This window comes from Somniosus microcephalus, chromosome 3, assembly GCF_052327205.1.
Source record: "Somniosus microcephalus isolate GS21.2 chromosome 3, FLI_Smic_1.0, whole genome shotgun sequence".
In the NCBI taxonomy this organism is placed as follows: Eukaryota; Metazoa; Chordata; class Chondrichthyes; order Squaliformes; family Somniosidae; genus Somniosus; species Somniosus microcephalus.
In genome coordinates this window covers 77,067,118-77,139,206 of record NC_140989.1, presented here as the reverse complement: position 1 = coordinate 77,139,206, position 72,089 = coordinate 77,067,118, and positions in this window count along the sequence as shown.

The window sequence follows — 72,089 nt, the reverse complement described above, 5'->3', positions numbered from 1 at the left end:
TTATAATTATATGGATAGACTGGAGAAGCTGGAGTTGTTCCCCTTAGAGCAGAGAAGGCTAAGAGGAGATTTGATAGTGTTTAAAATCATGAAGGATTTAGATAGTGTAAATAAAAAGAAACTGTTTGCAATGGCTGAAAGGTCAATAACCAGAGGGCACAGATTTAAGGTGATTGGCAAAACTTTTTTACGCAACAATTGGTGAGGATTTGGAATGCACTGCCTGATAGGGAATTGGATGAATACTTGAAGGAGAAAAAATTGCAGGGATATTGGAAAAGAGCAGGGGAGTGGGACTAACTGGATTTCTCTTCAAAAGAGCCGGCGTAGACTCGATGGGCCGAATGGCCTCCTTCTGTGCTGTACGATTCTATGATTCTAAGATGCTATGATAAATGCAAGTCTTTCTTTCACTAGGTTATACTCTCATAATCCAGCAGTAGGTTATACAAAACTTTCAATCTTACTCAAAGATCATAAAGGGTGATTGTTGTAGGTTGGATAACAGTGTCATGTTAAACGCTTTTGTAATGTCCGTGTGTAATTGAGACACGAACTGCAGAAGTTGGTTATAACAGGTGTTTACTGAATGGAGACAAAACTGGAACTACTATACAAAGTTACTACACAGGCTTATATACAGGGGTGGTCACTACTGGTACTGCAGTATACAGGGGCTGCAGAATATAGTTCCTTCTTCAAGGTACATACACTACAACTTTGACATATAACAATGTTGGTTCCAGATAAATGTACCCATGGTTTTCCAATAATTGTTGCTGACAGGAAAGAAGCAAAGATTTAAACAACAACAACAGGAGATATTAGGACAGGTAAGAGGTAGGTTTTAAGAAGCATCTTAAGGAAGGAGAGAGAGGTAGAGTGGTGGAGAGACTTAGGGAGGGAATTTCAGAGCTTAGGGCCTAGGTAGCTGAAGGCTGGAGCGATTAAAATCGGGGATGCGCAAGAGGCCAGAATTGGAGGAGCACAGAGATCTCAGGGTTGTTGCTGGAGGAGGTTACAGAGACAGGGAGGGACAAGGCCATGGAAGGATTTGAAAACAAGTATGAGAATTTTAAAATCGAGGCGTTGCCGAACCAGGTGCCAATGTAGGTCAGTGAGCACAGGGGTGGTGGATGAACGGGACTTGTTGCGAGTTAGGTGACGGGCAGCAGAATTTTGGATGAGTTCAAGTTTCTGGAGGGTAGAAGATGGGTGGCTGGCAGGAGAGCGTTAGAATAGTCAAGTCTAGAGGTAACAAAGGCCATGAATTTGCTGGCACTCAGACGGCAGGTTTGGAAGCGGGTTGGGAGTAAAAATCTAAATGATTGACAGCGGGTTCGCAACCCACCGCCATCCCACCTCCACGCTACTTTACCAAGTGTCGGGCCTGCGAGTCCCAATCAGACCCGACACCAAACGGCAGGAGAGGCACTTAAGGCAGTTAACAGCTTGTTAACTGCCTTGATAATCTTATTTTAACTGCCTATTCCAATTTTAGAGCATTTTCTGCATGTTGCCTGTCGTCCGACAAACACGCCAGCTGCATTGTGCCGGGTTTAGCAAGGAGCTATGTACCAGCTGCTACAGCAGCTTAAAAGCGGTCCTACAACATGGCTGAGTTTCAGATGCCACAACTTAGTGCTTTGAGGGTTTGGCTAACATTTTGCAACTCTACTGATCTTGTGAGTGTTCAAGCTGTGATTTATCTGCAGTGTGACCTCCTTGGAATATCCTCTGGCCACTTTGACTGAGCGCTTGCAACCTCTATTCCTCAACTGAGGTATATACCAGCAGAATGGGAACCATTTATATCCTCTCATCCTGGTCGTCAGAATCGGAGGAAGAGCTGCCGCGGCAGCAGCACAGCCAGGCACAACAGTAACACCAACACCAGGAACACCAACCTTCTCCTCAGCCACCTGATGCTGCACAGGGCAGAGGGCGTCAGCGCAGGGCTGCACCGTGTCGCCAGAGATACCCCCAACACAGGGTTTACAGGCCGCGGATGAGCTTCCTCAACATGAGTGAGCAGCAGTGCCAAAAGAGGCTGAGAATTTCATGAGATGTAGTCGTTGACATCTGCGCAATGCTGCACCAACACCTGGAGTTAAAAGGAGTGGGTGGACACTCCTTACCAGTGACTGTCAAAGTCACCACCGCACTCAACTTCTTTGCTTCAGGGTTCTCCCAGGGATCAGCAGCAGACATCAGCAGCATCTCCCAGTCGGCCGCACACACTTGCATCATGCAGGTTACTGATGCCCTCCTTGCAAAGTTGCACAATTACATCCACTTCTCCACGGATGAAGCAAGTGTAACTGCATGTGCGGTTAGTTTTACAAATATGGCAGGCTTCCCAAAGGTACAGGGCATTGTAGGCTGCACACATGTGGCCATTAGGGCGCCCCAGCACAACCCAGCTGCATTTGTGAACCGCAAGGGCTTCCACTCCCTTAACGTCCAGCTGGTGTGTAACCACAGGAAGATCATTATGCATGTTTGCGCCAAGTACCCTGGCAGTTGCCATGACTCCTTCATCCTGCGCCAGTCTACTGTGCCTCAACTCTTCAAGCCACAAACCCAACTTTACGGATGGCTACTTGGCGACAAGGACCATCCCCTGAAACAGTGACTTATGGCACCGATGAGGAGACCATCAAATGAGGTTGAGAAGTGGTACAATGTGAGCCACATTTCCACCAGAAGCATCATAGAGCAAACCATTGGCTTGCTCAAAATGCGATTCCAATGCCTCAACAGATCTGGTGGCGCCCTGCAGTATGCACCAGCCAGTGTCTCCAGAATCATCATGGTCTGCTGTGCCCTGCACAACATCCCACAGCAGCGTGGCTTAGCACTGCCTGAGGAACAAGTGACTCAGTGCAGAGGATCCTCAGAAGGAGGAGGAGGCAGATGAGGGACACCTTGCGGAGGTGGCTGTGCTAATTCCACCAGCATGCGACCATATTGCTGGCCGTCAGGCAAGGGATGCATTCATCCATGCCAGATTTGCGTAAGCTTACGTTTCAACCGCAGGTGGCTGGCAGATGGAAATGAATGACTGGACAACCTTCGAAACACACCATACAGTATCTGTACAATAAACTGTGGTTTCCTATCACTCTCATACCATCATTACACATGAAAGGCACCCTGACCCCCTTACTGTGCAACTTCCATTTCTGAGCACACATAGGCCAAATCTTCGATTCTTTGCCATCACTTTTGTTTAATAAAGTTACAATCAGGATGACAAACTTTACTTTGTAAGATAAGAAAACACCTAAGTGACTACACTTGTGACTATTTGTGTGTTGACTTTCTCTTACGCGTGCTTCTACGTGGTGCTTCCTCTGTGGCTTCAGCAGATGTAGAGGCACCTTGCTCACTTCTATGTTGCACCTGCTTGGACACTTTTGGCGGGCATCCTCTGGGTTTGGAAGCCTGGGAGGGCTGCGCAGCAGTCTGCTCTTCCTGTGGCTGTGCAGGGGCTGAGACAGCCATCTCAGTTGGGTACAGAATCTGGGGCTTTGAGCAAGGGCTCTGCAGTGGCATGGGAGTGTGAGTGCTTGGAGAGGAGCTCACACTTCCCTGTTATCGGCCACCAACATCCCTCTTATGGGTCACCCGCACTTCAGTGCTAGCAAGTGGCTGGAGAGCACCTTGCTGCACATCAGTGGAGCCATGAGGACCCATCTCTGTACTGACAGTCCTCATAATGGGGACATCCATGTACCTCTGGTGCCTCTCCTCAATAGATGCCCATCTATCCTCCATAGCAGAGCATCTATTTAGAAGAGTCACCATGCTCTGTTGTGTCTGGCGAGTTATGTCCTCCATGAAGATTGCCACTCTCTCCAAGGCGGCACATTCATGCGCCATTGCCTCCACAAAGGCATTGCTTATGTTAGAGATGGACTCCTCCATTCTCTCCACACTCGCAGTTGGCCTGGATGCAAACCCTGTCAGAGACTCCTGCACTTGTTCCTGGAGTTCCAGCACCGCTCTCTTTCTGGATGGCCCCAGAGGCACAGAGTCTACATGCAGCTGAGCTGAACTAGGAGAGTCCTGCGACCTTCGACGAGGACTCTCCACTGCTGTCGCTGTCTCCACCATCTGCTGATGCTCACTTGTGAGCTGTAATACATCAGGTGACAACACTACTCTATGTCACGAAGGACCCACCGAGATGGGCGTATCTGCGCTGGTGCTGGGTGCGCTGAGTCCTAGTGATGCTGCTCCCTCAGCGGCTGCAGGTTCCTCTGAGGATTCGTCTGTCTGTTCCTCCTGGACAGTGGGGAGGGGGGCTCTCGATGGTCCTGTGAGAGAGTAAAGGCATGTTAGATAGCTGATATTTAGGTAGCAGACACATCCTATTGTGCAGATGATCAAAAATCAATCTCTATGAACATCAGATGCCATTTCAGTCAATCATGAAATCTAACTGAGAGGGTTACAAATCTATTCTGTCACCAGCTTCCTCTACTACACCTGTCTCTCCGTCCCCCACTTCCAGCTCCTCGCCACCTCCCACGATGTCGTGAGCAGCCTCCTCAGCGCTCGTCAAAGTTGCCATGGAAGGTGGCCCTCCTCCTGTCCTCCCTCTCTCCCTCTTATTGTGGGCTATCTTTCCCTGCAATGAGGGAAACAAGTGGAGTTTCAGTGAGATTGATGGAGTGAATATGAAGAATCCATAACATAGAAACTTAGAGGGAGACCAAGATGGAGTGAGGTGCCAAGAGGAAGGTGCCTCCCTGTGCATTGTTAGTTGTTGTCATTGCATAACAGTGAGAGCGAGTGTGAGGGATGCATAGTAGAATGGTGAAGTGATTCAGTACATAGAGAGAGAGGGATAGGTAAGGGTGCAAGAGAAGTAAGGATAAGGTGTGATGTGGAGGAGCAGGCTGACAATACAGAGTGCTGGTGATGAGAGGAGAAGGGAAGCAGATTGAAGGTAAGCGTGATGTGATACTCACTTTTGCTGAGCGCACCAGATCATTGAAGCGTTTTCGGCACTGCACCCATGTGCGTGAGCATAAGGACCTTGCGCTGACCTCCTCAGCAACTTGCAGCCAGGCTGCCTTGGTTTGCTGAGGAGGCTTCCTCCGGCCATTGGGAGGGAACAGAATCTCCCTGCGCCCTTTTACTCCCTCCACAAGGGCTTGGAGGGAGTCTTCATCAAAAAGAGGAGCAGCCTTTGCTCTTGCAGCAGTCTTGGTCACCTGGGCCAATTTCCCGAGCAGCACAAATGAAATGGGCCCCTTAAAAACTAATGAATGAATGACATCATCAGAGGCGAGCAGCAGACCCGCTCCCACTCATTGGGCCGGGCAGCGCGCACGGCAGCCTTAATGAGCCCACTTAATCCAAAATCATGAATTGGAAGCGGCTGAAACCGGCAGCGGGACCGGAATCCACCCACCATGCAACCTGCCTCCTCCAATAAAAAAAATCATGACCAAAGACATGGATGAGGGTTTCAGCAGCAGATGAGCTGAGGCAGGGGCAGAGACGAGCGATGTTACAGAGATGGAAGTAGGCGGTCTTGGTGATGGAGCAGATATGTGGTCGGAAGCTCATCTCAGGATGCCAACGTTGCAAAGAGTTTGGTTCAGCCTCAGACAGATGCTAGGGAGCGGGATGGAGTAGGTGGCTGGGGAATGGAGTTTGAACAGAGAAGTTCAATGTACCAAGTTGTGTCTTATGCATTCCAATGTCCTAATCCAAGCAAAATATTTTAATATAAAGTCACCGGTTACGTATAAAATGTTTCCCAATTCTCAATTAACATCCAGTACATTAAGCATAATTAATAACTGTCATATTTCACCTTGAGAAAACAGTACATTTTAGTGTCAAAATAATTTTGTCTCAAATGTATATTTTTATTAAGCAATTTTTCTGTTTGTTTTAAAGAATGTATTCTTTGCCAAAATGAGCTGTGACATAAAAATTTGCAATTGGCAGTTTTTATCTGGAGTTCATATAAATCTTGATCTAAGCATAATATTTTGTAACAAATTATTTATGCATTCAGCTGTGTTTTCTTTATATCATAACTGTATGTAGTTTTTATTAGGATTTGTTTCTGAGCTTCTAAATTAGATTTGAATTTGTGTTAGCAGGGGAAGGATATCTCTGCTGAAAGCAGGCTAAGTTGGGTGATATCACAATGCCGATGCAACTAAGGGCCTCTGATGTACTTGACTTCTGGGGCTAAGAAAATGCATCACATAGCTGTTGTCCTCTTAGTGGTCCCAAGAAGGATATTGTGCTAAAGACAATTCTGCAGAGGTTATAATTCTTAGACAGTGCACAGGTATTTAAAAATGAGATGAAGTCATGCTTAAACAAATTGAGCACAAACTAAGCAAATCAACTCTTTACTGTCTGTAGAGAAAATCCAGCGTGTTGAAATCTGGATCATATTCTCATTCATGTACATATATTAATTGTGCAGTTAGAGATTGCACCTATGCATTCAACAACCATCACAGAGCAAGCATATTTTTCTAAGTCCAGCACCCAATTCTGTGTTTGAGCTTAACAATCAGGATTATGGTATTAACGATCCCTGCTGCACACATTCTTTATGGACTTTCACTTAATACTGTAAGCCTGCTGTGGAGGGGAATAAAAGTGAAAGCATACCGTCTGGAGTTAAGCTGCATGCAACATGGTTGTGATCCAATATAAGGGGACACAACATTCAAAAATGCTCCAAAGAAAGGTTTCACAAAATTTAATCCTCACCATTTTCATTTCTCTAACTCTGGATTTAGGCGATTGTATTAGCACTGTCAGCTTGAGGGATTGTAAACCAGGCTTTTATTGAGATTATTTTTTTAAAAAGGAGGGTGAGTCTAAGCAGTAAAAAAAATTGTAAATATCTTTTACTCTAAAAGCGGAGACATTATACAGAGCTCCTTTATCACTGACTTCCTGCCAAAATAGTTCACATTTTTAGCAGTACCAGGCAGCTCACTGAATTTCAACTTAATGAATATGGAATTTCTTGAACAGAATTATGAACATATTTTATTGCTTGTGAATATCTAACAACATAGAAGACTTTAAAACCCCAAGGTATTGTGAGTGATATCTCAGTGTGAGAATTAAGACACTTTATACAGTTTTCCAACAGTAAGTGCCTTCAATTACATCTCAGGAACTGCAAATTCCAAAACAACCTATCAGTGCACAGATAGAATAATCAGTTAAACACCTAAACAAACAGGAAATGAGGCAATTGACCTCTAAATCACTCGGCAAGAATTACACTGGCAGAACTAACTGGATCCTGTTAGCCATGGCAGATCAAAGCAGACAGGCCTAACCTACATATCGGGACATATTCCCCATTGTCTTCCATGGTCCTGTGTTGGCAGCATTTATAATTGGAATTTTTCCCCCAAATCACGGCCTAGAAGGGAGGTCTGGGAGGAAGGTGATCAGCAATTAAACGCAAAATCCAGGAGTGACTAAACTTTGCAGAACATCAGGAAAAAGTCCAATATCAAGAAGACAGTTTTCAACTGCTAGCCCAGAAGAACAACCTGAATAAAGCCATAGCAGCTGAAGGATCTGTAGAGACGCAGAGAAGAAGGTGGTCCATCTAGTCAGCAAGGAAAGTGTGAAATGGGTTACATCAATTGACTCTGGTAAGAGTTATCCCATTCCTGTCATGCCCTCAAGATTACATAGCACAATCAGAATATTAGGAACCAGCTCAGCTACAGAGCCATGTTCATCGACACAGGATACTCTGCATTTATCACTTGAATGCTTATGTGGCACGGAGGACATGGTGCTTCCATGATGCCAAGATGATAGTTCAAGCCACTTCTCACTCAGATGCACTACAATCGTCACATTCTAAAACATGCTCTCCTGTGAGCTTCCACCATCGGCACTGCTAACATAAGGAGAATCACAAGGGCAATGTTCAGAAATCAGCACATGCTGAGAAGTAGTTTACGGGTCTCATCGGGTTAAATCAGACCAACAAAAACACAGTTGGCACACACCCCGACAAATAATTTAGAAAATACAGAGGGGGTGAAAATTGACTTGATGGTAGCACAAAATGGGTGACAGCAAATCAGCCGGGGTGTAACAAGAGGTGCCGATTCGCGATCATCCATTTTGCATTCCTTCTCGAGTCGAATTTCACCCCAGAGTGTGTAATGGAACACTAAATGCATCTGTGTCTCATGTTTGGTTAGATTTTGTGGATTTGGAAGCATAATCTCTCTTCGGTAGTGGATGGGATTCTAGAATACAGATAACTTTCAGCCAAATCTCTCTTTTTTTCTCTATCTCCCATTTATATATCTATCTTTGTTAGCAGTGATGGATTGCTAAGTGTATATAGTAACCTCATAAGGGTAGGACAAGTAGATGACTGTAATCACATTACCATGGGAGATTCCCTTATCTGAAATGTGTGTGAATTAGATTTTTGCAAACATCCCATGCCAGTGTTGGCTCATCATTTGCTGTGCTGTGCAGGCTGTTGGAGTTCTTTCTTATCCCTAGCAATGGCTCAGGGCCATTCCTCATTGATTTCAAGGTAGGCAGCTCTGAATGGCAGGGCTTTGCCATATACAGCATGCCACAATTTTTATGCACCCTTTGGATGGTTCATGCTTTAAAACCTCTCTGAGCAATAAGACACCAAAATTGCTGTTTGAGAGCACTGAGCACTTGCTCGATAATGAATTACATTGCTTTGTGTGCTTGATTGTACTTGTATTCTGCTGACATCTGTGGGTTGTGCAATGGGGTTATGAGTCATAGTTGCAAACCATAGTAATGATTTCCCTAAAGACAGCCTTGCAGCCAAGTAGCCCATTTAAGCACCCAGGCGCACTAAACTGGGTAAGGATGAAGGAGTCACAGGTTGACCCTGTATTCACCACACGGATCTTTTTTTGAACATCACAGATTACCTGCATATTGAGGGGATGAAAGCCTGCACAGATGATGTGCGCCATTAGTTTGACGGTCGGCAACTATCTCTACATGCATACATTTGACAACACACTGGGGAAGCCAGAAAAAGAATAGAATTGTTGCTGTTTCTTAACACTTTTGTGCAAATGGATGGGCCTTCCAGAATAATGCACTAGGCATTTCTTCAATACTGGTGGGCATGATACCATGTCCAATGTGAAATAAATCACCTCCTGGGGGATTGAAATCATCCACAGTGAGAAAATGAATGACTGCAATCATATTCACAGCCACAACAAGAGCAGCTGAAGTCACACTCTTGTCATTACCTCCCTTGAATGTCTGAACATCCACAGACATTGCTCTTTTGATGGGTCAGATATGACATTTATATTGGGATTCTCTTCTTTGGGGTGGATTTCCAATAGGGCAGAAATTCTGTTCGCCACTCTGTATCCGACCTGCCCCGACTCATTTTCCTGCGTTGGTTCTCAATGGTGGGCTCCAGGCATGATTCTTCTGGTAAGAGAGAGCATGGCAGAGAATCATGGCAGTGCTGCAGTGGGGAAAACACAACAAGGGAATTTAAAGGAGCAGACTGGAGTTGGCTGGAGAATGAGAAGGGCCCTACAAGGCCCTGTCCCTCCACTGGTGGAACCCGACGCTTTTACTGCTGCTTCCTGGAGCCTACCACCACCTTCCACATGACAGTCCTGGGAAGCGGTGATAAGAAAGAAGAAGAATCCTCCAGGGACACAACACCCTCACTCCCCACCCCCCACCCACTGCCATTTGTATGTAGTGGGTGGGGAAGCAGCAGTCGGCAGCAGTTCCAGAAGGGAGAGGGTACTCCCAGTCAGGGCGGTATGTCTTACCACTTGCATTTTCGGACATTTTCCACTGTGATCCTGCCCAATTTTGGCCCTCATTACGGAGGAGAATAAACCCCTTAGAGTTTATAGAATGCTCTCCTGGGTAAGGTCGTCTCCTGCTCAACCACCTTTTACATACCTGAATCTCCCTTTCATCTCATGACTAAGCAGGGGATGGGCAATAAATGCAGGCCTGGCCAGCGACGCCCACATCCCAGGAACGAATAAAAAAAACAACGAAGTTCTGGAATTCCCTCCCAAAACCTCTCCGCCTCTCTACTTCTCCCTTCTCCTTTACGTCGCTCGTAAAAACTACCTCTTTCGCCAAGCTTTTGCTCACCTGTTCTAATGTCTCTTTATGTGGCTCGGTGTCAAATTCTTGCCTGATAATGCTCCTGCGATGCGCCTTGGGACGTTTTTATTACAAGTTGTTGTTGTTTTTGCTCCTCATCAAAAAAGCTGATAGCTGCTTAAATTGGTGCGACTGCCATGCTGTCACTATAAACGCAGCCACTGTTTAGTTTGCTGGCATAGCTTAAGGTGTGACCTGAATGTAATGAATTGTAATTTGAAGCATGATTTTAGATAACTTCATCTGCCCTCACAATAATTGGCTAAATTGCTATTTTTATTCATCAGCATAACAGATTTGTTCATCAGCAGAACGGCTAAAACTGTGTTGGAATTTATGAACTGATGCGCCATTTTTCACAAGCTAATACGTCAGTGTAAAAATTACAAACAGGGGATTTCTTATCCATTTTTTTTAAGTGTTATAGATGTTACTATATGAATGAAAAAATTAAGCAGGTCTATCTATGCATTGAACAAGGCAAAAAAGGTATGCAGCTTGAGAAACAATTTTCTGATTTTCTAGCTAGATGTACTACAACATGACCTTGGAGTTAGCTGGGCATTAAAAGCATGTTAGCAGTGTGACCTTTCTTCTGTGTAAATTGGAGCTCATTTGCAAACATAATTTAAAGTAGAGGGAGGTCGGACTCACTTACAACACTGGCTTATTCAAAAATAAGAAAATGCAGCTGATAATATGGAAATATTCTTTATATTTTCAGAAATGTAATTTATATCAGGGTGGTGCCAAAGGACATAGAAACATAAAAACATAGGAACATAGAAGATAGGAGCAGGAGTAGGCCATTCGGCCCCTCGAGCCTGTTCCTCCATTTAATGAGATCATGGCTGATCATCCAAATTCAGTACCCTGTCCCTGCTTTCTCCCCATATCCCTTGACCCTTTAGGCTTAAGAAATATATCTAACTCCTCCTTGAATATATTTAATGAATTGGCCTCAACTGCCTTCTGTGGTAGAGAAATCCACAGGTTCACCACTCTCTGGGTGAAGAAATTCCTCCTCATCTCAATCCTAAATTGCTTACCCCTTATCCTTAGATTGTGACCCCTGGTTCTGGACTCCCCCGCCATCGGGAACATCCTTCCTGCATCTAGTCTGTCTAGTCCTGTTAGAATTTTATAAGTTTCAATGAGATCCCCTCTCATTCTTCTAAACTCTAGCGAATATAAGCCTAGTCGACCCAATCTCTCTTCATACGTCATTCCTGCCATCCCAGGTATCAGTCTGGTGAATTTTCGCTGCACTCCCTCCATGGCAAGAACATCCTTCCTCAGATAAGGCGACCAAAACTGCACACAATACTCAAGATGTGTTCTCACCAAGGCCTGTACAACTGCAGCAAGACATGCTTGTTCCTGTACTTGAATCCTCTCGCTATGAAGGCCAACATACCATTTGCTTTCTTAACCGCCTGCTGCACCTGCATGCTTACCTTCAGTGACTGGTGCACAAGGACACCCAGGTCTCGTTGCACTTCCCCTTTTCCCAATCTATTGCCGTTCAGATAATAATCTGTCTTCCTGATTTTGCCACCAAAGTGGATAACCTCGCATTTAACCGCATTATACTGCATCGGCCATGCATCTGCCCAATCACCCAACCTGTCCAAATCATACTGGAGTTTTGCTGCATCCACCTCACAGCACACACGCCCACCCAGCTTTGTGTCATCTGCAAACTTGGAGATATTACATCTAGTTCCCTCGTCTAGATCATCATTAATATATATTGTGAATAGCTGGGATCCTAGCACCGATCCCTGCGGTACACCACTAGTCATTGCCTGCCACTCAGAAAAAGACCCGCTTATTCCAACTCTTTGCTTTCTGTCTGCCAACCAGTTCTCTATCCAAGTCAGTACCTTACCCCCAATCCCATGTGCTTTAACTTTGTACGCCAATCTCTTATGCGGGACCTTATCGAAAGCCTTCTGAAAGTCCAAATACACCACATCCACTGGTTCTCCCTTATCTATTCTATCAGTTACATCCTCAAAAAATTCCAGTAGATTAGTCAAGCATGATTTACCTTTTGTAAATCCATGTTGACTTTGTCTGATCCTGTCACTGTTTTCCAACTGCTCTGCTATTACATCTTTTATAATGGACTCTAGCATTTTCCCCACTACCGATGTCAGGCTTACTGCTCTATTATTCCCTGTTTTCTCTCTACCACCTTTTTTAAATAGTGGGGTTACATTAGCTACCCTCCAATCCATGGGAACTATTCCAGTGTCTATAGAATTTTGGAAGATGACCTACAATGCATCTACTATTTCAAGGGCCACTTCCTTAAGTACCCTAGGATGTAGATTATCAGGCCCTGGGGATTCAATCCAGTCAATTTCCCTAACATCATTTCCCTACAAATACTGATTTCATTCAGTTCCTCCCTCTCATTAGACCCTATGTTCCCTGATATCTCTGGGAGGTTATTTGTGTCCTCCTTTGTGAAGACAGAACCAAAGTATGTATTTAATTGGTCTGCCATTTCTTTGTTCCCCATTATAAATTCCCCTGATTCTGACTGCAAGGGACCTACGCTTGACTTCACCAATCTTTTTCTCTTCACATATCTATAGAAGCTTTTACAGTCAGTTTTTATGTTCCCTGCAAGCTTACTCTCATATTCTATTTTCCCCCTCTTAATTAATCCCTTTGTCCTCCTTTGCTGAATCCTAAACTGCTCCTAATCCTCAGGTTTGCTGCTTTTTCTGGCCAATTTATATGTCCTCTCCTTGAATCTTATGCTATCCCTAATTTCCCTTGTTAGCCATGGTTGAGTCACCTTTTTTGTTTTATTTTTATGCCAAACAGGGATGAACAAATTCTGTAGTTCATCCATGCGATCTTTAAATGTTTGCCATTGCCTATCCACCATCAACCCTTTAAATAACATTCCCCAAGCCATCCTAGCCAACTTGCGCCTCATACCATCGTAGTTTCCTTTATTTAAATTCAGGACCCTAGTCTCTGAGTCAACTACTTCACTCTCCATCTTAATGAAGAATTCTGTCATATTATGATTGCTCCTCCCCAAGGGGCCTCACACAACAACATTGCTAATTAATCCTTTCTCATTACATAATACCCAGTCTAAAATGGCCTGATCTCTAGTTGGTTCCTCGACATATTGGTCCAGGAAACCATCCCGTATACATTTTAGGAATTCCTCCTCCACAGTATTGTTACTAATTTGGTTAGCCCAATCTATATGTAGATTAAAGTCACCCATGATAACTGCTGTGCCCTTATTGCATGCATCTCTAATTTCCCGTTTAATGCCATCCCCAACCTCAGCATTACTGTTTGGGGGTCTGTATACAACTCTCACTAATGTTTTCTGCCCCTTGGTATTTCTCAGCACTACCCATACAGATTCCACATCATCAGAGCTAATATCCTTCCTTATTTTGTGTTAATCTCCTCTTTAACCAGCAATGCTACCCCACCTCCTTTTCGCCTGTCCTTCTGAATATTGAATACCCCTGGATGTTGAATTCCCTGCCTTGGTCACCCTGGAGCCATGTCTCCGTAATTCCAATTACATATCCGTTTACATTTATTTGCGCAGCTAATTCATCCACCATATTACGAATGCTCCTCACATTAAGACACAAAGCCTTCAGGCTTGTTTTTTAACACTCTTAGTCCTTTTAGAATTATTATTTACTGTAGCCCTGTTTGATTTACACCCTTGATTTCTCTGCCTTCCACTTTTGCTTTTCTCCTTCCTGTCTTTTGTTTCTATCCTTGCTTCCCTTTCCTCTGTCTCCCTGCACAGGTTCCCAACCCCCTGCCATTTTAGTTTAAACCCTCCCCAACAGCACTAGCAAACACTCCCCCTAGGACATCAGTCCCGGTCCCGCCCAGGTGCAAACCAGCCAGTTTGTACTGGTCCCACCTCCCCCAAAACCGGTTCCAATGTCCCAGGAATTTGAATCCCTCCCCCTTGCACCATTCCTCTAGCCACGTATTCATCTGAAATATCCTTCTATTTCTACTCTGACTAGCACGTGGCACTGGTAGCAATCCTGAGGTTACTAGCTTTGAGGTCCTATTTTTTAATTTACCTCCTAACTCCTTATATTCAGCTTTTAGGACCTCATCCCATTCTTTACCTATATCGTTGGTACCTATATGCACCATGACAACTGGTTGTTCACCTTCCCCCTCCAGAATGCCCTGCAGCCACCCCGAGACATCCTTGACCCTTGCACCAGGGAGGCAACATACCATCCTCGAGTCTCGTTTGCGGCCGCAGAAACGCCTATCTATTCCCCTTACAATAGAATCCCCTATCACTATAGCTCTCGCACTCATTTTCCTCCCATCCTGTGCAGCAGAACCACCCACAGTGCCAGGAAGTTGGTTGCTGCTGCCTTCCCCCGATAAGCCATCTCCTGCAACAATATCCAAAGTGGTATATCTGTTTGAGAGGGGGATGGCCCCTGCAATACCTGCCTGTGCCTACTATTCTGCCTGGTGGTCACCTATTCCCTTCCTGCCTGTGCAGTGTTTACCTGCGGTGTGACAAACTCCCTAAACATGCTATCCACGATGTCCTCAGCATCGCAAATGCTCCAGTATGTATCCATTTGCAGCTCCAGCGCTGCAATGTGGTCTGTCAGTAGCTGCAGCCGGATACACTTCCCGCACACATGGTCGTCCGGGACATAGGAAGTGTTCCTGATTTCCCACATAGCGCAGGAGGAGCATGCCACGGGGCCGAGCCGTCCTGCCATGACTTACCATTTAATTAATTAAGGACTGAAGGCTTGCAAATGTTACACCCCGTTTAAAAAAGGGGAGTGGGATGAATCCGGCAACTACAGGCCAATCAGTCTAATGTCAGGCGTGGGGAAACTTTCAGACAATAATCTGGGAAAAAATTAATTGACCTTTCGAAAAGTATGGGCTAATAAATGAAAGTCAACACAGATCTGTTGGAGGCAAATTGTGTTTGACTAATTTGATTGAGTCCTTTGATAAAGTAATGGAGATGGTTGATGAGGGTAGTGTGGTTGATATTGTGTATATTGACTTTCAAAAGGTACCACATAATAGACTTGTTAGCAAAATTAAAGCCCATGGGATCAACGGGGCAGTGGCAGCATGGATACAAAACTGGCTAAGAGACAGAAAGCAGAGAGTACTGGTGGATGGTTGTTTTAGACTTGAGAGAAGTGTGCAGTGGTGTTCCCCAGGGGTCGGTATTAGGATCACTGCCCTTTTTGATATATATTAATGACCTGGACTTGGGTATACAGGGCATAATTTCAAAGTTTGCAGATGATAGGAAACTTGGAAATATAGTAAACAATGAGGCAAATAGTAACAGATTTCAGGAGGACATAGACAGACTGGTCGAATAGGCAGATACTTGGCAGATGAAATTTAACACAGAGAAGTGTGAAATGATATATTTTGGTAGAGAGAATGAGGAGAGGCAATATGAACTAAATGGTACAATTTTAAAGGGGATGCAGGAACAGAGAGACTTGGAGGTGTATGCACACAAATTTTTGAAGGTGGCAGGACACGTTGAGAAGGCTGCTAAAAAAGATTACGGGATCCTTGGCTTTATTAATAGAGGAATAGAGTACAAAAGCAAGAAAGTTACGCTAAACCTTTATAAAATACTGTTAGGCCTCAGCTGGAGTATTGTGTTCAATTCTGGCACCACACTTTAGAAAGGATGTCAAGGCCTTGGAGAGGGTGCAGAAGAGATTTACTAAAATGGTTGCAGGGATGAGGGACATCAGTTATGTGGAGAGACTGGAGAAGCTGGGGTTGTTCCTCTTCGAGCAGAGAAGGTTAAGAAAAGATTTGATAGAGTTGTTCAAAATCATGAATGGTTGTAAATAAAGAGAAATAGTTTCCAGTGGCAGGAGAGTCAGTAATGAGAGGACACAGATTTAAGGTGATTGGATAAATATTTGGCGGGAAAAAATTTATAGAGCTATGAAGAAAGAGCAGGGGAGTGGGATTAATTGGATGGGTCTACCAAACAGCTGGCACAGGCATGATGGGTCGAATGGCCTCTTTCTGTGCTGTATCTGTGGTGTATGTAACCTGTTCCACCTTAAGAGAACTTAAGCCTGTTCCACCTTAAGAGATGTACTACTTTCTCTGGCTGCTGTATACGTAATACCGGTGGTGACCACCGGTATATAAGTACTGTGTAGTGACATTGTATTTAGTATAGTCCTGACCTCCAACTAGTAAAGACCTGTTGAACTTTATTCTTGTAGTCTGTGTCAGTAATTAATCTTAATACAACTGGAACACACAGACTTAACATTGGCGACGAGTCCGATTCTTACCCTGCTGCAGTTTATATCCACGGCGGCTTCTTCCACAGAACGGGCATCGAAGAGAGGCATCCACCCTCATCACCCTGCTGGAAGACACGTCGCGCGGCAGGCATCGAGAACCCGGAGTGCAGAAGACATCCTGAACTCGAAGCCTCCATCAGCGGCAGTCAGCTATCTTCTTTCTACCTCGGTGGTGGGTAAGCCGGTCAGCGACGCGAGCAGAAAGTCGGCCGCGTTGGCTGTACAGACGGGGGGAGGAAGACGGAGGAATAAGGGCGGTGAGATCGATCGCGACCGGAGATAAGGGCCGGGCCGCATTCGGGCCAAAAGGTGCAGCGCGGGGACATCGATCGCGGCTGGTGATAAGGGCCGGGCCGCTTTCGGGCCAAAAAGGCGCAGCGTCTGGGGCGACTGAAGGCACGAGAGCCGCGGTGAAGGCGAACGCAGCCGGTGCTAATAACCGGGCTGCAAGAAGGGCTGCGAGGCGCGACATCGGGGAAGCGCGAATGCCCGAGGGAGCCGCGGTGAAGCGGAGACAGCGTCGGGGGAGTTACTAACCGCTGGGAAAGGGGAGCAGCAACGGCACGCCAAACGCCATTGCAGCCAGTGGGTGAAAACCGCCAAGCGCAGGAAAACCGCCATTTTGTAGGCGGAGGATGAAGACAAGAGCGGGAAGCCGCCATCTTGGGATAAAATAAATTGCAACGATGCCTAAACATGGGAACATTGATACCTTTGATGGCGACATCGAAGATTGGGCCATGTATGTAGAACGCATACAAAATTATTGTAAAGCAAATAAAATCCCAGATGCAGAGAAAGCACTAACGTTATTGAACTTAATGGGTGCGAAGACATACGGGCAATTGAAACACCTTTTATCACCAGATGAACCGGCAGATAAGACGTTCGAGGAGATTGTTACTGTCCTGAAAAATCATCTAAACCCCACGCCGCTGATGCTAGCGGAACGATTTAAATTTTACAGCAGAAGGCAGCTGAAGGATGAAAGCAATGCTGAATATTTAATGGAATTGCGTAAGCTAGCAAAGTTCTGTCAGTTTGGAACGGGACTAACAGAAGCGCTAAGAGATAAATTTGTGTGTGGATTATTAAAAGAAGATACACAAAAGCGACTGCTCGAGGAGAATGAGCTGACGCTTGAGAAAGCGGTCACTATGGCAGCAGCACACGAAGCCGCAGCGAGAGGCACGGCAGTAATGCAACTACGGTCACCGGAACACAGTACAAATAAATTGGGTTTGAGTACTGTGGTATAGTGGTTAGCACTGTTGCCTCACAGCGCCAGGGACCCGGGTTCGAATCCGGCCTCGGGTGACTGTCTGTGTGGAGTTTGCACATTCTCCCCGTGTTTGCGTGGGTTTCCTCCGGGTGCTCCGGTTTCCTCCCACAGTCCAAAGATGTGCAGGTTAGGTTGATTGGCTATGATAAAATTGACCCTTAGTGTTAGGGGGATTAAATACGTGGGGTTACGGGGATAGGGTGGGATATGTGTTGGTGTAGGGGTTACGGGGATCGGGTGGGATATGTGTCGGTGCAGGCTCGATGGGCCGAAATGGCCTCTATCTGCACAGTGGGGTTTCTGTGGTTTCTGTGGTTATCGTTGTGGAAAGACAACACACGATCAGAACCAGTGTTGGTTTAAAAACCAAGAATGCAGAACGTGTGGCAGGCTTGGCCACATAGCTAAAGTATGCCGGTCAGGAAAGAAGACCAGCAACAAAAAGTCACCGCAAGGAAAATACGCAAAGGTACACAAGGTGACAAAAAACAGTTCGAACGAACAGAAGTCAGATTCAGACGCTAGCAGTAATGAACTGGGTAGCTTAAGAGTACACAACGTTGGTAAGGATGCAGATCTCCAGACAATTTGGGTCACTCTTCAGATAGCAGGAGTCCAAGTAAAGATGGAATTGGACACTGGATCGGCATTGACGGTCATGAATAAGAAAGATTACAAAAGGTTATTTCAACATATTCCCCTACGGGATACGGAGATTATATTGAAAACATACACGGGGCAAAGAGTGTACCCCATCGGAAAGATAGAGGTAAAAGTGGTCCACAAGGGCGAAGAAAGCCAAGTAATGGACTTATATGTGCTACCTGAAGGAGGTCCACCACTACTGGGATGGGAGTGGATTAGGAAAATGAATATGGACTGGCACTCCTTAAAAGCACTAACGGTAGATTCCGGGGAAACAGATGTCAAACCTAAACGATTGTCCAAAAAATTGGATGATGCTAAAGAGGTGTTCCAGCAATGACTGGGAACACTGAAAGGAATTACGGCAAACATCAAGATTGATGAACATGCACAACCAAAATTTTTCAAAGCCAGACCGGTACCCTATGCAATACGACCTACTGTAGAAGCGGAACTGGAAGCGCTAGAACGTTCAGGTGTACTGTCTAAAGTAGATTGGAGTGAGTGGGCTACGCCCATTGTTCCCGTTATGAAACGTCCTTCGAGCAACAAGCCAGGAGAACCAGGGAAGGTTCGCATCTGTGGAGATTTCAAGATCACCGTTAATCCGGTGCTTCACACGGTGCAGTATCCGCTTCCGCGGATTGAGGATATTTTTGCTTCGTTGTCTGGCGGGAAACACTTCACCAAGATAGACCTGGCGCAGGCGTACTTGCAGATGGAGGTTGATGAAGAGTCACGCCAGTACCTCACGATCAACACGCATAGAGGTTTGTACCGGTATAATAGGCTGGTTTTTGGAGTGGCATCGGCTCCGGCAATTTGGCAGAGGGCCATGGAGCAGGTATTACAGGGAATTCCAGGCACACAATGTTACCTGGACGATATTCTGATTACAGGTGATGGTGATGAAGAACACCTCACAAACTTGGAACTGGTGTTCAACAGACTGAAAGAGTATGGACTTAGAGTTAATCGGCAGAAATGTGAGTTCTTTCAGAAGCGGATCTCGTACTGTGGTCATGTCATTGACCGGGAGGGGCTTCATAAGTCTCCTGACAAGATAGAGGCAGTTGTAAAGGCTCCCGCTCTGGATAATGTCTCTCAGTTGAGGTCGTTTCTGGGATTGATTAACTATTACCATAAGTTTCTACCGAATCTATCCACGGTACTGCACCCGCTGAACGCTCTTTTACAGAAGGGGGTACCATGGGAATGGAGCGAAAACTGTAAGAAGGCGTTTCGCAAAAGCAAAGAATTGATCACCTCAGAGGAAGTGTTGGCTCACTTCAACCCGACACTGCCTATTCAGTTGGCTTGTGATGCTTCTCCATATGGTATTGGGGCAGTACTCTCACACAAGTTGCCAAATGGCACGGAAAGGCCAGTCGCGTTTGCATCCAGATCATTGACCTCCGCTGAGCGCAACTATGCGCAGATCGGTAGGGAGGCTCTCAGCCTTGTATGGGGAGTGAAGAAGTTTAATCATTACCTGCAGGGCTAAAAATTCACACTTCTGACAGACCATCAGCCGTTGGTATCCATTTTTAACCCTAAGAAGGGTGTTTCGGTGATGACAGCACAGCGACTCCAGAGATGGTCCCTTTTCCTAGGGGCACATCAATATCAAATAGAATTCAAAGGTACAAAGCAGCATGGCAATGCTGATGGGCTGTCGCGCCTGCCACTACCTGAAGCAGAAGAGACGACGAAAGTTGACCCTGTTGAGTTATTTCATTCGACCATCATCGAGTGTTTACCAGTCACCAATGCAAGTATTGAAAGAGAAACCAGGAACGACCCGACACTGTCCCGAGTTTACGAGGTGACAGTGAAGGGATGGCCAACACATGGTGATCCTCTGTTACCGGCATTCTCGGCAAGGCGAGACCAGCTGTCCGTCTGCCATGGTACTTTGATGTACGGGACAAGAGTGATTATTCCTCCCAAGTTACGGGAAAGAGTTCTAAAGGAACTGCATGAAGGTCATCTGGGGGAGTTAAGATGAAAAGTCTTGCTAGGGCTTATGTATGGTGGCTGGGCATTGACCAACAGATAGAGGAGTTGACAAAAAGCTGCGCTGGGTGCCAAAAAGTGCAAAATGCACCTCCGATCGCACCGCTACACCCATGGGAATGGCCTTCAGCCCCATGGCAACGCGTACATATTGACTTTGCTGGTCCATTCATGGACTCCATGTTCCTAATTGTGGTGGACGCACATTCCAAATGGCCAGAAGTGATCAAGATGAATACCACTACTTCAGAAAAGACAATTGCGGTGTTAAGAACAATATTCGCAAGGAACGGATTGCCAGAACAGATATGTTCGGACAACGGACCACAGTTCATGTCGGAAGAATTCCAAAAATTCTTAAAGAAGAATGGGGTGAAACATTATACCTCTGCCCCATATCATCCGGCGACAAACGGGTTGGCCGAGAGATTTGTCCAAACATTCAAAAAGGCAATAAAGGCCATGAACGATGATCAGATTCCGTTACAACACAAGGTGGATAATTTCCTAATGGCATATCGAAACGCCGCTCATGCAGTGACTAACCAAAGTCCTGCCATGATGTTTTATAACAGGAGGTTGCGGTCCAGGTTGGACTTGTTAAAACCAAATGTGCGGAGGGAAGTGGAAAACAAACAGTTCCGGCATATTAATAACAAGTCCACTCGAAGTTTCGACGTAGGACAACCAGTGTTGGCAAGGGGCTATGGAAACGAAAAATGGCAGTCCGGAACAATTCGGGCCAAACAAGGACCTCTGATGTACACAGTAGATATTGGTAACAATGTGATAAGGCATCATGCGGATCAACTGGTAGAATCAAGAGCAAGGGTCGAACCCATGGTTGCGACAGAGACAACTGTGGAAGATGTTAATGAACCTGAAGCATCTACCTCGGCAGGGACTGTACCTGATGATGACGTCCAATACATAGGAAACCAACAAGAAGAGTCACCTCAGCAACAAGAATCAGAGACCACTGAAAGGCGTTATCCAAACCGAATCAGAAGGCCTCCTGAGAGACTGAACCTTTGAACTGTTTATACCTGAAGTTATATATGTATATATGTTATGATGTTATGTTAAATGGGGATATGACTGTTAAGCTAAAAAGGGAGGATTGTGGTGTATGTAACCTGTTCCACCTTAAGAGAACTTAAGCCTGTTCCACCTTAAGAGATGTACTACTTTCTCTGGCTGCTGTATACGTAATACCGGTGGTGACCACCGGTATATAAGTACTGTGTAGTGATATTGTATTTAGTATAGTCCTGACCTCCAACTAGTAAAGACCTGTTGAACTTTATTCTTGTAGTCTGTGTCAGTAATTAATCTTAATACAACTGGAACACACAGACTTAACAGTATCATTCTATGATTCTATGGGGGAGAAATTCCCTACCTTAGCGCCAGCCATTAGTGCAGTGTTAAGTCAAGAAAATGGCAGCCATCGCTCTTCCGACAGCTGGTGGCGGGTCCCACGGCATCCTCCATTTTGGAAGTCCCGGTAGCATTGGCGTTATTAAGTAACGCACTGCAAAAAAAAATGGCGGAGTGGTGACACCGACTTAACATCACCACTGTGAACTTTGACCTTAGTGCTGGGTCCTAAGCAGGCCAGGAAAACCTAGCGTGCAAGCAGACTGACAGAGGTGCTATCAACACCTCTTAAAGGGGCACGCACATTATTCAGTTAAGTTTGCATTTAAACTTTGGACTTTTTTTTATTTTATTTAAGTAGTGGCTTGCTGCAATAGATGTTAAAAGTTCACTAAGTGTGTAGGGAGTGCTGCTGGACACTTGCAAGGCCTCGGATGGTTAAGGAAGGCCTCTGAGAAGACCGAAAATGCTGCAAATACTCAGTCATCATCCATGGAGAGAGAAACAGAGTTCACATCTCAGGTCGAGATGCTGTCTGACCAACTGAGTATTTCATAGAATCATAGAATTATGGAATGGCTACAGTACAAAAAGAGTCCCTTTGGCCCATTGAGTTAGTCCCACTCCCCTGCCCTTTTCCCAGAAGCCTGCAAAATATTTTCCTTCAGGTACTTATCCAATTTCCTTTTGAAAGCCACGATTGAATGTGCCTCCACCACCCTCTCAGGCAGTGCATTCCACTCACTGTGTCAAAAAGGTTTTTCCTCACATCGCCTTTGGTTCTTTTGCCAATCGCCTTAAATCTGTGTCCTCTGGTTCTCGACCCTTCCACCAATGGGAACAGTTTCTCTCTATCTATTCTGTCTAGACCCCTCATGATTTTGAACACCTCTATCAAATCTCCTCTCAACCTTCTCTACTCTAAGGAGAACAACCCCAGCTTCTCCAGTCTATCCACGTAACTGAAGTCTCTCATCCCTGGAATTATTCTCGTAAATCTTTTCTGCACACTCCCTAAAGCCTTCACATCCTTCCTAAAGTGCGGTGCCCAGAATTGGAAACAATACTCCAGTTGAGACCGAACCAGTGTTTTATAAAAGTTCATCATAACTTCCTTGCTTTTGTACTCTATGCCTCTATTTATGAAGCCCAGTATCCCATATGCTTTTTTAACCGCTTTCTCCACCTGCCCTGCCACCTTCAACGATTTGTGCACATATATATTTCTTGCCTCTCTCTGTAATTTCCCTGCAAATTTGCTCCTCTATATTCTCGCCCAATACTTGGCGGCCTATAGAATACACCGAGTCATGTAATAGCACCTCTATTGTTTCTCAACTCTAACCAAATAGATTCTGTCCTTGACCTCTCCAGGACATCCTCTCTCTCCAGTACAGTAACATTCTCCTTAATAAATACTGCCACCCCCACCTCCTTTCTTCCCTTCCCTATCTTTCCTGAACACCTTGGCCTAGAAATTCAGTAGGCTTTGCGCCCAGTTTTCGCCCAAAGAGGGCTTTTGCGCCACTTGCTGAGCTTTTGCCGATATTCAGCGCTGCGGTAATGGCGGCGTTAGCCAGTAGCGCTGCGCCGCCACCGATGACGTCATCGGTGTGCGCAGTGCCCCGCTACCGCCCCGCTACCAGCCCGACCGCCATATTTAGTTGTGGCCGCCTCTTCCGCAGCGGCCGCAAACAGCGATCAGAAAACGGGGCCGTACTGTAGCCTTAGTGGGGCGCTTTAAGGTGGAGGTGCGGCCGGCCGCTTTTTCAGCGGCCGCTTGCCCGCACCTCCTTCCCCGGCCTTCTCCACCCTCCCCCCCCCCCCCCCCGCGGCATTGCCGGCTGCTTTCCGCGAACCCGGCACTTCTCCGTGGTGCCGGGCTCATTTGCCGGCACTATCCAGCGGCAATCTCCCCGTTGCAGGCACCTCCCCCTTAAGAGAAGGAGGAGGCCTGCAGTACCGCAGCCTGCCGCTCCGCAGCGGGTGGCGCAGCGGCGCCTAGAGCGCTGAAATTCAGTTTCAGCACCCCAAGCGGGGGCGGGCACACCCTGGAATAGCGCCCGGTTCCGACTTGGGGCGCAAAAAACGAATATCTGACGGGCGCAACTGGCTCCGCGCTCAGCGCTAACTTTTGGGCGCACGCCAGCTGGCGGGCCCAAAGTGAATTTATAGGCCCTTATATCCAGGAATATTTAATACCCAATCCTGCCCTTTGTTGAGCCAGGTCTCCATTATTGTCATGACATCATATTCCCATGTGGCTATTTGCACCTGCAGCTCACCAACCTTATTTACCATGCTTCGTGCGTTTACACACATGCACTGTAAACCTATCTTAGACTTTCTTGTATTCGCTCTTAGTCTGACCCCACCTAATATCTTATTTTTTCTTACTCTAGTGCTATCTGTCTCTCCCGATCTTTTGTGCACCTTGTTTCCCCTTTCTAATGCTACATCCTGGTGCCCATCCCCCCTGCCAAATTGGTTTAAATCCTCCCCAACAGCACTAGCAAACCCCGCCCCTCCATGAGGATATTGGTCCTGGCTCAGTTGAGGTGCAATCTGTCTGGCCTGTACAGGTCCCACCTCCCCCAGAACCGGTCCCAATGTCCCAGGAATCAAACGGCCTCCCTCCTGCACCATCTCTCCAACCATGCATTCATCTGCTCTATCCTTCTACTTCTATACTCACTAGCTCGTGGCACCGGGAGTAATATGGAGATTACTACCTTTGAGGTCCTGTTTTTTAATTTCTACTTTAAACCCTCCCCAACAGCACTAACAGGCCACCCCATGAGAATATTGGTCCCGGCTCTGTTGAAGTGTAACCCGTCCGGCTTGTACAGGTTCTGTTAGATCCGTGTATCTAGAAGTTGTGTCCTTCAATAATTAGACAAGAGACTGCAGGGAACAATCAACAGGTGTTTACTGGATGAGGGTTACTCTAAAACTAACTGTACAGATCCCTACTCAGGGTTTATATACAGGTGTGGTCACTGCCGGTACTACAGTATACAGGAGCTGTAAAAAGTAGTTCACCCCTTAATGGTACATACACTACAATTCCTCCCCTTTTAGATTAACAGTACCATAACATTCATTTAACAATTAAATATCAACTAATTACAATTAACACTTTTAACATGCAACATTAACTGAAAATAGTCTATTCATAAATTCAGTCTTTGGGGAGGCTTCCTGATCCTTTCTGGATAGCGCCTTTCCTGAGTGTCTTGCTCTTGGTGCGGAGGCGATTCTGGCCCCCTGTCGTCGGTTGGTTCATCAGCTTCCGATGCTACTGTTTCTGGGGTAGATGCTACCTGTATGTCGGGTTCATCACCAGGTACGCGAGACATGGGGTTGACTCGTTCCTGTGACTCTAGGATCTGGTCAACATGGCGTCTCACAATGTTCTCCCCAACATCCACTGTGTACATCAATGGCTCCTGCCGTGTGCATATCGTTCCTGGTTGCCATTTCTCTGTTCGGTAGTCGCGGGCCAAGACTGGTTGCCCTACATTGAAGCTCCTTGTCGGCTTCTCATTGATGTGCTGGAATTGCTTATTCTCAACATCTCTTCGTACATTTGGTCTGAGCAAATCTAGACGAGATCTCAACCTTCGGTTAAAGAACATCATGGCCGGGGTCTGGTTGGTGACTGCATGTGTCGCATTTCTGTAGGCTAACAGGAAATTGTCCACGTTATGTTGCAGTGGAATGTCGTCATCGTACATGGCCCTTACTGCTTTTTTAAAGGTTTGTACGAACCTCTCAGCCAATCCATTTGTGGCTGGATGATACGGGGCGGATGTGTAATGCCGGACCCCAATCCTTTTCATAAATCTTCGAAACTCTTCAGACACAAACTGTGGTCTGTTATCAGAGCAAATCTGCTCTGGCAAGCCGTTCCTGGCAAATATGGTCCGTAGGACTGCAATAGTTTTCTCCGTGGTGGTGGAGGACATTTTGATCACCTCAGGCCATTTCGAGTGCGCATCCATGGCTATTAAAAACATTGAGTCCATGAATGGACCAGCAAAATCAATATGCACCCATTGCCATGGAGATGAGGGCCACTCCCATGGGTGTAGAGGGGCATGTGCTGGTGCATTTTGGACCTTCTGGCATCCTGAGCAGCTCTTTGTCAGGTCCTCGATTTGTTTATCGATCCCCGGCCACCACACATAAGCCCTAGCAAGGCTTTTCATTTTCACCCCTCCCAGATGACCTTCGTGAAGCTCATTGAGCACTCTCTCCCTTAACTTGGGTGGAATTACCACTCTGGATCCACACATCAAGGTCCCCTGGCATACTGACAGCTGTTCTCTTCTGGCTGAGAATGCTGGCAACAGTGAGTCGTCATGTGTTTGCCATCCCTTCACCGTCAAGTCATATACCCGAGACAGTGTCGGGTCATTTCGGGTCTCCTTCTCTATACCAGCGTTAGTTACTGGCAAGCGTTCAATTATAGTCGAATGAAATATTTCGACAGGGTCCACTGCTGGTGCTTCCTCCGCAGTAGGCAGTGGCAGGCGTGATAGCCCATCAGCGTTTCCATGCTGTTTCGTGCCCTTATACTCGATTTCATATTGGTATGCCCCTGGAAAAAGGGACCATCTTTGTAGCCGTTGCGCAGTCATCACCGGAACACCCTTCTTTGGATTAAAGATGGAGACAAGTGGTTGGTGGTCAGTCAGCAAGGTGAACTTCTGCCCGTGCAGATAGTGGTTGAACTTTTTCACTCCCCACACTAGGCTGAGGGCCTCCCTGTCAATCTGGGCGTAGTTATGCTCGGCTGAGGTTAGTGATCGTGACGCAAAGGCTATTGGCCTCTCTGAGCCGTCCGAGAATTTGTGCGACAGCACCGCTCCAATGCCATAGGGTGATGCATCACACGCCAACCGAATTGGTAGTGCTGGGTTGAAATGAGCCAACACCTCTTTTGATGTGATCAATTCTTTGCTCTTCTGGAAAGCTCATTTACATTCGTCATTCCACTTCCATGGTACCCCCGTTTGCAGTAGGGTGTTCAGTGGGTGTAGTACGGTAGACAAATTCAGCAAGAACTTATGGTAGTAGTTCACCAGCCCAAGGAACGACCTCAGTTGTGACACATTTTCCGGTGCTGGAGCTTTTACTACAGCCTCAATCTTTTCAGGGGACTTATGTAACCCCTCTTTATCAATAATGTGGCCACAATACGAGATCTGCTTCTGGAAAAACTTGCATTTGTGGCGATTAGCTCGGAGCCCATATCCTTCAATCTAGTGAGCACCTGCTCCAGGTTGGCGAGGTGATCACTGTCATTTTCGCCCGTGACCAGGATGTCGTCCAAATAACACTGGGTCCCTGGAACCCCTTGCAGGACTTGATCCATTGCCCTTTGCCAAATAGCCGGAGCTGATGCTACCCCAAACACCAGCCGGTTGTATTGGTAGAGACCTTTATGAGTGTTGATCGTGAGGTACTGTTTCGAGGTTTCTTCTACCTCCATTTGCAGGTACGCCTGGGCCAGATCAATCTTAGTGAAGCGTTTCCCTCCAGATAGCGAGGCGAAAATATCTTCAATCCGCGGAAGCGGATATTGTACAGTGTGAAGGATTGGGTTCACTGTCACCTTAAAGTCCCCACAGATGCGAACCTTCTTTGGCTCCCCAGGCGTATTACTCAACGACCTCTTCATTATAGGAACGATGGGTGTAGCCCACTCGCTCCAGTCCACTTTGGACAGTACTCCTGAACGTTCCAAACCTTCCAGCTCTGCTTTGACGGCTGGGCGGATCGCATAAGGTACCGGTCTGGCCTTAAAAAACTTTGGGCTTGCATTTTCCTCTATTTTGATCGTCGCTGTTATGCCTTTTAGTGTTCCAAGTTCCTCCTGGAACACTTCTGTGCGTCAGTTAGCATTTTTGACAGTCGTCCGGGTGTGACGTCGTCATCCTTTTTGGCATCTACAGTCAGTGCTTGTATGGAATGCCAATCTAGCTTTATCTTCCGGATCCATTCACGTCCTAGTAGTGGTGGTCCTCCATCTGGCAATACATATAGGTCCATTTTTGGTGTTTCCTTGCCGTTATATATAACGTTCACCATTATTTTTCCTTTGGGGTAGATTTTTGCCCCGTGTACGTCTTCAAGACAATCTCTGTATCTCTCAAGGGTATATGTGAGAATAGTCGCTTGTAGTCCCTTCGGTTTATGACTGTTAGGGCTGATCCTGTGTCCAATTCCATTTTCACTTGGACTCTGGCTATCTTGAGCGTGACCCAGATAGTTTGGTGATCCTCCATTTTGATCACATTATGTAGTTTCAGACAACCCAGCTCCTTGCTTCCGGAGTCTGTATCACTTTTCTGTTCTTCTGAACTACTCTCCGTCACCTTATGTACCTTCTTGTACTTCTCCTGTGGAGATTTCTTGCTGCTGGTTTTCTTTCCCGACCTGCAGACTCTTGCTATATGTCCTACTTTTCCACACTGTCTGCACACTTTGTCCTTGAACCAGCAATCCTTATAGTCGTGTATTGTTCTGCCGCACTTCACTGTTCCGTATGACATTTCATTTGTGCCATATTCTTGCGGTCTCCGTTGTATCTCTGCCGCGCCCCGTGCTGCTGCTTCGTGTGATACTGCCATGCTGAAAGCCTTGTCCAGCGTAAGATCCTTTTCTGATAGAAGCCGTTTCTGGGTTCCTTCACTTTGAAGCCCACACACAAACTTGTCCCTTAAAGTATCTGCTAGTCCTGTTCCAAACTGGCAGTGTTTCGATAGCTTGTGCAGTTCCGTTAAAAACTCAGCATTACTTTCATCTTTATGCTGGTTCCTTTTGTGAAACTTAAATCTTTCTGCTATCAGCAGCGGTGTGGGGTTTAAGTGGTCCTGTAGGATTGACACTATGTTTTCAAAATCCTTTTCTACTGGCTTCTCTGGGGTTACTCGGTTTCGCAGTAAGCCATACATTTTTGCATCCATTGAATTCAACAATACCAGCGCTTTCCTGTCATCTGGCACTTCATTCGCCTTGCAGTACACTTCTATGCGTTCGACATATGTCGTCCAATCTTCGACTTCATTGTCGAACGCTGTGACATTGCCACTCTTCAGCATCCCTGGGTGTGGTTAGACTGGCTCAAAATGGCGTCTCCCACGCTCTACCTTCTTCTCCGCTGCGGCTCAAAATGGCATCTCCCGCGCTTTCCTTTCTTCCCCGCTGACGCTGTTCAGCCCTTGAACACCGGCTGCGCTCTGCTCTCTCTCGTTGATGCTGCTCGGTCCTGAACACCGGCTGCGCCCTATGCGCTCTACCCTCTCTCTTCTCCCGTCGACGCCGCTCAGTCCTGAACACTGGCTGCGCCCTGTGCGCTCTACCCTCTCTCTTCTCCCGTCGACGCTGCTCGGCCTTTTTCTGTGCCGTCGGTTGGCTCTAGCCGCCGCTGTCCGGGAAGGGTCTGCACCGTACCTGTTGCCAGCCCGTTTCGCTGGACCACCGTGACTGGAGAACCAAGCCCGGCACTCGACAGCCTCCCCTGCGATGCTCAAATCTCCGCTGGATGACTGGGGGGTTTCCCGTGGTCGACGCCCGTGCTTCTGGACTTGGCCTTCTTCTTTCACTGTTCCCCAGGAGCGAATCCCTGGGAGGTGATGCAGAGTTGCAGGTAGGTTTGATTCTTCTCGTCGCCAATGTTAGATCCGTGTATCTAGATGTTGTGTCCTTCAATAATTAGACAAGAGACTGCAGGGAACAATCAACAGGTGTTTACTGGATGAGGGTTACTCTAAAACCAACTGTACAGTTCCCTACTCAGGGTTTATATGCAGGTGTGGTCACTGCCGGTACTACAGTATACAGGAGCTGTAAAAAGTAGTTCTCCCCTTAAAGGTACATACACTACAGGTTCCACCTTCCCCAGAAACTGTCCCATTGCCTCAGGAATCTAAAGCCCTCCCTATTGCACCATCTCTCCAGCCACGAAATCTGCCCTGAAATCTGCCTGCAGGACCTCATCCTTCTTTCTACCTATGTCATTGGTATCGATATGGACCATGACCTCTAGCTGTCCTCCCTCTCCCCCTCAGCATGTCCTGCAGCCGCTCAGTGACATCCTTGACCCTGGCACCAGGGAGGCAACATACCATCCTGGAATCATGTCTGCGGCCGCAGAAATGCCTGTCCATTCCTCTAACTATCGAATCCCCTATCACCATTGCTTTCCCGATCTTCCCCCTCCCCCCTGTACAGCTGAGCCACCCATGGTGCCGTGGACTTGACCCTGGCTATACTCCCCAGAGGAACCATCGCCCTCACCAGTATTCAGTACCAATTAGAGAGTGAGATGCACTCAGGGGACTCCTGCACTACCTGCCTGGTCCTCCTTGTCTGTCTGGAGGTTCCCCCATTTCCTCACTGCCTATACACTATTATGCTGTGGGTGACCACCTCTTGAAAAGCGCTATCCACGAAGCTCTCAGCCTCACGGATGCACCGCAGTGACACCAGCTTGAGCTCCTCCAGCTGACGATATTTCTTGCACACTTGGTTGTCCAGGACACGGGAAGCGTCCTGGAGTTCCCACATGGCACAAGATGTGCATTTCACAGGACTGAGGAGTCCTGCCATGACTCTATTTAATAGACTACTAACTAACTTAACAAAACTAAGCTCAAGACTGAAAAAAACCCAATCACCAGCTACTCACCAATCAGCTCCTTCCCTTGTGCTAACGTCACTTTGTTTTTTTTTGCCTCACTCCCTGATGCTCGCGCTCCCTCCAGTCTCTGGGCCTACCTTTATCTCCTGCCGCTCCTCTCGCTCTCCCACAGGTCCGCTCTCGGTCCTATTAGTTAAGCGTCCTTGGGTTCTGTGGCTGCACTCCTACTTTTCAGTCAGACGTCTCACTCGCCTTCCTCCTCTCCACCAAATTCCTGCGTTCACCAAATTCTTCCACTCTGCTTGCGATCCAGTCCTTTTACGTTCACCCAGCTCTGTCTCCAAGCTCTGTGCTGAAGTATTTTATGCTGTCATTTCAGATTTACAGCATCCATTCACAGAGGGACGAGGAAGACACAGAAGAGGAAGAAACAGAAGAGGAGGAAGCCGGAGGAAGGTTACAACCCAGACAGCCCCTTTCTGGCCAGGATATCCGGGATGGAATCATCCGCCTGCGGTACCAGTGACCACAACCCCAATTCCCCTTTCAACATTTGTCCCACACCTTCCCTTTCCTCTGTTACTGACCATCACAATGTCCTCTTAGTCACAATTCTGAAATAAAAGCCACCACAAAGCAAACTTTCCAACCCAACTTTATACATCTATCCATCCAATATGACATCAAGAAAGCAACTCATCACCCTTATGCATTCCCTTAGTGACTGTCTTGTGTGTGGCTTTGCCTATCCTACTGATGTCACGCAGTGCTATCCCAGTGGCTGCAGCATGTGGAAGGCTGCTGACTTTCAGTGGGGGACACTGCAAATGGCCTTGCTTGTCGACCTTGAGGAGTTGGTGGCTGGGAATGTCAAATCAATCTTCTTCTTCACTCTCCTCTCCCTCTTCTTGACCAACCATTTGCCGGGCAGGCTGCATTTCTTGGGTGTGTGAAATGAGGAAGGCACAAGGGTGGAGTTGTAGTGAGGCAGGGGGGGCGGGGGGGTGGTAGGAAAGCAAGAGGTGCATGCCAGCAGGAGAATAACGTATGAGGATACCAGCATCTTATATTCTTTCAGCCCCACCACTGGCCAAGGGCTCAGCCATGCCCTGCCAAGAACAGCCAGCACCATCTCCTCCAAGGGGGTGAGGTGAAGCTAGGAATGGGAGGTGTGCCTCGTGATTGGTACAGGTTGTTGTTCGGTAAGTGATTGTGGAGGGGTCGTACATTGAGCAGTCTGTGAGGGTAGTGGTGCTGTTTTAGGAGACGGCTTTTAAAGATGCATTCACTGACCTTGGTCTGAGGTCATTAAGCTTCTTTGGGCACTGGAGCCAGGTGGTGGGGGCGACACTGCCAGCAGTGACGGTATCTGTGATCTGGTCTCACATCATTCTTGCTGGAGGGGCACCTAGAGGACCTCTCTTGCAGTGTTGACCCCCTGCACAAAGCTGGAGTGCTGCGTGCAAGACCCTGGTTGCTTGTTGAGGGGGCTGCTTGTAGAAGGCCTTAACCAGCCCACAGGATGTACAGGCCAAGAGCTACTTTCTTGTATATTTCTGAGGACCAGTGCATGAGGAGGCTGAGTTTTACCAGGTAGGCTCTTGCTGATCTATGCAACCTGCTGCCTGCTGGAAGAGGAGCCCGTGTCTTGGCAGTGGCTTTCAAAGTAAACACTGCCCTTAACCTTATCGCCACAGGCTCCTTCCAGTCTACAATGTGCAGCTACATCAAGTACATTGTAGGAGTCTGTGCACTCCTAACAAAAACACTGTGAACTAAACTGGTAGTTAACAAACTTAGTTTAATGCACTGAAAGTATTACAAAACAAAAACGCAGGAGAAACTCCAAACAGGTCTGTACACTAGCTCACTCCACGAGGACTAACTGGAAACGCCCTCCAACCCTGGCGTCATGACGTCATCATGTTTCCCGCCGTTGGGAACGTCATGTGACCCACGTGATGACGTCATCGCGTCAGATCGCGATTTTATCAATCCCGCGCTGTTTAAACAGGGCAAACATTAAAAGGTAACAATAATGATTAAAGACAATTGTACAAGTTACTGTGAGAGTCTCTTTGGTGGCTTTGCCACAACGTCACCAATACCCTCTTTGCCAGAGCAAACCAATACATTACTGTCTCAATGAACACCAACAGCCAGAATGAGAGTAAAAGGGCGGGTGTTGCATCTCCTGCACTTGCCCGGGAAGGAACTGTGGGAAGGGGAGGGGGTGTTGGGGGTGATTGAAGAGTGGACCACGGTGTCGCAGAGAGAATGGTCCCTTCCAAATGCTGAAAGTGGAGGGGAGGGGAAGATGTGTTTGGTGGTGGACCTCGACCGTGTCTGTTCCATTTCCCGCACACCTTCCCCTCTCTCCCAGAACCAAGATAGGGTTCCCCTTGTCCACACCTTCCACTACATAAGCCTCCACATTCAACGGATCATCCTCCGACATTTCCGTCACCTTCGCTGTGATCCCACCACCAAACACATCTTCCCCCACCCCTCCCCTTTCAGCTTTCCGAACACCTGTCCTTTTACTTGCACCCTTTCTACCATCCAGGGCCCCAAACACTCCTTCCAGGTGAAAGAATGATTTACTTGTACTTTTTTCTGTTTAGTATACTGTATTCGCTGCTCACGATGCAGTCTCCTCTACATTGGGGAGACCAAATGCAGATTGGGTGACCGCTTTCTGGAACACCTCCATTCAGTCCGTAAGCGCGACCCAGAGCTTCCGGTTGCCTGTCACTTTAATTCTCCACTCCCCTCCCAATCTGGCCTCTCTGTCCTCGGCCTCTTATACTGTTCCAATGAAGCTCAACTTAAGCTCAAGGAACAGCACCTCATCTTTCAATTAGGCACTTTACAACCTTCCAAACTCAACATTGAGTCCAACAATTTCAATAACCTCTGCTCCCCATTTTTTTGGACGGCAGCTGTTGATGATTCTGCTATTTCGATTTATACCTCTGTAGACCCATCTTTTGTTTCTTTACTTGTCCCATTACCATCTCCTTTTGCTTCGCACCATCATCCCTTTGGCTTCTAATCTCTCCTGCCTTCCACCCTATCACAGACCTTCCCTTTTATTCTTTACTTCCCTCCCCACTTGCCCTGCTTCTGTACTTGCTTAAAACCTGTTTTATCTCTAACATTTTCCAGTTCTGACGAAAGGTCATCTACCTGAAACGTTAGCTCTGTTTCTCTCTCCATAGATGCTGCCTGACCTGCTAAGTATTTCCAGCATTTTCTGTTTTTATGCTCAATCCCCTTACCTGAAATGTGACAAAAAGCCCCTCAGCAGTAACTGTCCTTGTCACTCCTTCACCACTCCCTTGATTCTGCATTAAAGAACATTGAAACTATTAGACAAACTCTATTAGGGCGCGAAATTCGGCTGCTTTGCGCCTGCCATTAGTGCCTCCATGGGGCGCTAACGGGGCACAAATGGGTTTTCGCCTGGGTGCAGTGATATTAGCACCCCACGCTAAATTGGGCTAGGCTTTTGCAGAGGTGCTAAGAGTTAGCATTCCACTCCTGTAGGTATCGCCCCGCTCGGCTGCGTCCAGCGATGATGATGTCATCGCCGTGCACAGCGCCCCGGGTGCAAAATTCGGCCACGCCCCCTCTCTTAATGCCTGGCGCTAACAACGACATCATCAGCTGTCGAGTTGCAGTCGATAGTCAGCTCCACGTGCGCTATTTAAAGGTGCCAACTTGGGGAAACTTTTTTATCAGCCATAACTCTGCTGAGACATTGTCAGACAAGCTGCTGAACATATCCAATTCCACATCGCTGAATCGAATAGCCCTCTCCCTCTCCCTTGTAGCAGCCATGGCACAAAGCTGAGAGGTCGCACTCCAGTGCAGCAATGCTGATAATGAGCAGCTGCAGCTTGAAATGACCTCCCCTTTAAGAGCTGGACTAAGCTCGAGTCAAGGCTTGAAGGCTGATTGCTGAACGCAAGTCCGCTGAGATTGGGTAGAGCTCTGGCAATAGCGCCCCCTGCAGCGCCCACTGAGACCATTAGCACCTCATTTACCGCCCCGCTTCACTCCTGGGGCAAAAACGCCCAATTTTGCAACATTTTTCAATGGATTTTGCCGGGCGCTAACTCATAAAATTAAACGTTAATGCCCCAATTTCGCGCCCTCAGTCAATGAAATTCTGACAATGAAGACTAAGAAGCAGTAATGAGAAGAAACTGTAGACTAAACTTGCAAATGTAATAAAGGTGTTGATTTTAATTCCAAACACAATACTGTAGTGAATTCTTTTGTCACTCCAATGATCAGTGCTTTTCTTAAAGGAAGGTTTCCTAACGACTACTCCCACAAGACACTCCCCCAGTGACTTCAACAAAGCTGCTGGAAGGCTGCTTCATGGGGACCCTTGAGATGCTCGAGGCCGTCGACACCTGGGAGTTCAAGCCTCTGAGGGCATGGCTGCAGACTGCAGCATTTTGGCTGTTGCTGGGGCAGGCTGGCTTTCTGCACCGTTGTTGGTACCGGTTGAGGGGGTAGCGAGAGAGCAGATGCGCTGACATCCTGAGAGAGGGTAAAACACGTCGCTCCTGCTGCGCCACTGCCACTCCCATGGGGCTGGGGCTCATAACTTTCACTGATCCGCGAGAGAGCAGACTGCAGAAGAGGAGAGATGCCTTGATCGCCTGATCCATTTGTTCAACCAATCTCTCCAAGGTAGTCGTCAGTCTCTCCAAGACAGGGCACATATTTAAGACATTTGAGCTTCCACCAAAGCTGCAAAGGCTGTGAACATTGACTCCTGTTGTGAGCAAATGGTATGTTGGCCTTCATAGCGAGAGGATTCGAGTGCAGGAGCAAGGATATCTTGCTGCAGTTGTACAGGGCCTTGGTGAGACCACATCTTGAGTATTGTGTGCAGTTTTGGTTGCCTTATCTGAGGAAGGATGTTCTTGCCATGGAGGGAGTGCAGCAAAGATTCACCAGACTGATACCTGGGATGGCAGGAATGACGTATGAAGAGAGATTGGGTCGATTAGGCTTGTATTCACTCGAGTTTAGAAGAATGAGAGGGGATCTCATTGAAACTTATAAAATTCTAACAGGACTAGACAGACTAGATGCAGGAAGGATGTTCCCGATGGAGGGGAGTCCAGAACCAGGGGTCACAATCTAAGGATAAGGGGTAAGCCATTTAGGACTGAGATGAGGAGGAATTTCTTCACCCAGAGAGTGGTGAACCTGTGGAATTCTCTACCACAGAAGGCAGTTGAGGCCAATTCATTAAATATATTCAAGAAGGAGTTAGATATATTTCTTAAGGCTAAAGGGATCAAGGGATATGGGGAGAAAGCAGGGACAGGGTACTGAATTTGGATGATCAGCCATGATCTCATTAAATGGTGGAACAGGCTCGAGGTGCTGAATGGCCTACTCCTGCTCCTATCTTCTATGTTTCTATGTTTCTATGAGAGCCTGGCTGCAGATTCCCTGGAGGTGACCACACTCTTCATGGGAGGCTGCAGAGTGCGGATATCATTCAAAGCTGATAGCAGACTCCTCCATCATTGTAGCCATGTTGGCAAAACTGCTTGACAGGCCTTCCAATTCCTGATATAACTTCTTGTGTGAACTCCGGAAGTCCACATCCATGTCCTCCTCAGCAGAGCTGGTTGAGGGCCTCATCCTCCGGCGAGCTCTCTCCTGGGTTTTCCCTGCCACAGCTACCTGCTGCTGTTCACTAGTTCTGGGTGTTTCACCGTGTGCAGGCCCCTTTAGCTCAGTCTCTAACCCAACCAGCATGCCAGTCTCTGTGATGGTGCTTGGGGGTGATGGGCTGCGTGGCGGTCAATCCTCAGGTGGATTGTCCTTCTCCGAGGTGTCTTCTTGAAGGACCTAGAGGAACAGAAAAGAGACAACAGTTAGCATGGCATGGAGAGACTGGACAGAGCAGATGACAGGCATCACAATATAGCTTGATGTAGTCAAGCTGCCTGTGATAGTGCATTTCTCAGAGACGCCGTAATCGTGACCATCTTCAAGAAAGGTGACAAGTCCGATTGTGGTAATTAGAGAGGAGTCTCCCTGCTGTCTGCCACAGGGAAAGTCAGTGCAAGAATCCTCCTCAATCGACTTCTCCCAGTAGCTGAAGAGCTACTCCCAGAGTCACAATGCGGATTTCGCCCACTAAGGGGCACAATGGACATGATCTTCACCGCACGTCAACTACAAGAGAAATGCAGGGAACAGCACCAACTGCTGTACATGGCCTTCTTTGACCTCACAAAGGCTTTCGACACCATCAACCGTGAGGGATTATGGAGTGTCCTCTTGAAATTCGGCTGCCCTCAAAAGTTTGTCACCATCCTCCGCCTGCTTCAGGACGACATGCAAGCAGTGATCCTGACCAACGGATCCATAACAGACTCAATTCACGTACAGACCGGGGTCAAGCAAGGCTGTGTCATTGCACCAATGCTCTTTTCGATCTTCCTTGCTGCAGTGCTCCATCTCACCCTCAGTAAGCTCCCCACTGGAGTGGAGCTAATCTACAGAACAAATGGGAGACTGTTCAACCTCCGTCGCCTCCAGTCCAGATCCAAGGTCGTCCCATCCTCTGTCATCGAATTACAGTATGCAGACGACGCTTGCGTCTGCGCACACTCTGAGGTCGAACTCCAAACCATCGTCAACACCTTTACCGAAGCGTACAAGAGCATGGGCCTTACACTAAACATCCATAAGACAAAGGTCCTCTACCAACCTGCCTCCGCCACACAATACTGCCCCCCAATTTTCAAAATCCACGACGAGGCCTTGGACAATGTGGACCACTTTCCGTACCTCGGGAGCCTACTGTCAACAAGGGCAGACTTCGATGACGAAGTCCAACACCATCTTCAGTGTGCCAGTGCAGCCTTCGGTCGCCTGAGGAAGAGAGTGTTTGAAGACCAGGACCTCAAACCTGGCACCAAGCTCATGGTCTACAGAGCAGCAGTGATTCCCACCCTCCTGTATGCCTCAGAGACATGGACCATGTACAGCAGGCACCTCAAAGCACTGGAGAGGTACCACCAAAGCTGTCTCCTCAAGATCCTGCAAATCCAGTGACAGGATAGGCGCACCAATGTCAGTGTTCTCACTCAGACCAACATCCCCAGCATCGAAGCTTTGACTACGCTCGATCAGTTCCAATGGATGGGCCACATCTTCCGCATGCCCAATACACGACTCCCAAAACAAGCGCTCTACTCGGAACTCCGGCACGGCAGGAGAGCCCCAGGTGGGCAGAGGAAATGCTTCAAGGACACCCTCAAAGCCTCTTTGAAAAAGTGCAACAACCCCTCTGACACCTGGGAATCCCTGGCCCAAGACCGCTCAAAGTGGAGGAGAAGCATCCGGGAAGGTGCCGAACACCTCGAGTCCCTTCGCCAGGAGCAAGCAGAAGCCAAGCGCAAACAGCAGAAGGAGCGCATGTCAACCCAAGCACCCCACCCACCTGCCCCTTCAACCACCGTCTGCCCCACCTGTGACAGAGACTGTAGGTCCCGCATTGGACTCATCAGTCACCTGAGAACTCATTTTTAGTGTGGAAGCAAGTCATCCTCCGTTCTGAGGGACTGCCTAAGAAGAGAAGAAGACTTTCCCAGGAGGATAACACTGCACCTTGCCTTTTAGCAGATGGTGGCCAGACTCTATGATCTGCATGGTACATTACTGCTTGCTATAATATTCTGCTACCCAGGAAAAAGTAAGCATGGTGTGTACAGGTACACCTGCCTTTCCTGTCCCCTCAAGAAATGCTCATCCTCTTCTAACTCTAGGAGCACCAGTGATACTCCGAAAAGGATACCCATCCTGCCCACTTTGGTGGTAACAAGTAAAATAACAGTTGGAAGTGAGTAACTTATAAGAAGGGAGTTAAAACTAAAAGTCCCATAATCAAAAAACAATCAGGTCTAAACAGCAATAAATAGCCAAGCTGTTCTAGTACAGCTACAACACTGGCATTTATCCGACAAGGTGGAAAACTGCCCAGGTATGTCCTGGACAAATCCAATCCAATCCGGCTAATTACCGTCCCATCAGTCTACTCTCAATCATCAGCAAAGTGATGGAAGGTGTCACCAACAGTGCTATCAGGCGGCACTTACTCACCAATAACCTGCTCACTGATGCCCAGTTTGGGTTCCACCAAGACCACTCGGCTCCTGACCTCATTACAGCCTTGTTCCAAACATGGACAAAGGAGCTGAATTCCAGAGGTGAGGTGAGATCAAGGCAGCATTTGACCGAGTGTGGCATCAAGGAGCCCTAGTAAAACTGAAGTCAATGGGAATCGGGGGGGGGGAGCTCTCCACTGGCTGGAGTCATACCTAGCACAAAGGAAGATGGTTGTGGTGGTTGAAGGTCAATTATCACAGCCCCAGGACATCACTGCAGGAGTTCCTCAGGGCAGTGTCCCAGGCCCAACCATCTTCAACTGCTTCGTCAATGACTTTCCATCCAACATAAGGTCAGAAATGGGGATGTTCGCTGATGACTGCACAGTGTTCAGCACCATTCACAGCTCCTCAGATAATGAAACAATTCATGCCCGCATGCAACAAGACCTGGACAACGTTCAGGCTTGGGCGGATAAGTGGCAGGTAACATTCGCGCCACAGAAATGCCAGGCAATGACTATCTCCAATAAGAGAGAGTCTAACCACCACCCCTTGACATTCAACGGCATTACCATCGCCAAATTCCCACCATCAACATCCTGGGGGTTACCATTGACCAGAAACTCAACTGAACCAGCCACAGAAATACTGTGCCAACAAGAGCAGGTCAGAGGCTAGGTATTCTGCAGCGAGTAACTCACCTCCTGACTCCCCTTTCCACCATTTACACCATTTACAAGGCACAAGTCAGGAGTGTGATGGAATACCCTCCACTTGCCTGGATGAGTGCAGCTCCAACAACACTCCAGAAGCTCGACACCATCCAGGACAAAGCAACCCATTTGATTGGCACCCCATCCACCAACTTAAACATTCACTCCCTCCACCACCGTACCGTGGCTGCAGTGTGTACCATCTACAAGATGCACTGCAGCAACTCGCCAAGGCTTCTTCGGCAGCACCTCCCAAACCCGTGACCTCTTTCACCTAGAAGGACAAGGGCAGCAGGCGCATGGGAACACCATCACCTCCAAGTTCCCCTCCAAGTCACACACCATCCTGACTTAGAAGTATATCGCCGATCCTTCATCGTCGCTGGGTCAAAATCCTGGAACTCCCTACCTAACAGCACTGTGGGAGTACCATCACCACACGGACTGCAGCGGTTCAAGAAGGCGGCTCACCACCACCTTCTCGAGGGCAATTAGGGATGGGCAATAAATGCTGGCCTTGCCAGCGACGCCCACATCCCATACACAAATAAATAAATAAATTAATTAATTAATACATAATAGCCCAGATTTTGCTCTCAAAATAATGGTGATGCTAATGGCACTTGCCGTTATTTATGCGCAAATGATACTTCTAGCGAGGGGCAGATGCGAGGTTAAACTCAAATATCCAAAAGTTGCTGTCTGATTTGTGCTGCTCCACCATTAGCTTCGCGAAAATGACATCTCGCTATCTGGCTCACCATTGAAATGGATTGAATAGCGTGAAGTTGCTGTATTTGTGCGGTAGATATAAACTAAACTTGCCGCAGAAAGTTAAGTCCTGTCCATTCCAATCTAAGTACCCTTTTACCAACGTGATAAGTGTTAATTACTGTGAAGCAACCTCTCTGGCACTGAAAGTTAACTATTACAAATATATAATTCCTTCTGGTATTATTTGTTGTTGGAGTTAGCGCCTTAAGAGAAGTGATTTTCGGGCGCTATGCGTGTAGCACCCGTGCGCAGCGCAGTTTGCGCCCCGCCCCAAATTAAGTTGCCCGTTAGCGCAAGAGTGTTTTCTGAAAAAAGGCTGGCCTTTATACTGGAGAGCACGTCCCCTTTAAAGGGGACGTGCTCTCCAGTATAAAGGCCAGCCTTTTTTCAGAAAACACTCTTGTGCAACGCATTTCTGGAGACACAACAAGGAGGATAGCTAACTGGTTTCAAGCAGCAAGAGCTCAGGTATTTTTGGACTCAGGCCAGAGCGCTGCAAGTGGCCTTTTGGAAATTTGAGTGTTTGCCAGGATTTGATGGGGGTTGCATGGGGTGCCAACGCGGAGCTGCAGCTCCATGTCCATAGGGCTCGCAGACGCATTGTGAGAGGGGCAGCCCTGGCTAGAGGCAGAGGGGGCTACAGGCGTCGGCCACGTAGGCCTTACCCAGTCAGGCTATACCGCCAGCAGCGCTCCTACCTAAACATGAGTGCCGCGCGATGTGTTAAAAGGCTCCGATTCCGAAAGGAGGTGATTGCAGAGATCTGCCACCTGCTTCGCCGAGATCTGCGGCCAAAGCTCAGGTGCAGGACGTCTCTGTCGGTGGAAGTGAAGGTGACGGTGGCATTGAACTTCTATGCCACCGGCTCCTTCCAATACGCTGCTGGGGACATAGCAAACATCTCCCAGTACGGCGCGCATCGCTGCATCCGCCAGGTGACCGAAGCACTGTTCAGAAGGAGAAGCCAATTCATCTCCTTCCCCATGGCCCTGGAGAGCCAGCATCAGCGCGCATTGGGATTTTCCAGACTCGGGGAATTCCCCTTGGTGCAGGGCGCCATTGACTGTACGCATGTGGCTTTGCGGGCCCCTCTGGAGCATGGCGAGCAGTATCGCAACAGGAAGGGCTACCATTCTCTGAATGTGCAGCTGGTCTGTGACCACAAGCAGCGCATCATGGCAGTCAATGCCAGCTTCCCAGGCAGCAGCCACGATGCCTTTATCCTGCGGCAGAGTACTGTGCATGACATGTTCCAGGCACAGCCTCCCCCAAGAGGATGGCTACTCGGGGACAAAGGCTATCCTTTGTGCACCTGGCTCATGACCCCGCTCCGCGCGCCCAGGACCGCTGCTGAAGGGGCCTACAACGAGAGCCATCAAACCACCCGCAACATCATCGAGCTAACTATTGGGGTCCTCAAGCAGCGGTTCCGCTGCCTTGATCGCTCCGGAGGAGCTCTCCAGTATTCGCCGGACCGGGTCTCCCAATTTGTGGTGGTTTGCTGCATGCTACACAACCTGGCTATCCGCAGGACTCAGGCACTGCCACCTGACGTTGGACCAGCACCTCAGGAGGAGGAGCAGGAGGAGCATGAGGAGGAGGAGGAGGAGGAGCAGGAGTACGTTCCCAGGAGGGAGCGACCAGGGCCAAGGGCCGCACGACGCCACCTTATTACACGGTACTTCTAAGCCCCCTGTCAGGGAATGGCCAGGGGCCATGAGGGAAGATGAATGCAGCCGCTCCGCAAGCCCTCAGCCGGCGAAGCCAACAAACACTAAGAAGAACAACCATGGAGACTGCATGAATAAAGATAATTTTTTATTACACAAAAATGAAAAGCCCTTCCCACATGAATTCCCAAAAACAATAAACGGGCCCCACAAAAAGCCCAACAAACGACTCACTCCCACAAACTGGGGAGGAGTCACTCCACCTTTCTTCAAACCGGGCCTCAACGTCGGCCTAACGCAAAAAATAAGCCCTCCAACAACACAACCATGGGCAAAATAAAGATGGCCACCGCCATATAAAAGGAAAGCTGGCCACACCCTCTACTGAGTGGCCCGCGAGGGCGAGACCTTGCCCAGCCTTTTGCCTCCCCTGCCCGGCCTGCTGCTCCTTCGCAAGCTCTGCCCAGTGGCTGCTGCGAGGCTGGGGGAAGGTGCCTGAGGCTCAGATGCCCTTCCGCCAGATGCCGCTGGGGGGCGGCCTACACGGCGTTTCGGCCTCGAGGGGCCGTCTGCTGAGTGGCGCACCTGAGCCTGGCCACCATCAGCTGCAGCCGCTTGCCCTTGACGCCCCAGTGGGGGAATGGCGGCGACGGTTGGCGCAATGTGGGCCAGCTGGCGTCTGGGATGCGCTGGCTGGTGCTGTGGCACGGTGGCACTCGGCCGGGCCCGCACTGCAGGATCCGCAACAATCAGCCGAGGGGCGGCTTGCTGGGATGGTCCAGCGCGGCGGCTGCCCTGGCGATGCCTGCCTGAGACAGCGCGTGTGGCAGCAGTGAGTGCCCCTGTTGTCCTGGTGTGCGCGCGCATCACATCCGCCAGGGTCTTGACGGCATCAGTCAGCATGCGGCCACTCGCGGCAGTTGCTGCCCCGAACTCGCGCACACTGGTCGCCAGCGACTCGATGGCCTCAGGCATGCGCCCCACCACGCTCATGAGCTCCGTGTGGCGCCGGTCCGAATCCTCGGCCATCTTATCCAGCTTCCGCACCTCCTCCGAGGTGAAGGTGTCCGGACTGGAGTCGCGACTCTCCCGCTGGGGAGGAGGGGGCCGAACTAAGGGACCCTTGCCACGTTGGTGGCGGCGAGTGTGCCGATCAGCAGCACTCCCCTCTGATCCTTCCCCCCTTTGGGGGGAAGGCCGCGGGCCACGCGCACGGCTCCTGGGTGGCTGGACGCCACTGGTCCCAGAAGCTGCATTGCCCTGCGACAGTTCCTCCAGGCACTCGTCCAGTGAGGAGGTGTCAAGCATTTCCTCCTCTCCTGCGGGACGTGACCGTTCCCCCGATGGTCCGGCTTGCTCCTCCTCCTCCTCCTGCTTGGAGGTGCTGTCACTGGCAGCTTCAGGGTCCTGGTCGTCACCAGCTGAAAGCAGGAATGCACAAGAGTAGCTTTAGAGTGAGGAGACGGCGTCAGCGAGGGAGTTAGGACTCGTGGCATTCAGCGCATTGGTGGGACAGTGGCAAAGGAGGTAGCTCGGATGGGCCAGTGCGACGCGAGAGGGCCAAAAGGCGAGGTCCTTACCATTGCCGGGCAGTGGAGGGTCGGATACTCTGCACACTGTGGGGACGATCACACGGGCTCCCATGAGCACACACACGCGCTCCTCCAGCCGAGTGAGCTTCTGCAGCTTGGCGCGGCCACCCCTGGCACGGGCCTGGCGATTAAAGGCTACTTTAGCCTGCAAGAGAAAGGACGGGCTGTAAGTGCGCAGTGTAGCCCTGATGTAGTGTGCACTGCCCCCCATGGTGGAATAGCTTGGCCAGAGTGAAGCCCTGATGTAGTGTGCACTGCCTCCCATGGTGGAATAGCTTGGCCAGAGTGAAGCCCTGATGTAGTATGCACTGCCTCCCATGGTGGAATAGCTTGGCCAGAGTGAAGCCCTGATGTAGTGTGCACTGCCTCCCATGGTGGAATAGCTTGGACAGAGTGAAGCCCTGATGTAGTGTGCACAGCCTCCCATGGTGGAATAGCTTGGCCAAAGTGTAGAGTGCCGAATGGCCATTTGATGCTCATGACTGTCCCAATGCTGCTGGCTGAGGGCTGGCCAATAGGACTTTCAGCTCCCTTTGCCCATCATGTCAGGTGTACATGCAAGAATGAGGAGGAGACTGGAAAGGCTACTCACCTTGACAATCCTGGTCAGGTCGTTGTATTTTTTACGACATTGTTTGTGGGTCCTGGGGGCATCACCGGTGAACGTCACCCTCTGGGCGATCTGCTTCCAGGCTTTGGTGTAGTCGTGGTGGGTTGGATTCCTCCCACTCTCTGGGAACAAGATCTTGCGCCTCACCTCCAGAGCTGTGACCATTATGTCCAGATCACCCTCTGAGAAGCGCAGGGCACGCTGACGGGCCTTCTCTGGCGTTGCCATGACTCCCTGGGGCTGAGCAGCAGTGTTGAGGCCTCTTTGCAAGGCTGCAGTGTGCAGGGCGTGGCAGCAGACCAATTCGTCCCTTCCCCCTTTAAGAGCTGGTCGGCGCCACGGGGTCTGCTGTCAGTCAAAAAATGACCGCACCCGCGCTGCGCCCCGCCTGGGCGCTATCCCTCTGGACCGCCGGCTTAGCGCCTAAAGAGAGTAGTGGAACGCCTCTTTTAGCGCTCCACCAACCTCTTAGGGCGAAGCCACTGAATTCCCGGCAACGGGGTGCTACTTTGGCGCGGGCGCTAACTTCGGGCGGGCGCTAAGGTTAGCGCCCCAAAACTGCCTATACTGAAAATCTAGCCCGTAAACTTCTAATTTTAATTTTTTTTCAACTTTTACTTTCTGTCTCGTTTTTCTCTCTCTCTTAATCCAATCTTTCTTTCCCTCTCTTTATTTCTCTTTCTGTTCTGGATTTGACATTGAATTCACCCACTCTAATTTACACTTCCTTCTCATTCCACATGCTGTTAATTTCACAATCCTTCAATCTGATTGGTTAAGGAGATACACCGTTGTTTTCCCTGTTGACTCAGGTCCCAGATGCCCTGTTTCCCTCGCTGCGACGTTATCAACTCACACTTTCAGCAGCTTGCCATGCAAAATATTAAAAAACTTAAACGTGCAAGGGCAAGTCTAACTAACGGCCAACGCCATTCGATGTCCTGCTATAGCAAAATTTGGCCCATTACACCACTAAAAATGCAGAAAAAGCAGTACAAGCTAAAAAAATCTAAGTTTCCCACCAAAGATTAACGTGATGCTCACCTTTAAAAAAAACTATGCCTACAGGCCAACACTGCTGAACATGTTTCAAATGGTAAGCACCTACGGATGTTTTATTATGTTAAGGGCAATAGGCTAGAAATTTGGTACCTTAGCGTCTCCTGTTAGCGCCCAGGTGGGACGCTAACAGCTTATTGCCCGGGCGTGGTGATTCCAACATCGCCCGCGAAATTCAGTCGACATTTAGCACTGGCGCTAACACTTAGCGCCTGGCACTTTAGCGCCGCTCAGACCGTGACGTCAATGAGTGTGCAACGCCCCGTTAGCGCCCCGGATGCGAAGTTCAGTCACTTCCCCTGACACCGCCTGGCACTGAGAACGACAGAAATAGCAGGCGTTGATACCTGGGATTGCCGCTCCCAGGGCGCTATTTAAAGGGATCATTTACTGGTTCATTGGGAGGTCAAGCAGCAATGATCACAGCGAGGCTGTGCAGTATGATTAAACCTCCCCTTTAAGAACTGGAAGGCGCCAGTCTGTCTGACGACTTTCTAATTGACAGCGCCAGAACTTGATTAGCGCTCTAAAGGTAGCGCCCTGCTCTCTAATGTTAGCGCCCTTAGAGAAGCATGTAGCGCTTGATTTAGCACTACACTTCCCTCTTGAGGTGCTAAAACTCAATTTCGTGGTCGCCAGCGCTAATTAGCACTGGGTGCGGCGATGTTAGCGCCCCAAAATGGTCGATACCAAATTTTTCCCCCAATATATAAATACAAATTGTTGTTGTTGTTGGCGAGCAGAACTGCCAGAAAACAGTGAGAAAGCTGCATGATCCAGCATGGGACCCAAATCAATGTAATTTGGAAGTATAATGAAGCTTGCGTGCTCACCAACACAGCCTTGATAATCCCATTTTTGTTACCACAAAATATGGTGCACCTGGTTTTCAGATCCGTGCTTGCTCCCAGTGATGTTCTATGCTGCCAGCAGAGTTTTGCAAAATCAGGACTTATAAGTCAGCCACTGGAATGATGTTTGAGAATTCTTTATTACTTCTCCTTCACCCAACTGCAGTTTTTACTCTTCTGATCCTTTTATCTATGTCAGTGAAATAACTGACAGAATTCTAGCTGGCATAGAAGGTTTCATACTTCATCTTCCCCTTCTGTCAGATCTGGCACTGCGTCTTGGTTCAATCATGCCTCTTGTTCTGTTGTCTCTTATAAAAATTCCGCCTAATGCACCTGGCATCACAAACCAGCTTTATCTCTGGTCCTAACCTTTTTAGATCCAATATTACAGCTGCCAAAAGCAACTTTACTGAAAAGAAGCATTGACTGGCATCTTCCTAAACCTCCAGAAACCACTCCTTCAGGTTCCTTGCCAATATTGTCTGTCATAACTTCTCTGAATCATCCTTTCTACCTCTCTTGGTAGAGTTGGAAGCAGTCCAAAGAAAAAGCTGACCTTTTTTGCTCACTTTATGACTCCAAATTTTAATTTCAATGATTTTTGTAAAGAACATCCCTCACATTCTCCATTCTGCCCGACCATTATGTAAGACATACGTTCTTTCTCCACCGCATCTGTTGAATCCCTTGCTCTCTGAACTCCAAGACCATTGATTCTGATGGTATATTCCTCAAGACATGTAGCTATAGAAATACTTCTGTCCTTTGCCATCTCTTCAATCTCTCTTAATCCCAGTCCACTTTTCCTTCTCTTTGGAAATGTGTTTGTGTTTACTCATGCTTAAAAATAAAATGCTTCATTTAACCCTTCCAACTACTGACCTATTGCCCTTACAGTGTTACTTTCTAAAACTATGGAAGTTGCTGTTAACTCTCAAATTATCTAACCCCTGGAAAATTTGGGTGACTCCATGATTGCCAGCAGAACTTTCAGCATAGCAGTACCATTGGTGACCTTTGGAACTCTGCTCTTGAACACAGGTTGAACCATTTGTAATTTTCTTGGACATCTCCATATCCTTTGACAGGATTAGGCATCCTACGCTTTTAAACAAGTTATTCTATGGTCATCCACCAAAGATATGCTCAGGCAATAATAGGTAGAAATTACTGTTGGCAATTTTATCGTACAAATACTTAGCAGGTTTGTATCAAATTCCTCTCTCTGCTGTTTTGCTCTCAAATCAGTCTATCTGTGATAGCTCATCTTCAGGCATGTTTCCATTCACTCAGGGATTGCCTACTGCTTTATCTTCTCTTCCACTCTGTTCCTCCTTCACATCAATGACTTTCTCCATCTATCATTTGACCATATCCACTCTTTTACTGATAATTCCCTTCTGCATTCATTTCCTTCAGATCGTGTACCCTCAGTACATATAACCTCCATTCCTCTTTAGTGCAGTGGCTGAATTAATATTTCTTGACCTCCTCCATGCTTTTTGATAGGGTAGTGAAAATCTTGTTTCTTTCAATCTTCCTAGCTTTCATAATTCTAACCAGTAACTAGCATTTCTTGCTTTTTGGATTCTTAGTTCTCTTCATCTATTCACATTTTTGATCTCACTATCTCCTCTGACTCCTATTTCCTTCATTGCTTAAACAGCCCTGCAAAAAGCTTGTTTTTCACTTTTATATCAAATCATGTTTCTCCCCCTCAACAGCTTTTAACTCTAAAGCTCATGTATGATTAAGACTTGAAAACTTCTCCCATATGGGGAGATACTTCCAACAGCCAGGCAAGACATAAAAAAGCTTGTTGTTTTATAGGTAATATACCAGTCTCCTTTGTAGTTTCTGATCTGTTTCTCTCCATTTCAACCTTTCTTATCTCTTTATTTTCTTAATATTACATTTTGTATGTACTCTCTTTTCCCTCCTAAGCTTCAATTACATACTTTACATCTTTCTCATGTTCCTTACATCCTCACTGTGTTGAAATCCAGATTCATCAGTTTCCTACTACAAATTATTCTTTCCCAAGATCTCAAAACTGTGGAATTCCTTGCTTCTTCCCATTTTCCTTTCAAATCATATTCCTAATTGACATTAAAATTTAGATTTATAACTTTTAAAAGTTATATCAAGAACTTTTCCCGCAAGAAAAGACTGGTGAAATGAGAATCATCTCCGTCAATGTTCTAGGACAGCTGCTAGTGAGTTGACCAAGAAATAACTAAATGGCTACCTTGGAAATTTCCATAGTATGGACCATTCTATAGCCTTTACAAGGATAAAACAGAGATCAAAGTGTGAAAGGGAAACAATAGGCAAACCTTCCTTGGCTTTACCATGGCCAATAATAATTTTAATCTCAAGGACAATCTTATCCATATACCAAATAAAATAAAAATCTGTCGAGGATTCGTTAAACTCCGTGCCAATATGACAGATAGTAGAGCAATGTAAAAAGGTTCTGACATCAGCTTGCTCAGAAGCAAATTCAGGTCTTGCATAGTGACAATATGTGGAACAAAAGGATATGCACCTCCATATGCATTTCATAAGGTATGCATATGTAAGCCAATTCAGGTGATAAACAAATAGCAGCAAGCTCTCAGCAAGTTCAGAGAGATTCCCTGATGTAAAAGTACCTGGAAATATGAAATGATTACAATCCCATAACATCCCAAAAGACTAAAGTTGCGATCATGGTATCAATGAACAAAATACTTCAAAATTGAGGTTTATCTGCTTGCAGGCAACATTACAATCACTGACTGTTGGAACCCTTTAAGTTCCTTCTACAAGATGCACTGCAGCAACTAGCCAAGGCTTCTTCGGCAGCACCTCCCAAACCCACGACCTCTACCACCTAGAAGGACAAAAGCAACGGGCGCATGGGAACACCATCACCTGCAAGTTCCCCTCCAAGTTACACACCATCCTGACTTAGAAATATATCAGCATTCCTTCATCATCGTTGGGTCAAAATCCTGGAACTCCCTCCCTAACAGCACTGTAGGAGTAACTTCATCACACGGACTGCAGCGGTTCAAGAAGGCAGCTCACCACCACCCTCAAGGGCAATTAGGGATGGGAAATAAATGCTGGCTTTGCCAGTGATGCTTACATTCCATGAACGAATAAAAAAAAAATCAACCATTTCAAAAACTCTGCCTTCAGTTAGAAGTTCTGGGAGTCACTGTGCCAGACTTGATCCAACTAAGTCAATGGGGAGAATTTTAACCCCCAAGCGGGAGAGGGTCAGGGTCGGGGAGGGGGGTGAGGGATAAATTGGTAAAAATGTGAAACCCGACCCTGACCCACCGTGAACGCACCTACTTTCAGTTTAATCACGACGGATTTGAGGGCATCTGAGTACACTGCTCTGGAGAGGCAGGTCAGTGATTTTAATATGTTAATGAGGCTGCGTTCCTCTGATTTTGGCAGCCATTAAAATTTAACGGCTGCGGGCCAAGTTTCCCAGGGAAACCCGACAGCTAAAGGGAGGCGGGAGCTGCCAGAATCAACAGGTATGTGGTTTCCCAGCACCGCTTGTGGGCCAGGAGATGCAGGAGTGCTTCCTCCTGGCCCCTCAAGCAAACCTACTACCGCAATCGGCCAACACCCCCACGATCTCTCCTACCCTGCGACTTATCCCTCCCTCCCTCCTCGCTGTCGCGCTCCGAGCCCATCCCCCGCATGACCCCCGATCTTCTCAATTGCTGTGGACTGTCTCTGGCAATACCGAGCTGCTGCCTTGTACCGCAAGCTTTCCAGCCCAGCCTCTCAATCTGACTGGCTGCCGGGTGGGAAACAGAATTTCAAAAATCTAATGAGGTCCTGCCATTAAATTCGGCAGGACCTCCACATTCCCGGTATTTCTCGGTCTCCTGACCGCTGACACATGCCCCCGCTCCCTCCCCGCTGCCCCTTAAATATCGGGGCCAATAGATCTGCTCTGATCCTGCTGAGAAAGTAGATAATGAGGATCAGAACCGGTTTATCCTCAGCCAATAAGGGGCTGTGAAATGACTCTCATTTCCTCCATCTGAATCATGTGAATGATCCTTGCAATAAATGGAAATGGAAACAGGCACGCAGAAATTTCCCATGCCAGAAGATTGACATGAGTTTGAAGCAGAATTTCTGGAACATAGCCAAGGGACATATCTCCATATAACTCCATTTCTCAAAAATCTAATTCTTCTCTGAATAAAGGATCCATTCATGTGACTGAATGGCGGCTGAGGGCACCTTGGATTTTTTTTTGAGCCCATACAATGTTTTGGACTGACAAATTCATGAATTCACTCTGCACAAGTACTGCACTGTCAACACAAAGGGGGAAAATTCGTTAGCGACCTTCTTGAGTTGCTAACATTGCCTGGGTGATAAATTTAGCGCCTGGCAAAAAATAGCGCCGGCAATCACTAACTTCAGTTTTAGTGCCCCAAGAGGGAGGTGGAGCGCTAATCCAGGTGCTCCATTTCCTTCTTAGAGCGCTAACCCTGAATATCATACGTTCTGCAGCGCTACACACTGGGCCACGTAGCGCTGCCGCGTGGAAGGCCTCTTCCCCTCATTAAAAGGGAGGGCCCAAGCCCACAACTCTGCAGGGCCCTACCTGGACCACCGGGGAGCGGGGTGCTGTGCCAGCAGCCCGGCACTCAAGAGGAGTGCCGGGCTGCCAGATCATGGCACAGACCCCGCGTTCAAAGATGCAACAGTAAATCAGCCAATTTTTTTTCCCCGCCCGCCACCTCCCGTTTACTTAGCACCCCACGAGCCTCCTGCCGCTCCATTCCCGCCCCCTGTATCGGTCACTATCATCGCCGAGCACCAATTTTGCAGGCGGGGCAAAAATGGAGGCCTGTGCACGGTGATGACATCATCACCTGCGCAGCAAAGCGGGCGCTACCGGTTATGGCTGCCGCTAAACTCCCACTGAATTTAGCGGGAGTCGTTAGTGGCACTGTTAGCGGGCGAAAAGTTCAAATATCAGACTGGACTGTGGTACCTTATACTGATAGTGCATTCAATCAACATTGAACCCTAGATACTTCTTGTGAGTCTTCCTGATTTTAAATGTATCTTTTTAGGTTATGTCATTAGCCAGTTTCCCACTGTATTACTTGTGGAAGTGTGACTATCCTGAACTTTTCTTTTAAAACCAAGGTATTCAGGACTCAGACCCAAATGAGAAAAAAAAAATCTCCTAAGCTATGGAAACAAAAAATAATGGGATAAAATCTGGAATTTTTCTGGCATAAGTGAACATTTTCTATAATCCCTGTGGTTTTTGAGCCTCTGTGTTCCAAAGATCCTTTGCCTGAACATTCTCAGACTATCCTGAGAAATTGATACCTTGAGCTTTGTAGGGAAGTCTATCAAGTGGATGCAATTACATTCCTTGACTGTCTCCCTAAAAAGACATCTGACAATATCCAATGCCTTTCCTTGTAAACTTGTCAGATGTAATTCGCCCACTATACTGCAAGTCACTCATTAGCAGAGAGTGCTGGAGGGTCCATGGCTTTTTTTTTCCAAAGGCCTTTCTTTCTGTCCTAAAAAATGACACTGAGCCCTCAGTGAATCCTCCCGCAATCTAAAAGTGAGACTATTTTGTAGCTGAGGGCTACTGGCCTTCATGATGTATGGGGGCGATTTTGCCAGCCCTGGGGAGGCGGGTATGGAGGCGGGACTGCCGGGAAAATGATAGAATTTGGGGGCGGGTGCCCAACCCGCCTCCACGCCGGGTCCCATCTCCTTGGAGGCGGGAAGTGATTAAAGCCAATTAACTGCCTGTTAACAGGTAGTTAACAGGCAGAAAATAGGATTATCCCCTTTTTGCCCTCACAAGTGCGGTCTTCCTGAAGGCTCCGAAACCTGCCAGGTCAGTGAGGCAAGTAGTGGGTCAGAGGGGGTCAGAGGGGTCCAAAGGTGTGCTGTGGAGGTGAGTGAGAGATGCAAGTGTGGAGAGGTGAGTATCTGAGGTAAGTGCAAAGTGTTAGAAAAGCGTACTTGTAATGTATGTACCTTTAAGGGAGAGAACTACTTTTTACAGCTCCTGTATACTGTAGTACCGGCAGTGACCACACCTGTATATAAACCCTGAGTAGTGATCTGTACAGTTAGTTCTAGAGTAACCCTCATTCAGTAAACACCTGTTGTACCGTTTCTCCTGCAGTCTGTGTCTTATTATACACAGACACAACATTGGCGACGAGCAGATTCGAACCTATCTGCAACTCTGCATCACCTCCCAGGGATTCGCTCCTGGAGAACAGTGGAAGGAGGTCGAGTCCAGAAGCACGGGCGTCGACCACGGGCAACCGCCCAGTCATCCAGCGGAGATTTGAGCATTGCAGGGGAGGCTGTCGAGAGCCAGGGTTGGCTTTCCAGTCACAGTGGTCCAGCGAAAAGGGCTGGCAACAGGTACTGCGCAGACCCTTCCCGGACAGCGGCAGCTAGAGCCGACCGAGCGGCACAGAAAAAGGCCGAGCAGCGTCGACAGGGGAGAGAGAGAGGGCAGAGCGCACAGGGCGCAGCCGGTGTTCAGGACCGAGCGGCGTCAATGGGGAGAGAGACAAGAGAGAGCAGAGCGCAGCCGGTGTTCAAGGGCCGAGCAGCGTCAACGGGGGAGAGAGACGAGAGAGAGCAGAGCGCAGCCGGTGTTCAACGGCTGAGCAGCGTCAATGGGGGAGAGAGGCGCGCAGGAAAACGCGAGGCGCTGCCATTGCCATGAGGACCACAGAGAGCGGCATTGGCAGCAGCGCAGGAGCAGCGCACGAAACACACAGGGCGTCGCCATTTGCCACGAGGACCACCGAGAGCGGCGTTGGCAGCAGCGCGGGAGACGCCATTTTAAGTCGCAGCGGGGAAGAAAGGAAATCGCGGGAGACGCCATTTTAAGCCGCAGCGGGGAAGAAAGTAAAGCGCGGGAGATGCCATTTTAAGCCAGTCTAACCACACCCAAAAATGCCGAAGAGTGGCAGTATCACAGCGTTCGACAATGAAGTCGAAGATTGGACGACATATGTTGAACGCATAGAAGTATACTGCAAGGCGAATGAAGTGCCAGATGACAAGAAAGCGCTGGTATTGTTCAATTCAATGGGTGCAAAAACGTATGGCTTACTACGAAACCTAGTAACCTCAGAGAAGCCAGTAGAAAAGGATTTTGAAAAGTCCAAGTGTCAATCCTACAGGACCACTTAAACCCCATACCGCTGCTGATAGCAGAAAGATTTAAGTTTCACAAAAAGGAACCAGCATAAAGATGAAAGTAATGCTGAGGATTTAATGGAACTGCGCAAGCTATCGAAACACTGCTAGTTTAAGGGACAAGTTTGTGTGTGGGCTTCAAAGTGAAGGAACCCAGAAACGGCTTCTATCAGAAAAGGATCTTACGCTGGACAAGGCTTTCAGCATTACAGTATCACACGAAGCAGCAGCATGGGGCGCTGCAGAGATACAACGGAGACCGCAAGAATATGGCACAAATAAAATGTCATACGGAACAGTGAAGTGCTATCGCTGCGGCAGAACAACACACGACCATAATGATTGCTGGTTCAAGGACAAAGTGTGCAGGCAGTGTGGAAAAGTAGGACACATAGCAAGAGTCTGCAGGTCGGGAAAGAAAACCAGCAGCAAGAAATCTCCACAGGAGAAGTACAAGAAGGTACATAAGGTGACGGAGAGTAGTTCAGACGAACAGAAAAGTGATACGGACTCCGGAAGCAAGGAGCTGGGTTGTCTGAAACTACATAATGTGATCAAAACAGAGGATCACCAAACTATCTGGGTCACGCTCAAGATAGCAGGAGTCCAAGTGAAAATGGAATTGGACACAGGATCAGCCCTAACAGTCATAAACCGAAGGGACTACAAGCGGCTATTCTCACATATATCCTTGAGAGATACAAAATTGTCTTGAAGACGTACACGGGGCAAAAAGTCTATCCCAAAGAAAAAATAAGGGTGAACGTTATATATAACGGCAAGGAAACACCAAAAATGGACCTATATGTATTGCCAGATGGAGGACCACCACTACTAGGAGGTGAATGGATCCGGAAGATACAGCTAGATTGGCATTCCATACAAGCACTGACTGTAGATGCCAAAAAGGATGACGACGTCACACCTGGACGACTGTCAAAAATGCTAACTGATGCACAAGAAGTGTTCCAGCAGGGACTCGGAACACTAAAAGGCATAACAGCGATGATCAAAATAGAGGAAAATGCAAGCCCAAAGTTTTTTAAGGCCAAACCGGTACCTTATGCGATCCGCCCAGCCGTCGAAGCAGAGCTGGAAGGTTTGGAATGTTCAGGAGTACTGTCCAAAGTGGACTGGAGCGAGTGGGCTACACCCATCGTTCCTGTAATGAAGAGGTCGTTGAGTAATATGCCTGGGGAACGAAAGAAGGTTCGCATCTGTGGGGACTTTAAGGTGACAGTGAACCCAGTCCTTCACAATGTACAATATCCGCTTCCGCGGATTGAAGATATTTTCGCCTCGCTATCTGAAGGGAAACGCTTCACTAAGATTGATCTGGCCCAGGCGTACCTGCAGATGGAGGTAGAAGAAGCCTCGAAACAGTACCTCACGATCAACACTCATAAAGGTCTCTACCAATACAACCTGCTGGTGTTCGGGGTAGCATCAGCTCCGGCTATTTGGCAAAGGGCAATGGAACAAGTCCTGCAAGGGATTCCAGGGACCCAGTGTTATTTGGACGACATCCTGGTCACGGGCGAAAATGACAGTGATCACCTCGCCAACCTGGAGCAGGTGCTCACTAGATTGAAGGAATATGGGCTCCGAACTAATCGCCACAAATGCGAGTTTTTCCAGAAGCAGACCTCGTATTGTGGCCACGTTATTGATAAAGAGGGGTTACATAAGTCCCCTGAAAAGATTGAGGCAGTAGTCAAGGCTCCAGCACCGGAAAATGTGTCACAACTGAGGTCGTTCCTCGGGCTGGTGAACTACTACCATAAGTTCTTGCTGAATTTGTCTACAGTACTACACCCACTGAACACCCTACTGCAAACGGGGGTACCATGGAAGTGGAGTGACGAATGTAAACGAGCTTTCCAGAAGAGCAAAGCATTGATCACATCAAAAGAGGTGTTGGCTCATTTCAACCCAGCACTACCAATTCGGTTGGCGTGTGATGCATCAGCCTATGGCATTAGAGCGGTGCTGTCGCACAAATTCCCGGACGGCTCGGAGAGGCCAGTAGCCTTTGCGTCTCGGTCACTAACCTCAGCCGAGCGTAACTACGCCCAGATTGACAGGGAGGCCCTCAGCCTAGTGTGGGGAGTGAAATAGTTCAATCACTATCTGCACGGGCAGAAGTTCACCTTGCTGACTGACCACCAACCACTTGTCTCCATCTTTAATCCAAAGAAGGGTGTTCCGGTGATGACTGCGCAACGGCTACAAAGATGGTCCCTTTTTCTAGGGGCGCACCAATATGAAATCGAGTATAAGGGCACGAAACAGCATGGAAACGCTGATGGGCTATCACACCTGCCACTGCCTACTGCGGAGGAAGCACCAGCAGTGGATCCTGTCGAAATATTTCATTCGACTATAATTGAATGCTTGCCAGCAACTAACGCTGGTATAGAAAAGGAGACCCGAAATGACCCGACACTGTCTCGGGTATATGATTTGACGGTGAAGGGATGGCCAGCACATGGCGACTCACTGTTGCCAGCATTCTCATCCAGAAGAGAACAGCTGTCAGTATGCCAGGGGACCTTGATGTGTGGATCCCGAGTGGTAATTCCACCCAAGTTAAGGGAGAGAATGCTCAATGAGCTTCACGAAGGTCATCTGGGAGGGGTGAAAATGAAAAGCCTTGCTAGGGCTTATGTGTGGTGGCCGGGGATCGATCAGCAAATCGAGGACCTGACAAAGAGCTGTTCAGGATGCCAGAAGGTCCAAAATGCACCACCACATGCCCCTCTACACCCATGGGAGTGGCCCTCATCTCCATGGCAACGGGTGCATATTGATTCTGCTGGTCCATTCATGGACTCAATGTTTTTATTAGCCGTGGATGCGCACTCGAAATGGCCTGAGGTGATCAAAATGTCCTCCACCACCACGGAGAAAACTATTGCAGTCCTACGGACCATTTTTGCCAGGAACGGCTTGCCAGAGCAGATTTGCTCTGATAACGGACCACAGTTTGTGTCCGAAGAGTTTCGAAGATTTATGAAAAGGAATGGGGTAAGGCATTACACATCCGCCCCGTATCATCCAGCCACAAATGGATTGGCTGAGAGGTTCGTACAAACCTTTAAAAAAGCAGTAAAGGCCATGTGCGATGACGACATTCCACTGCAGCATAAGGTGGACAATTTCCTGTTAGCCTACAGAAATGCGACACATGCAGTCACCAACCAGGCCCCGGCCATGATGTTCTTTAACCGAAGGTTGAGCTCTCGTCTGGATTTGCTCAGACCAAATGTACGAAGAGATGTTGAGAGTAAGCAATTCCAGCACATCAATGAGAAGCCGACAAGGAGCTTCAATGTAGGGCAACCAGTCTTGGCCCGCGACTACCGAACAGAGAAATGGCAACCAGGAACGATATGCACATGGCAGGGGCCACTAATGTACACAGTGGATGTTGGGGAGAACATTGTGAGACACCATGCTGACCAGATCCTAGAGTCACAGGAACGAGTCAACCCCATGTCTCGGTCATATGTACCTGGTGAGGAACCCGACGTACAGGTCGCATCTACCTCAGAAACAATAGCATTGGAAGCTGATGAATCAACTGACGACAGGGTGCTAGAATCGCCTCCGCACCAAGAGCGAGACACTCGGGAAAGGCGTTACCCAGAAAGAATCAGGAAGCCTCCCCAAAGACTGAATTTATAAATAGACTATTTTCAGCTAATGTTGCATGTTAAAAGTGTTAATTGTAATTAGTTTGATATTTAATTGTTAAATGAGTGTTATGGTACTGTTAATCTAAAAGGGGAGGAATTGTAATGTATGTACCTTTAAAGGGGTGAACTACTTTTTACAGCTCCTGTATACTGTAGTACCGGCAGTGACCACACCTGTATATAAATCCTGAGTAGTGATCTGTACAGATAGTTCTAGAGTAACTCTCATTCATTAAACACCTGTTGTACCGTTTCTCCTGCAGTCTTTGTCTTATTATACACAGACACAACAGTACTTACCTTTGTTTCTCCCTGCAGGTTTCAGTTGGTGGGTATGCGGAGTGTTGGAGGAGCCGTAGCCCTTGCTCTTGTCCAACAGGTTTGAGGCTCTTACTCCCTGTGAGGATGGGAACGGGGACTGCGGGGAGGGTGGAGCGGGGGGCCATTCAAGTGGGGGGAGATAAAAGAAATGTTGTAGTGGTAGGGGATAGTATCGTTAGGGGGATAGATAGAGTTCTTTGCAGCCGAGAGCGAGAGTCCCGAAGGCTGTGTTGCCTGCCCGGTGCCAGGGTTAAGGACATCTCCTCTGGGCTGGAGAGAAACTTGGAGTGGGAGGGGGAGGATCCAGTTGTCATGGTCCATGTTGGTACCAACGACATAGATAGGACAAGGAAGGAGGTTCTGCTGAGGGAGTTTGAGCAGCTAGGGGCCAAATTAAAAAGCAGAACCACAAGGGTAATAATCTCTGGATTACTACCTGAGCCACGTGCAAATTTGGCTAGGGTAAATAAAATTAGAGAGTTAAATGCGTGGCTCAAAAACTGGTGTGGGAGAAATGGGTTTTGCTTCCTGGGACACTGGCATCAGTACTGGGACAGGAGAGAGCTGTTCCATTGGGACGGACTTCACTTGGCCAGTGCTGGGACTAGAGTCCTGGCGAATCGAATAACTAGGGCTGTAGAGAGGGCTTTAAACTAATTAGTGGGGGGGAGGTTTCAAGAGAGCGAAAAATAAAAATGACAGCAGAGAAGGCAATAGAGCAAGGTAGCAGTGGGGGAATTAAAAACCAGAGCGTGTCAGGAAGGGACAGAATGTATAATGATAAAGGTAAAGTAGTAAAAGGGGTAAAAGCAGGAATAAATTGTCACAAAACATATTTGAAAGTTTTTTATCTGAATGCACGCAGCATTCGTAACAAAATTGACGAGTTGACGGTACAAATAACTACACATGGGTATGATCTGGTGGCCATTACGGAAACATGGCTGCAAGATAATCATGACTGGGAACTAAACATACAAGGGTATTTGACAATTAGGAAGGACAGACAGGAAGGAATGGGAGGTGGGGTTGCTATGTTAATCAAGGATGGAATCACTGCAATAGTCAGAAATGATATTGGGTCAGAGGATCAGGATAGTGAAATAGTTTGGGTGGAGATAAGGAAGAATAAGGGGAAAAGTCACTAGTGGGTGTAGTCTATAGGCCTCCTAACAGTTGCAACTCTGTTGGTCGGAGTATAAATCAGGAAATAGTTGGGGCTTGTAATAAGGGAACAGCTATAATCATGGGGGATTTTAACTTTCATATTGACTGGACTAATCAAATTGGGCATGGCAGTCTTGAGGAAGAGTTCATAGAGTGTATTAGGGACGGGTTCCTTGAGCAGTATGTAACTGAACGAACCAGGGGGCAGGCAATCTTAGATCTGGTCCTGTGTAATGAGACAGGATTAATAAAAAATGTCCTAGTAAAGGATCCCCTTGGAATGAGTGACCATAATATGGTTGAATTCCAAATTCAGTTTGAGGATGAGAGAGTTGGATCTCAAACCAACGTACTAAGCTTAAATAAAGGAGACTATGAAGGTATGAAAGTAGAATTGACTAAAGTGGACTGGGAAAACAGATTAAAGTGTAAGACGGTACAAGAGCAGTGGTCTACATTCAAGGAGACATTTCACATCTTTCAAGATAAATATATTCCACTGAGGAAAAAGGGGAGTAAAAGAAAAGACAGCCATCCGTGGCTTAGTAAAGTAATAAAGGATAGTATCCGACTGAAAACAAGGGCATATAAAGTAGCCAAATCTAGTGGGAGGATAGAAGATTGGGAAGCATTTAAAAGCCAGCAAACAATAACTAAAAGATTAATTAAGAAAAGGAAGATAGTTTATGAAAGTAAACTAGCAAAAAATATAAAAACAGATAGCAAGAGTTTCTACAGCTATATAAAAAGAAAAAGGGTGGCTAAAGTGAACGTTGGTCCCTTAGAGGATGGGACCGGGAAACTAGTGGTGGGGAACATGGAGATGGCAAAGACGCTGAACAAATATTTTGTATCAGTCTTTACAGTAGAGGACACTAAAAATATCCCAACACTGGACAAACAGGGGGCAATGGGGGGGGGAGGAGCTAAACACGATTAAAATCACTAAGGAGATGGCACTCAGTAAAATAATGGGACTAAAGGCGGATAAATCCCCCGGACCTGATAGCCTACATCCTAGGGTCTTGAGAGAAGTGGCAGTAGGGATTGTGGATGCATTGGTGATTATTTTCCAGAACTCCCTGGACTCAGGAAAGGTCCCGGCAGATTGGAAAACTGCTAATGTAACACCCTTATTTAAGAAGGGAAGTAGACAAAAAGCTGGAAACTATAGACCAGTTAACCTAACATCTGTGGTTGGCAAAATGTTGGAGTCCATTATTAAGGAAACAGTACCAGAGCATTTGGATAAACATAATTTAATAGGACAGAGTCAGCATGGTTTTATGAAGGGGAAGTCACGTTTGACAAATTTGCTCGAATTCTTTGAGGATGTAACATACAGGGTGGATAAAGGGGAACCAGTGGATGTAGTGTATTTGGACTTCCAAAAGGCATTTGACAAGGTTCCACACAAAAGATTACTGATCAAGATAAGAAATCATGGGATTGGGGGTAATATACTGGCATGGGTGGAAGATTGGCTATCTAACAGAAAACAAAGAGTTGGGATAAATGGTTCATTCTCGGGCTGGCAATCAGTAACTAGTGGTGTTCCGCAGGGGTCAGTGCTGGGACCCCAACTCTTTACAATCTATATTAACGATTTGGAGGAAGGGACCGAGTGCAACATATCCAAGTTTGCCGACAATACAAAGATGGGAGGGAAAGCAGTGAGTGAGGAGGACATAAAAAACCTGCAAAAGGACATAGACAGTCTAAGTGAGTGGGCAGAGATTTGGCAGATGCAATATAATGTTGGAAAGTGTGAGGTTATGCACTTTGGCAGAAAAAATCAAAGAGCAAGTTATTATCTAAATGGAGAGAAACTACAAAGTGCTACAGTACAAAGGGATCTGGGGGTCCTGGTGCATGAAACACAAAAAGTTAGTATGCAGGTGCAGCAGGTGATCAGGAAGGCCAATGGAATCTTGGCTTTTATTGCAAGGGGGATGGAGTATAAAAACAGGGAAGTCTTGCTGCAGTTATACAGGGTATTGGTGAGGCCACACCTGGAATACTGCATGCAGTTTTGGTTTCCATATTTAAGAAAAGATATACTTGCTCTCGAGGCGGTTCAGAGAAGGTTCACTCGGTTGATTCCGGAGATGAGCGGGTTGATGGATGAGGAAAGGTTGAGTAGGTTGGGACTCTACTCATTGGAGTTCAGAAGAATAAGAGGCGATCTTATCGAAACATATAAGATTGTGAGGGGGCTTGATCGGGTGGATGCGGTGAGGATGTTTCCACTGATGGGTGAGACTAGAACTAGGGAGCATAATTTAAGAATAAGGGGCTGCCCTTTCAAAACTGAGATGAGGAGAAACTTCTTCACTCAGAGGGTAGTAAATCTATGGAATTTGCTACCCCAGAGATCTGCGGAAGCTGCAACATTAAATAAATTTAAAATGGAGATAGGCAGTTTCCTAGCAGATAAGGGAATTAGGGGTTACGGGGAGAGGGCAGGGAAGTGGACGTGAGTCTAGATTTGGACCAGCCATGATCCTATTGAATGGCGGAGCAGGCCCGAGGGGCCGTATGGCCTACTCCTGCTCCTACTTCTTATGTTCTTATGAGTCTCGCACCTCCACGGTAGAGATGACAGATGGCCATTTCAATTTCCAATGCAACAACCATCTCATTTCTGCAAAAGAAAGAGGTTTGAAACTACAGAGAATGTTAGTGTTTGACAGCTTCACAGAGCTGTCAAATTATGACAATTCATCTGTCAAAATTTTTTGACAGATTAAACGTCATATGTTGGCGTTCTCTGCAACCGTTGGCCTGCTAAGCCCGCTGTGCGGGCTTAACAAGGTCAATCAAGGGAAAATAGCGTGGGTTGGCCAGAAGTTGATGTAGGCGGGACTGCAACCTGACAAGTGGGAGTCCGGCCTCCAAAAGCTCCCCATTGGCAAAATCACCCCCTATGTATTCTCTGCCAAATGTGATCGGAACAGAGCAGGGAAGAAATACATCCATGTCTTCTGCAGTTCAACAGAGCTTGCATACCAGCTTGGATTACCAGGATCACTCAACTTCATGAATTTCCAAATTTTAGATATTCTGAAGCAAATACACAACAAATATTCATCCACATTATTAATTTTGCTAGATAGAATTGCAACAGACTGGATTTACAAAAGGCCTTCAATAAAGTAACTCATAGTAGACTCACGACTAAGGTCAGAGCATGTGGAGTCAGGGGACAGGTAGCAGGATGGATAACAAGCTGGCTACAAAACAGAAAACAGAGAGTAGGGGGTTAAGGGTAGCTACTCAGACTGGCAAAAGGTGGGAAGTGGTGTTCCACAGGGATCATTGCTGAGACCTCTGTTGTTCATAATTTACATTAACGATTTGGACTTGGGAATCGGAAGTATACAATTTCTAAATTTGCGAACACCAAATTGGGGGGTATAGTTAATACAAAAGGTAGATTGTGACAAAATACAAGACAAGACATTAATAAACTTGCAGAATGAGCATTTATTTAGCAAATTAATTTCAATGTAGATAAGTGTGAGGTGGTGCATTTTGGTCGGAAGAATAAAGAGGCCACATACTGCTTGGATAATAAGAGTCTAAATGGGGTAGAGGAGCAAAGGGATCTCGGGGTACAGATACACAAATCTCTAAAAGTGGTGACACAGGTTAATAAGGCCATAAAAAAGCAAGCCAAACACTGGGGTTTACTTCTAGAGGGGTAGAATTGAGAAGCAGGGAAGTCATGTTAAACTTGTATAGAACCTTGGTTACACCACACTTGAAGTACTGTGGACAGTTCTGGTCTCCATATTATAAAAAGGGTATAGAGGCATTGGAGAAGGTACAAGAAAAAGTTACAAGGATGATACCAGAACTGAGAGGTTATAACTAGCAGGAAAGACTGAATAGGCTGGGGCTCTTTTCTCTAGAAAAGAGAAGGCTGAGAAGTGGTCTGATAGAGGTCTTTAAAATGATTAAGGGGTTCCATAGCATAGACATAGAGAAGATGTAAAATAGGGGCTATAAATATAAGATAGTCACTAATAATCTAATAGAGAATTCAGGAGAAACTTCTTGACCGAAAGTGTGGTAAAAATGTGGAACCCACTACCACAGGGAGTAGTTGAAGCAAATAGCATAGATCTATTTAAGCAGAAGCTAGATAAGCACATGAAGGAGAAAGGAATAGAAAGATATGCTGATAGGGTTAGACGAAGAGGGGTTGGAGGAGGCTAGTGTGGAGCATAAACGCCGGCATAGACCGGTTGGGCCGAATGGTCTGTTTTTGTGCTGTGGACTCAATGTAACTCGATGTAAGACTGTAGTTTAGAATTATGTTGATATTTGAAACAGTGGGTCTCAAGTATATGTATTAAGCTGTTCTGAAATTATTGGCCATAGGAAACTATCTAAAGGGGACTTGTCTTGGTCCTGTGTATACTAGTGGCTTTATTAGGGGGATTTTTAACTGGAAGTGGGATTTGGGAGTATTATTACATTATATTATTATTTTATCCAACTAAAAGTGAGCCTACTAATTCTCTGATACAATTACAAGCTTACCTTTCTGCTATGCAGGGTTCTGCTTCCCTTATTGAAGTGCAGTACAGCACAGATAATGTCCTTTTAGTAATAAAGACTGATAGGCACTGTGGGATGCCATCATTGCACAAATGTGCAAAAGGATCTTGCCACTTATATACAACCACAAGTCCAAAGCTCAATACAACCAAGTATATGGTTTTGAAGTATATTAAACTAACATTTTAAGCAATGAATCAGTAAAGTTAAATATAACTAGATAACTAGCATTATTCCACTAACTTTTTAAACAGTGAGATGCACTCAATTATATTTTGCAAAAGCAGTGGCTATGACTGGAGTAAGTCACTGGTCTTGACAGTTGAGTTTGCTTCGATACTTCCTTAATAGCCTAGATTTCCCATTTGATCTGTTCAGAATAGTGGGCAAAGATTTATAACACTGCATCTTCGCCCATTTTACGCTACGTGTCTCTTTCCAGCATATAATACATCAGAAGTAGGAAGCACCTGTCTGAAACAGGCGGGAACTTCATTTAGATATTAAAATGTGGACATAGGTGTCTTGCATGTATTTCCTGATGTTTGTGCATGGAAGGCATATATTCATAACTTCACCCATGTAAACTGATCAACCAAAGTTGCCAGGCAGTGGTAAGTATACAGAAGTTAATTTAAAGGACACAGTAATGTTACGAGAATTATATTTCATAGGATTACATAGGATATGCGGCACAGAAACAGGCCATTCGGCCCAACCAGTTCATGCCGGTGTTTATGCTCCACTCGAGGTTCCTCCCGTCTTTCCTCATCTAAATCTATCAGCATAACCCTCTATTCCCTTTTCCCTCATACGCTTGTCCAACCTCCCCTTAAATGCATCTATACTATTCGCTTCAACCACTCCCTGTGGTAGCAAGTGCCACATTCTCACCACTCTGTAGGTAAAGAAATTTCTTCTGAATTCCCTATTGGATTTCTTGGTGACTATCTTATATTGGTGGCCTCTAGTTATGCTCGTCCCCACAAGTGGAAACATTGGGGGCGATTTTGCCAATGGGGGTGGGTTGGAGGTGGGACTGCTGCTTGTCGGGTTTTAGTCCCGCCTCCATCCACTTGTGGCAAACCCACACTATTTTCCCTTGATTGACCTTGTTAAGCCAGCCCAGCGGGCTTAGCAGGCCAATTAAGGGGAAGCCAGTTAAAGAGAGCATCAGCGTATGATGTTTCATCTGTCAAAAATTTTTGACAGATGAATTATCATCGTTTGACAGCTTTATGAAGCTGACAAACACTGACATTCTATGTTGTTTGATGAGTCTTTGTATTCAAGACTCATCAAACCTCTTTTGTGAGCAGAAATGAGATGGCTGTTGCATCGGAGAATGCAGCAGCCATCTGTGATCTCTGCCTGTGAGATGCGAGACTCTCTGTGTCCCTAACGATTGAAGCCTGCAGGAAGAAACAAAGATAAGTAAACATTTTCTATCACTTTCCACTCACCTCACATACTCACCTCTCCACACTTGCACCCATCACTTACCTTCACAGTGCGCTTTTGCACCCCTCCGACCCCCACAGACCCACTGCTCACCTAGGTGACCCTGGCGGGGTTTCCTGGCTGGTATCATTCTTGTAAATCTTCTCTGCACCCTCTCCAGTGCCTCTATATCCTTTTTATAATATGGCAACCAGAACTGTATGCAGTACTCTAAGTGTGTTCTAACCAAGGTTCGATATAGGTTTAGCATAACTTACAAACATACGAACATACGAATTAGGAGCAGGAGTAGGCCACTCGGCCCCTCGAGCCTGTTCCACCATTCAATAAGATCATGGCTGATCTGATTACTCCACATTCCCAACTACCCCCGATAACCTTTCACCCCCTTGCTTATCAAGATTCTATCTACTTCTGCCTTAAAAATATTCAAAGACTCTGCTTCCACCGCCCTCTGAGGAAGAGAGTTCCAAAGACTCACAATCCTCGGTGAGAAAAAATTTCTCCTCATCTCTGTCTTAAATGGGCGACCCCTTATTTTTAAACAGTGACCCCTAGTTCTAGATTCTCCCACAAGAGGAAACATCCTCTCCACATCCACCCTGTCAAGACCTCTCAGGATCTTATATGTTTCAATCAAGTCACCTCTTACTCTTCTAAATTCCAGCGGATACAAGCCTAGCCTGTCCAACCTTTCCTCATAAGACAACCCGCCCATTCCAGGTATTAGTCTAGTAAACCTTCTCTGAACTGCTTCCAACGCATTTACATCCTTCCTTAAATAAGGAGACCAATACTGTACACAGTACTCCAGATGTGGTCTCACCAATGCCCTGTATAACTGAAGCATAAGCTCCCTACTTTTGTATTCAATTACCCTCGCAATAAACGATAACATTCTATTAGCTTTCCTAATTACTTGCTGTGCCTGCATACTAACCTTTTGCGATTCATGCACTAAGACACCCAGATCCCTCTGCATCTCAGAGCTCTGCAATCTCTCACCATTTAGATAATATGCTTCTTTTTTTAGTCTTCCTGCCAAAATGAACAATTTCACATTTCCCTCATTATACTCCATTTGCCAGATCTTTGCCCACTCACTTAATCTATCTATATCCCTTTGTAGCCTCCTTATGTCCTCTTCACAATTTACTTTCCTACCTATCTTTGTGTCATCAGCAAATTTAGCAACCATACCTTCGGTCCCTTCATCCAAGTCATTGATATAAATTGTAAAAAGTTGAGGCCCCAGCACTGATCCCTGTGGCACACCACTCGTTACATCTTGCCAACCAGAAAATGATCCATTTATGCCTACTCTCTGTTAGCTAGTCAATCTTCTATCCATGCCAATATGTTACCCCCTACACCATGAGTTTTTATTTTCCACAATGACCTTTGATGTGGCACCTTATCAAATGCCTTCTGGAAATCTAAGTACAGTACATCCGCCGGTTCCCCTTTATCCACAGCACATGTTACTTCCTCAAAGAACTCCAATAAATTGGTTAAACTTCCCTACTTTTCAATTCTATCCCTCTAGAAATAAACCCTAGTGCTTGGTTGGCTTTTTTTATGGCCTGTGTCGCAATATTTAGTGATTTGTGTATTTGTGTATTTGTACTCCGAGATCCCTTTGTCCCTCTAACCCACCTAGACTTGCACCCTTCAAGTGATTTCAGTCATTTATTGACCGTTTTTCTTTTTTTTCTATTCTTTATTTTCCCCCTGCTGGCATTTATTGGCCTTTGAGCCAAATGTTCTAATTCTATTTTGCCCCAGCACCATCACTGGCACCAGTGGGTTTCCGATTGAGATTCCCCCCAATTTGATGTATTTGAAAGAAGAGGAGGGTGCCAAGCAGGTCATGGGAGGTGCTCTGTGCCCATAATTATGTCTAATTCAAGTACAGATTTGGATGGGTGCAGCGAGCACACTAGTGCTAGGAGCAGAAAATTGAGTGTAATTACAGTAATGGTCAACTCTTGCAGGCATGCTGCAGTGCAGGGATAGTGGCATTGGGTGGCACAGAGGGAAACCTCCTGACGATTATCTCACGCAGCCCAACCTCCACTTCAGTGGCCATCAAACAAGGGATTAGTTGCTGTACTAGACTGCTCTGTCACTTACCTGCAGGCTCATGCCTGCATCCTGGATTTCCTTTCCCTTCATTTTTGTCTGTCACTTCATAGTCTCTAATCTTAATAGCTCTGGAATAGTTTCTTCAATGATATCATTTTGATGTAAGGCTGTGGTTCCAAGATGTCAAAGGCTGGTCACTGAAAATTTCACACTTAACAGCTCAGCTGGTTAAAGTATTGAACAGGAGAGCCACGTAGACCACAAAGATCCTAGATTTTTCATTGATTTGTGTTGAGTTAGCTGATCTCAGCTGACCAGTTGTAGGGTTACTACAATTAGCCTCACAGGGAAGGGGGAGGGATGAAATTGACCAGGGTTCATGATTGATATTCTACTGCAAGTGTATGGATGGAAGTTGGCTAAGGACTGGATTGCGCCTGGCTGTGATGCCCGTACAATCGAATAGCATACCAAACCTCACAGTCTAGGGCCACACATGAAGAATGGCCATTTTGCTGAAGTACTGGAGGATAATCAGAACTCATAGAACATATCTCATTAATTTAGCAATGTTTTCAGGAGAGGAGGAGAAAGGGAGAAAATTGGATGAAGAAGACTGAAGAGAAAAGGACATCATATTTACCACAACCAGGTTTTAAGAACATAAGAAGTAGGAACAGGAGCTGGCCATACGGTCCCTCGAGCCTGCTCTGCCATTCATTAAGGTCAAGGCTGAACTTCTACATCAACTCCACTTTCCCGTCCTATCCCCATATCCCTTGATTCCCTTAGTGCCCAAAAATCTATCGATCTCAGTCTTGAACATACTCAACGCCTAAGGATCCACAGCCCTCTAGGGTAGAGAATTCCAAAGTTTCACAACCCTGAGTGAAGAAATTTTCTACTCATCTCAGTCATAAATGTCGCCCCCTTATCCTGAGACTATGACCCCTAGTCCTAGACTCGCCAGCCAGGGGAAACAGCCTCTCAGCATCTACCCTGTCAAGCCCTCTAAGAATTTTATACATTTCAATGAGATCATCTCATTCTTCTAAACTCCAGAGAATATAGGCCCATTCTACTCAATCTCTCCTCATAGTACAGCCCTCTCATCACAGGAGTTAACCGCCTGCAGTTTTGCAAAGTAACTGCAGATTGTGGTGTATGTAACCTGTTCCACCTTAAGAGAACTTAAGCCTGTTCCACCTTAAGCGATGTACTACTTTCTCTGGCGGCTGTATACGTAATACCGGTGGTGACCACACCGGTATATAAGCACTGTGTAGTAATATTGTATTCAGTATAGTCCCTACCTCCAACCAGTAAAGACCTGTTGAATTTACTCTCTTAGTCTGTGTAGTAATTATCACTATAACACACAGACTTAACAGTGGCGATGAGTCCGATTCTTACCCTGCGGCTTCGTCCACAGACAGGACGTCGAAGAGAGGTTTCCACCCTCATCACCCTACTGGAAGACACGTCGAGCGGCAGGCATCGAGAAACCGGAGTGCAGAAGACATCCTGACCTCGAAGCCTCCATCAGCGACTGTCAGCTTTCATCTTCTACCTCGGTGGTGGGTAAGCCGGGCAGCGACGCGACAGAAAGTCAACCGCGTTGGCTGTACAGACGGGGCTGGGAAGACGGAGGAATAAGGGCGGTGAGATCGATCGCGACCGGAGATAAGGGCTGGGCCGCTTTCGAGCGAGAGGCGCAGCGTGGGGGCATCGATCGCGACCGGAGATAAGGGCCGCATTCGGGCTAAAAGGCGCAACGTCTGGGGAAACTGAAGGCGCGAGAGCCGCGGTGAAGCGGAGACAGCGTCGGGGGACGGTTGAAGACCGCCAAGCGTGGGAAAACCGCCATTTTGTGGGCGGAGGACGACGACAAAGAGCGGGAAGCCGCCATCTTGGATAACATAAAAATACAATAAATTGCAATGATGCCGAAACATGGGAACATTAATACCTTTGATAGTGACATCGAAGATTGGGCCATGTATGTAGAACGCATACAAAATTATTGTAAGGCAAATAAAATTCCTGATGCAGATAAAGCACTAACATTATTAAATTTAATGGGTGCGAAGACATACAGGCAATTGAAACACCTGTTATCACCAGATGAACCGGCGGATAAGACGTTCGATGAGATTGTTACTGCCCTGAAAAATCATCTAAACCCCATGCCGCTGATGCTAGCGGAACGATTTAAATTTTACGACAGAAGGCAGCTGCAGAATGAAAGCAATGCTGAATATTTGATGGAATTACGTAAGCTAGCAAAATATTGTCAGTTTGGAACGGGACTGACAGAGGCACTACGAGATAAATTTGTGTGTGGTTTATTTAAACAGGATACACAAAAGCGACTGCTCGAGGAGAATGAGCTGACGCTTGAGAAGGCGGTCACTATGGCAGCAGCACACGAAGCCGCAGCGAGAGGCACGGCAGTAATGCAGCTACGGTCACCGGAACTCGGTACAAACAAATTGGGTTTGAGTTCTGTCAAATGTTATCGTTGTGGAAAGACAACGCACGATCAGAACCAGTGTTGGTTTAAAAACCAAGAATGCAGAACGTGTGGCAGGCTTGGCCACATAGCTAAAGTATGCCGGTCAGGAAAGAAGACCAGCAACAAAAAGTCACCGCAAGGAAAATACGCAAAAGTACACAAGGTGACAAAAAACAGTTTGACCGAACAGAAGTCAGATTCAGACGCTAGCAGTAATGAACTGGATAGCTTAAGAGTACACAACATTGGTAAGGATGCAGATCTCCAGACAATTTGGGTCACTCTTCAGATAGCAGGAGTCCAAGTAAAAATGGAATTGGACACTGGATCGGCATTGACGGTCATGAATAAGAAAGATTACAGAAGGTTATTCCAACATATTCCCCTACAGGATACGGAGATTATATTGAAAACATACACGGGGCAAAGAGTGTACCCCATCGGAAAAATAGAGGTAGAAGTGGTCCACAAGGGCGAAGAAAGCCAAGTAATGGACTTATATGTGCTACTTGAAGGAGGTCCACCACTACTAGGACGGGAGTGGATTAGGAAAATGAATATGGACTGGCACTCCTTGAAGGCACTAACGGTAGATTCCGGGGAAACAGATGTCAAACCTAAACGATTGTCCAGAATATTGGATGATGCTAAAGAGGTGTTCCAGCAGGGACTGGGAACACTGAGAGGAATTACGGCAAACATCAAGATTGATGAACATGCACAACCAAAATTTTTTAAAGCCAGACCGGTACCCTATGCAATACGACCTACTGTTGAAGCGGAACTGGAAGCACTAGAACGTTCAGGCGTACTGTCTAAGGTAGATTGGAGTGAGTGGGCTATGCCCATTGTTCCCGTTATGAAACGTCCTGCAAGCAACAAGCCAGGAGATCCAGGGAAGGTTCGCATCTGTGGAGATTTCAAAATCACCATTAATCCGGTGCTTCACACGGTGCAGTATCTGCTTCCACGGATTGAGGATATTTTCGCTTCATTGTCTGGCGGGAAACACTTCACCAAGATAGACCTGGCGCAAGCGTACTTGCAGATGGAGGTTGAGGAAGAGTCACGCCAATACCTCACGATCAACACGCATCGAGGGTTGTACCGGTACAATAGGCTGGTTTTTGGAGTGGCATCGGCTCCAGCAATTTGGCAGAGGGCCATGGAGCAGGTATTACAGGGAATTCCAGGCACACAATGTTACCTGGACGATATTCTGATCACAGGTGATGGTGATGAACAACATCTCGCAAACTTGGAACTGGTGCTCAACAGACTGAAAGAGTATGGACTTAAAGTAAATCGGCAGAAATGTGAGTTCTTCCAGAAGCGGATCTCGTACCGTGGCCATGTCATTGACCGGGAGGGGCTTCATAAGTCTCCTGACAAGATTGAGGCAGTTGTGAAGGCTCCCGCTCCGGAGAATGTCTCTCAGTTGAGGTCGTTTCTAGGATTAATTAACTATTACCATAAATTTCTGCCAAATCTATCCACGGTACTGCACCGGTTAAACGCTCTTTTACAGAAAGGGGTACCATGGGAATGGGGCGAAAACTGTAAGAAGGCATTTCGCAAAAGCAAAGAATTGATCACCTCAGAGGAAGTGTTGGCTCACTTCAACCCGACACTGCCTATTCGGTTGGCTTGTGATGCTTCCCCATATGGTATTGGGGCAGTTCTCTCACACAAGTTGCCAAATGGCACGGAAAGGCCAGTCGCGTTTGCATCCAGATCATTGACCTCCGCTGAGCGCAACTATGCGCAGATCGATAGGGAGGCTCTTAGCCTTGTATGGGGAGTGAAGAAGTTTAATCATTACCTGCAAGGCCAAAAATTCACACTTCTGACAGACCATCAACCGTTGGTATCCATTTTTAACCCTAAGAAGGGTGTTTCGGTGATGACAGCGCAGCGTCTCCAGAGATGGTCTCTTTTCCTAGGGGCACATCAATATCAAATAGAATTCAAAGGTACGAAACAGCATGGCAATGCTGATGGGCTGTCGCGCCTGCCACTACCTGAAGAAGAAGACACGACGAAAGTTGACCCTGTTGAGTTATTTCATTCGACCATCATCGAGTGTTTACCAGTCACCAATGCAAGCATTGAAAGAGAAACCAGGAACGACCCGACACTGTCCAGAGTCTACGAGGTGACAGTGAAAGGATGGCCAACACGGGGTGATCCTCTGTTACCGGCATTTTCGGCAAGGCGAGACCAGCTGTCCGTCTGCCATGGTACCTTGATGTACGGGACAAGAGTGATTATTCCTCCCAAGTTAAGGGAAAGAGTTTTAAACGAACTGCATGAAGGTCATCTGGGGGGAGTTAAAATGAAAAGTCTTGCTAGGGCTTATGTATGGTGGCTGGGTATTGACCAACAGATTGAGGAGTTAACGAAAAGCTGCGCTGGGTGCCAAAAAGTGCAAAATGCACCTCCGATAGCACCGCTACACCCATGGGAATGGCCTTCAGCCCCATGGCAACGCGTACACATTGACTTTGCTGGTCCATTCATGGACTCCATGTTCCTAATCGCGGTGGACGCACATTCCAAATGGCCAGAAGTCATCAAGATGAATACCACTACTTCAGAAAAGACAATTGCGGTGTTAAGAACAATATTCGCAAGGAACGGATTGCCAGAACAGATCTGTTCGGACAACGGACCACAGTTTGTATCGGAAGAATTCCGCCAATTCTTAAAGAAGAATGGAGTAAAACATTATACCTCTGCCCCATATCATCCGGCGACAAACGGGTTGGCTGAAAGATTTGTCCAGACATTCAAAAAGGCAATTAAGGCCATAAACGATGATCAGATTCCGCTGCAACACAAGGTCGACAAGTTCCTGATGTCATATCGAAACGCCGATCATGCAGTGACTAACCAAAGTCCTGCCATGATGTTTTATAACAGGAGGTTGCGGTCCAAGTTGGACTTGTTAAAACCAAATGTGCGGAGGGAGGTAGAAAACAAACAGTTTCGGCATATTAACAACAAGACCACTCGAACAATTTCTAGACTGTTTTAGAATCACATACCTGGTCTATCCTGAGGAAACAGATGCTCAGTTTTAAGACTGATGTATTTCATAA